At 32.0% G+C, this 72,089-nt stretch overlaps 2 protein-coding genes across 3 annotated transcripts; both read left to right on the top strand.

The window, feature by feature from the left end:
• The first annotated feature begins 12,007 nt into the window (after positions 1–12,007).
• LOC139528819 (pentraxin fusion protein-like) lies at positions 12,008–28,402 on the top strand. Its single transcript, XM_071325029.1, has 4 exons — positions 12,008–12,119; positions 24,128–24,397; positions 26,134–26,382; positions 28,048–28,402. Exons 1-4 carry the CDS (start codon positions 12,071–12,073, stop codon positions 28,293–28,295), a joined length of 816 nt encoding a protein of 271 aa, XP_071181130.1. The 5' UTR covers positions 12,008–12,070; the 3' UTR covers positions 28,296–28,402.
• An 18,743-nt stretch (positions 28,403–47,145) lies between these two features.
• Positions 47,146–55,036, top strand: LOC139528818 (fucolectin-like). Of its 2 annotated transcripts, none has more exons than XM_071325028.1 (4): positions 47,146–47,255; positions 49,586–49,855; positions 51,700–51,948; positions 54,260–55,036. In XM_071325028.1, exons 1-4 carry the CDS (start codon positions 47,210–47,212, stop codon positions 54,274–54,276), a joined length of 582 nt encoding a protein of 193 aa, XP_071181129.1. In that variant the 5' UTR covers positions 47,146–47,209; the 3' UTR covers positions 54,277–55,036. The 2 variants fall into 2 exon arrangements, with proteins under 2 accessions (XP_071181129.1, XP_071181128.1); XM_071325027.1 differs by lacking the exon at positions 54,260–55,036 and adding an exon at positions 53,101–53,636.
• Positions 55,037–72,089: the final 17,053 nt, after the last annotated feature.

Here is a 72,089-nt window from a genome sequence, read left to right as displayed (position 1 = left end):
AACGTGCCACTTCATCACCAAAATATAAATTTGTACTCGAAGAAACTTAAACCAAAAACAATCATTTTGTAGTCAACCAAAACATTTCTTTCATAGAGAATGTTGATTTTGATCATCAGTTAGTAGCTGTTCTCGTAGGGTCTTATTACCTTTGTCTTTCTGTTAAAGTACCTTCTGCTTTGCTTTCAGAGATTCACTGGTTTGTATAAAAGCCTCATCTTGGTGTGTAGCTGATCCGGCAATTGCATGGCCATATTTGTGTGTATTCAGTTTCATTTCAATAACATTGACCATTAATCTCCTGTTGGGTGGATCATATTCACCTCCATCTTTCTTTCGAAGAGTCAAAAGGTAGTTGTTCAGCAAAGGGTCTAATTCATCTAGTGGAATAGTCTGTAATTCTGTGTTTTCATTTTTGACTTTCAGTTTATTTAGAAGGGCAATATCTCTTACTGTTTTTGTGAAAGTGTTTTTATTTGTTGGCCTTTAATAAATTTTCAATTTCATGTTCTGTTATAGATATAAGAAGATGTTGTATGAGTGCCAATGAAACAACTGTCCATCAAAGTCACTATATGTAAAGATAAACCATTATAGGTCAAAGTGCGGAGCCTTGGCTCACATCGAACAGCAAGCTAAACACGGCCCCAAAATTAACTAGTTTAAAACCATTCAAACGGGAAAACCAACGGTCTTATCTATATAAAAAACGAGAAATGAGAAACACTTATGCCACATCAACAAACGACAACTACTGAACATCAGATTCCTGACTTAGGACAGGTGCAAACAAAAGCAGCGGGTTTAAACGTTTTAAAAGGTACCAACCTTCACCCTTACCTGAAACAATTTGTCTTCAATTATATGTGACTTGGATGGAGAGTTGTCTCATTGGCACAAATACCTCATCTTCTTATATCTATATAACCTGTATTTTGTTTTGTTTTAGTAATTGCTGATGTGAATATTGCATTAAAGAAACCTACAAAGATGTCTTCTTATTCATGATCCTAAAGTTAGCGAGGGAGTAGATTTTCTGTGTTGTAACTCTACATACGCTGTTGATGGAGACAAGTCACCACGGACAGGTAGCAATTTTTTTGTGTGCACATACAGAATTAAGTATTGTTAATCAGCAGTCATGGTGGGCAGTCGACCTACAGAATGTGTATGATATCAGTGTTATAGATATTTATGGACGAACAGATTGTTGTCGTAAGTGTTACTTTTTCCTTTTTCTTAAAATATCAATATTAAGAAAACATTTCTACTTTAATCAAGTAAAACAATTTAAACCAGATAAAACATTATTCGTTTAAAAATAGAGCAAGAAACTTACTTGAACAGTTTATATACAAAAGTGCTGATAACCTAATGTGCATTTTTAATCTGACTATAAGCACCTCACTCAGATGCAGAATCAGGATTTGGAAAGGGTGGCGTCCCCAAACTAGCCATCGTTTGGAGTGTAACAGTTAAAAAGTCTGTATTAAGGTGGCTCGGGACTATTCGACTACGCATAATTTCATGCATGAATTACTTGTCGTAAAATCGATATATTTTTTTTTTTAAATATTTTGATTGATTGGAAATTGTAAATCATTGTAGTTATGTGACTAATAGAATATTTTCGTCATTATCCGTATTTGTTAAAGAGTCAAAATGACATTTCACCAATTTTCACCATTTTCCCGCCAAAATTTGGGTTTTCAGGCAAAATATATTTTTTTCCTTATCGGTGACCAATGTCTTTTATTTGCTCATTCTATGAAGCTATATTTCAGCTTTTTATATTACAGTTTTGGACCAAGTGTCATAGAACGTTTTTTTATATTCCGATAAAAATATGTCAACACCTTTCTGTTTTCCTATCAATTCATTGAAAAATGGCCCCTTTTAAAATACCTGTTTAAAAGTAAAATTTTGAGCTTAAATGGTCCGTGACTCCCTATTTTTTCGACCAATTTGATTCACTTTCTCTAAAGATAAAAATAACAAAAAATACGGCACTTCTGATAGAAACTTCGAATAGGTCCGAGCCACCTTAACCATAAAAGCAGCTCTCTCCCTAAATTCGCCTCGGCCACTCTATTCTCTTGATTTTATACCACCCTTGAGTTGACTCAATAATAATGAAAAGAGAGAACATAGTCCAGCGGGTGGTAGAATAAAATCATTTAATGGTAGAAGCAAACTTGGCATAGTGAAAGATTAATGGGTTTAAACAAAATCCAATTAAAATTTGATGACATACGATACTGGGAATACAACTTTCTACATTTGATGAGGTCAACAAATATGCATGGGTTCAGTAGACATCACAAATTTAAGGAAATACATTTGAGATATTCCAATTATTATTTTTTTCAATTTGATAAATACAAAATTAATCAAAATGGCGTCCAAATTCAAAATGGGACCGTTAAAATTGTCAGAGTTTCACAGTATTGAAATATATGCACCATCAATGTGGTAAAGAAAGTTAAAAAAAGTTCTGCAATTTCAAGCATTAATGGCTGCTTTTTCTTAAGTTGAAATAAAGTGGCAGTCATTTCATGTCAAAACTATACTTCATCATGACTTGTGCTGACAAAATTTACATACTTTTGATTGCATATAAGAGCGTTCTAGTTCCCGCAAGTATAAAAACGGATACTTCTGATCTAAACAACAGGGCAAATGTGTCTTCCTATTATAATCTTGTATATTTTTGTTATTATTAAAACGAAACTTTCAACAATAGTAATACAGTGAGTCCCTTAGGTTTCACGCAATACGAAAACTTCCCAGATATTTCATCTATTTTCAAAAATACAGCTATGCGTAGGAACTATTTTGTTTAAAATATGTACTACTTTCTTGATATTCTTTCTGACAGGGCCCGAATTAGTGGTTCTGTACCTAAAACTGAGCATGTGATATAGACACAGGCCTACAATTTATTAATTATATAAGGGTACATAGATTATGTTTTCAAAATGGCAGCAAAATGCAAACTGGTGCCGTCAAAATATTAAAATTTGACTTTTTTGTGTGTGTAATAGTGTGATATTAACTGATACAAAAATTATAGAACATTTATTTGGATACAGATACAAAAAAAAAACAAATATTAGTGTTATACACAATAAAAAAAGGCTGATATAATTCGAAATGGCGTCTCTGAAGAGTTGTAAATTTGCACAGTTAAAGTTAATGTTAACATGATTTCAGAAAACCTTTTTAATTACTACCAATGATAGAAATGGGTGAAACCCTACAAAGATACAAGATATTTAAGAATCCCCCCCCTTTTTTAAATTATTATTGTACTTATATTGTGTCATAGATCAAATCTATGTTTATTTGTTGTTTTTATTGCGTTAAGCCATTTCAATTGATATTTTATAGTGTGTCTTTCTATGTTGTAATGGATAAACTTCTTTTCAAGGTTAGGGTGAAGGTTGGCGCCTGTTAAAACGTTTCAACCCTCTGCATTTTTTTTGCACCTGTCCCAAGTCAGGGACCTGTTGTTCAGTGGTTGTCTTTTGTTGATGTGGTTCATAAGTGTTTCTCGTTTCTCGTTTTTTATATAGATTAGACCGTTTTTTTTTCCTGTTTGAATTGTTGTACACTAGTCATTGTTGGGCCCTTTATAGCTTGCTGTTCGGTGTGAGCCAAGGATCCGTCTTGAAGACCGTTCTTTGACCTATAACTGTTTACTTTTTACACATTGTGACGTGGATGGAGAGTTGTCTCATTTTCAGTCATAAAACATCTTCTTATATCTGACAAGTATTTCTTTTTTTCAAAATGGGAGCGAAATACAAATGGCGTCTCAAAAGGAACTGTTTGGCATAGATATGAGAAGATACCAACTTTATAGGACATATTCAAGTTATTGATAATTTAAATCAGATCCAACTGCAGAATAATCAAAATTTAGCACAGTCTCAATCCCTTTCTCTCTAACAGTTCGGTGTGCACTTAATACATAATGTTGTGCCTTTCAATGGTGCTTTCAAGCATCAACATGCTTTCTTACAGCCACAGTAGATGAGCTCTTGTATTGACATTGCAGCTTCTGCAAGCCTTGACCAGAATAGAACCAAGTTATCATCAATTTTTTTTGAAAAACAAATAAATCTGGTGATGGCATACATTGATTTGCGAACTAAATAATTAACTCAAAATAACATTACCCCAGTAAGTATACGTTTGTTGTAGTAGTGCATCTAGTGTCTTAGGAATTTTGTCAATTGTTCTTGTCTTCTGTGTGAATAAATATTTGTATCAAAAGAAGCATATTAACAACTGCCGATCTATCACGATCAAGAGAAGATACTACAGTTTGAACATCTTTTGGAGGTGACAAATTATCTAGACTTTTTTTGTTTTAAGACGGATCGTACCATTTTGACTAAGCGATGTTTCGATCACTCGATTGACAAGCAATATACAGTATTGAAAAATAAGGAACAGTTACTTTTCAAATACAATAGCTCGTCATCTATAAGTTTTCGTTGCAGTTGGTGGTGTTTGAAAAAGTGCTATTTTGTTTCTGTTGATTTTATCAAAGACAGACGTTGTTCGATCGACAAGGATTTATCAAGTATAGACCTTACAAATATCAAAACTGTCTATTCAAACTACAGGGTAACAGACCATAATACAATATAAGGAGATTCTTTTGGTATGATATCTTTGAAAACTCCACTTTTCAAATTCTAGGATTACCTCATAAGCATTTAAATAATATGTGTACTGGCGGTAGCGGTTTGACACTAAGCGGTACAGGGTACGTACTGTAACTTGGTGCGCTCTTTATGTTTTTGTAACATGAGACGCCGTCGTGAATGAATATGACTACTGGGTGTTTTACCTTGGCATTTACTAAAACCCACATCAAAATATACGATTTGTTCAAAATCAAATAAAGATGTCAAACATCTTTCATAAAGTTAAACAAAATTGTTCGAATACTAGCATGTACTTCATGTGCTTTATTAGTAAAAGGTGTTGATCTTGAAAATAAACACGATAATCCTACCTACACACCTACCATATTAGTTTTGATTATAGCTTGCAGTATAAACAACCATCCCGAGAGTCTCGTTGTCGCCTCGAATACTGAAGGTCATAAGTTATATATCCAGTCGCGCCAAATTCGGGACGTGAAATTAGGTATTTGCTTCTTGTACGCTAATCACGCGCAATAAAGGGGAAAGATCAAAGACTGGTCTGCTAGGAGCCAGGATAATGTGTCCGGGTAAGGTGACATATATTTCTGGGAAATGTCACTTTGTGAGGTAGCACCTTTAAATCCGACTCAACATGTCTGTCTAGTAGAATCTAGATTTCACATTCGTATCAAACTTTACATGTTTTTGAACTGATATGCCTGTAATATTTGCCAATGAATGATATACAGAACATCCCCTATCTTTTCGTTTAATCATCTAGAATGCTGTAAGCAAACATGTTTGAAGAACTTACGTACTTGTTATGCTCTCGTCCAATATATTTGTTCTACATATGATTTAATCATATCACTTGAAAAATAGGAGAAAAATCCTAAAGGGCAATAAGATAAAATATGTCTGAAGTCTCGTGAGATACACATAACTCGGAAAGAAGGAAAACAATAAAGGCGAAACGAAAATCAGCAGCGGTCCTAAAAAAACAATTTGAAAATGAAAACCTAAATACTAACCTTGCTTTTAGGTGGATACGAACCAAGTACTTATCTTACTTTGTAGATACCTGTCTCAACGAAACCAAAATACTTATCTTACTTTGTAGATACTTGTCCTAACCAACCAACTACTTACCTAACTTTGTAGATACATGTCTCAACGAACCAAATACTTACCTTTCTTTATAGATACTTGGCTCAACGAACCAAAATACTTATCTTACTTTGTAGATAATTGTCCCAAACGAACCAAACACTTACCCTACTTTAAGTATAAGAGATTACTTTGTAGACACTTGTCTCAACGTCCAAAATACTTATCTTACTATGTACATACTTGTCTCAACGAACCAAAATACTTATCTTTCTATGAAGATAATTGTCACAATAAACCAAAAAACTTATCTTACTCCGTAGATACTTGTCTCAACGAACCAAATACTTACAATACCAAGTGGAGACTTGTATCAACGAATTGAAATATTAACCTTACTACAGTACTTGCAACCCAAGGCGTTACTGTTTGACGTGAAGTTGACTGATCGGTGAATGATAGGTGATCGGTGACCCATAGAATCCGTCAGATAAGTCAAATAAGCTATGCGAGAGTTACTGTGACAACAGTCAGCGATCGATCAGTAATATAATTTTATGCACGGATCGGTACTTTTCTCGACAAACAAATACTTACCTCATTTAGCTGGTAATTTTCCCGACAATCAAATACTAACCTCATTTAGTTGGTACTTTTCTCGACAATCAAATACTAACCTCATTTAGTTGGTAGTTTTCTCGACAAACAAATACTTACCTCATTTAGTTGGTACTTTTTCTCGACAAACAAATACTTACCTCATTTAGTTGGTACTTTTCTCGACAAACAAATACTTACCTCATTTAGTTGGTACTTTTCTCGACAAACAAATACTTACCTCATTTAGTTGGTACTTTTCTCGGCAAACAAATACTTTCCTCATTTAGTTGGTACTTTTCTCGACAAAGGTACTTACCTCAATTAGTTGGTACTTTTCTTGACAATCAAATACCTTCCTCAATTAGTTGGTACTTTTCTCGACAAACAAATACTTACCTCATTTATTTGGTACTTTTCTCGACAAACAAATACCTACCTCATTTAGTTTGTACTTTTCTCAACAAACAAATACTTAATTCATTTAGTTGGTACTTTTCTCCCCAAACAAATACTTACCTCATTTAGTTGGTACTTTTTTCAACAAAGATATTTACCTCATTTAGTTGGTACTTTTCTCGACAATAAAATACTTACCTCATTTAGTTGGTACTTTTCTCGAGAAACAAATACTTACCTCATTTAGTTGGTACTTTTCTTGACAATTAAATTCTTACCTTACTAAGTGGAAACTTGTTATATTAGTAATCATCTAATATAATAAATCTGTCATAGAAAAATATATAACTTGTTCTTATACTTGATTTTTTTTCAGCTGAACAACTGGCAAACTTTGATGTCGACATTATCATGCCAGCATGTACATGTAATAGATGGAACAGTCTAGATGAGGGAGATGTATTTCACGGTCACTATCAGGCCACAGCAAGCCAGAGAATCACTATAACGTGCCCTCCTAACACAAGAGGGAAGTTTGTTAGGATTAAACGTAAGGATATGGAAGGTCTAACAATTTGTGAAGTAGAGGTGCACGGCGATCCAATCAACAGCGTCATTGAATCAGGTAATCAGAAAAATCCAATCTTCATTGTTTTTGCAATTTAGTGTTCATTTTAATCATGCAGCAGCAAGGAGTAATATCAAAGATAGTCGTTGGGAAGTTCGAATGTTTAATCCGGTTAAGATGACATGCACTTAATAGGTGTGTGATATAGTGCGCTGAAACATAACAAGCCATTATAGTACAAATATGCATTTAAATTTACCCTTTCTTTTGCAGCTGAAGTGAGCATAAATCCAACAATTAATCTAAGGACAACCTAATCAGATTTTAACCCCTCATTTCGTTGTTCTGAGCTTGTATGCAATATATACACTAGATTTTAAGCATTCAACAAATAATCCACCTATCACATTAATAGATAAACAATGTCATATCTTTTTGTCTGAAGTAAATAAACTCGCTAGTGTCCTTTATTTTTCTTCCCTTTTTCATCGAAATCCGTAACTTGACTAAACTGAAAGGTTAACGATAACTAACAACCCTATATGACCCAACAGTCTTTAACAAAAAAATCTGTTAGTGTGTAACCGGAGTATATGACATCCCCTGCAGGTGTCTGATATTGAGACAGGCGTTTTGTCTCCTCGGGAGGGGGGATCACTAACTATATTATCGGATGATATGATATCCCAAGCAGGTCTCTGGTATTTAGGCTGGCATATTGTTTCAATATTGTCTCAAATTTTTTTTTAACAATTGATAAACATTTCTATTGAAGATTTGTCAAGGACTGCCTATGCATGTGGACATATCGGGTACGGATATGTAGGTCCTGTCATAGGAACATATGTAGCGAACAGTGGCGTTCACTGTACAGTAACATGCTTCACAAATACAGCCTGTTCTGCTGCAGAGTATGACAAGAAAAGAAATGTCTGTACACTGAAAGGTGATTGTACGAATGGAACGCAGTCATCCTTGTTCCAAGACAACAACAAAGATGTATTTTTCATTCAATAAAACATCGGATGGTTACCAGTACTGCAAAAATATAAAACCAAACAAATGCTATTTCATTCTGTATTTCAGACAAATAATTGTGAAATTATGAATACTAATACACGAAATATAAAGTGTCTGGCTGAGATCGATTTTTTTTCGCGTAAACCGGTCAATTTTTTTCAAATGTAGACCTTTTTATATATTATATATTCCCAATAAGTCTAAAAAGGATATTACTCATGTAACTATGTCCTTTTCAATTTAATGCTAATTTCCGTTATACTAAAAGGAGCCGCTTAACACTCCTTTGCACGTGTCAATCAAACTTATCTTACATAAATATTGTTCATATCACAAATAATTCCTAAATGAAATCCATATCGGTACGCCAACACGTACATTGCTCACATTAAGTAAATTATTGGTTTGGAATCGACATGGTATACGTAGGTTTGGAGTGATACAACATGTTTAGCTGGGCGTTGACATGTTTACAAGGGCGGAGACATGTCGGATCAACCTAAACATACGTAAACCTGTGTCGGTTGAATACAGTAAACATATAGCCACTAATTCATAGCCCATTGCTTTCTATGTTAAATTCTGCAATTTCAAGTAATAATAGCTACTTTGTCTTAAGTTCCAATAAATTGACAGTCAATTCATATCAAAACTAGGGCTTGTATTTCCTATCATGATTTCCTTGATAGAGGGTTGTTGTTTACAATGAAGCTATTAAATCAAGAGTTCCAAGTGGTGAAGTTAAAATCATCCCTTCGCACATTTTACAGACACCTGAGATCACCCCCAGTTTTTGGTTTGGTTCGTGTTGCTCAGTCTTCAGTTTTTTGTGTTGTGTTTTGTGTACTATTGTTTGTCTGTTGGTCTTTTTCTGTTATAGCCTTGGCGTTGTCAGTTTATTTTCGACTTATGAGTTTGATACAAAAGTTACCTAAATATTTTACATATCGACAAAGTAATAGATATGTGTAGGAACTATTTTGTTTAAAATATGTACTACTTTCTTTTGTGTTCTTCCTGATAGGTCGCGCATTATTGGTTCTATGCCAGTAGACGAGGACGATGTGAACAGTCTTTACTGGCACAGCCATTTCGATCTATCCGAATATACGTATGATGGGTCCATGAAATTTATAAGATGATTGTTATTGCAAACAACAATACATGTATATACCTATAAACACTGCATTTTTATGAAATTTACGTGTAAATGCAATATCATTTGATTGCTTAAATGCAATTGTTTCGTATTTTATTTGAACCTTTCCATTGTTTTTTTAAATGTATATGCGCTTACATATACCATTTTCCTCGATAGGCATTTTGTGTATTCAATTGATAAAACCTGAACCAGAATAAAAAAAAAAAACTAGGACAAAACCCAGGTATATAAAAATGAAGTATTCTTATATTTTTCAATGCAATACGAGGATTTTTATGGTAAAGTGTCTGCATATCTAAGAATATGTTGATTTCATGTAAGATTTTTCTTTGACATTTGCATTGACATGTGTATAAAAATGACGTTATTCTATATTTTGGAATGAAAGCATTGTAAGGCTAAAATAATGTTTTATAACAAAAAATTATGTATGGTTGATAATATCTTTTATCAGAAACACGTAATACCCTTGTATGATCTTATATATAAAGTGCTATTTTCGGGAAGGAAATATGTTTACATATTCACTAGAAAATAACACGATCATAGCCAAACACTATACTTACTGTGAATATAACTTGAATAGCGGTATATTACTGTTGCCTTTATTGTGACTTTCTAGATGTTCTAAGTGTCTTTCAATAATCGATTCCTAACAGAAACATTAAACTCTATATCGTCAGATTTTAACACACATCTTTTGATGTTTATGTAACATGTTAAATGTTTCCTAGCAGACCCATCGCTTATAAAACCGTTGAAACTACTGTTGTTACCACGTCCATTTTTCATTTTCGTAAATCATTTATTCAAAGATGCAGACATTCGATGTTTTTACCGTTGCGAGTTCCACACTTGAGAGAGTTACATTTTAGTATAGTTTTGTATTTAATCACCTGATTCAACCAATTTGTCCTTCAAATTGTTTTTGATATTCTTAAAAATCGGTGTGCATTAATAATGATACACCGTAAGTTAAGTTTCTTTTTTCATTCAAACCAGCTCCGGTGACCAACTATCATTAACTAATGTGGCTGTCATACAAGTGAAAGGTTTAGCAAGATATAAAACCAGGTTTAATCCACCATTTTCTACATAAGGAGATTTCTGTACCAAGTCAGGAATATGACAGTTGTTATCCATTCGTTTGATGAGTTATGAGCTATTGATTTTGACATTTGATAAGGATACGTGATTTAAAACTATGTTTAAAAAAAGCATCCTCATATTTGTTTTTTAATATTTGGTTTTGTTTTAATGTAACACTTTATAATATATAGCCAGTGTATAAACGTATATTCATACTTATTGTTCAATTTAATTGTGTATCTTACACCCTTATCTTTATATGGAATAACACCGTTTTTCATTCTAATGCTTTTATTGTTAGATTTTTTGTTGGTTCCTGCTAAGTTTGCTGGTTGGAAAGACTCGTTTATTTTGATTTGAAACATAGTTCTATTTAAATAAAATCATAAAGATAATCAAGCATTTAAATTTAAATTTAAGTTGTTTTAATGCATTTCACTACTTTTTAAAACAAGTTTCTTTTCACACGACTTAATATGCAGCATGCTGAATGATCTGCATAAAACGCACTTTTAACAGTAAATTAAAATATTGCATAAAAACATCTAACAGTTAAAAAATTGATTTAGAAATAAAAAGGTGTACACTCAGTGTATATAATGTATCATGATTAAAATGGCCAACGAATATGATTACCATTGACATGAATAAAACGACAGTGAAATTTTTTATATTTTTAATTTTTCTGAATTATAATGTCAACTAAGAATAGTATATTCATGGTCTGGTAATAGGATATTGGAATATATAAAAAAAAGTCGAACAATTACATCTTAAAAATATTTAAAGTCTAGCAATAAAAACTAAGAATATGAAACTAGTCTAGCAATGACATCTCAATTTTTTTTTATTAATGGCCAATTTTGAATACGAAAGAATAGAAAAGAATGAGAAAATAAGTATTCGAAGTTGGTACATTTTTGCCCCTAAGACTACAAATTCATACACAATAAAAAGTTTGAAGGGAAGTTTCATTTTACTCAAATACTCCATATGCGATTGTACAAACATGATGTATCAGAGTTATAGAACTAATGTGTTGTCATGTAATATAGAATTTGTTCAAATCTGCATTTAAACTATTTATCAAAATTCCTGTTACAAATGCACGCGTTGGTATAATCAATAGAAATATATATAAAACGATAAAACAAAAATATCAAAACAATAAAATTTTGTATGACGTATTTGTTTCAAAATTCATAGAAATTGAAGGGACTATAGTATATCTGATATATGCATATTGCAAAGAACAATATAGCAATTATTACTGAATGATTGCGTATTTATTTAACATGAAAAATAAAAATTACAGGACTTTTTTCAATACTAATTAAACTCTTTCTCTACTACTACATTAGCAACCTATGACAACCGTATGTTGAAATCGTAATGATGAAAAAACATTCAGTTTGTTTATTTCGGTTGAATGTTTTTCAAACTATATAGTGACTACACTAGGTAGTCATGATGTTCAGAGATGTAATTGGATTGTTGTACATGTTATCTTCTTGTGGTAATGTATTATCTTAATGTCGTACAAACAGTTTTGGTTTAGAAAAACTGTGATAAGACTATATAATCTTTCTTATAAGACCATAATGTGTTTTTGAATCTCGCAAACTTAAGACTTTGCACTCATCATGTGATTTTAGGTTTTAGTGTAGTATTAGTTCCGGACGATCCGGTGCCTGCTAAGTTTGCTGGTTGGGAAAGACTCGTTTATTTTAATTTAAAACAAAGTTCTATTGAAATAAAATCATAAAGATAATCAAGCATTTAAATATAAGTTTTTTAATGCATTTCACTACTTTTTAAAACATTTTTCTTTTCACGCCTTAATATGCAGTATGCTGAATGCTCTCGTAACACGCACTTTTAACAGTAAATTAAAATATTGAATAAAAACATATAATAGATAATAAAAGAGGGACGAAAGATGCCAAAGGGACAGTCAAACTCATCAATCTTAAACAAACTGACAACGCCATGGCTAAAAATGAAAAAGACATACAAACAACCACACACATGACACAACAAAAAACTAAAGAATAAACAACACGAACCCCACCAAAAAACTAGGGGTGATCTCAGGTGCTCCGGAAAGGGTAAGCAGATCCTGCTCCACATGTGGCATCCATCGTGCTGCTTATGGGATAACAAATCCGGTAAATAGTCTAATTCGGAAGGTCACATTCATGAAAGGGAAGGGGATTGTAGTTACGACGTAAGGAACATATCCGATATCATTTGTGAAGCGGTTATTCCATAACGGTCAACCAACTCGTGATGGCGTCCGTAAAATTTACGAAGGGATGATTTCAACTTCACCATTTGGAACTCTTGGTTTAATAGCTTCCTTGTGAGCAGCAACCCTCTATCAAGAAAATCATGATAGGAAATGCAAGCACAGGAATATCGTATCAATTGGGAGATATATACCCCGTATGCAGGTTCTGCTTGAATGTTGCTAATTAGAAATTGAAAGTTCATAATTGGAAAGCGGAAATAATCTCTTTTGTCGTAAAGTTTTGTTATCAACCGACCCTCATTGTCAATTTTTAGATGTAAGTCAAAATATGAGGCCGACTTAACTGTATCTGTAGTATCCTTTATCTCTAACTCGATGGGATAGATACCAACTCTTTCAATTTGTCTCTTAGTTTGGAATGTGGAATACTTGTGTAAAGAGTAGAAAAGTCAAATATTTTAATACTGTTACAAGATGAAAGATAGTTAGATTGTATGTACTCTAAAAGATCTTTGGAATTTTTAAGTATCCACATCTGATTCACGCCACCTCTAGAATAGGCAGTTTCACAATAACTTTGAAGCCCGTCTTTGATTGCTGATAAAATAGATGTTAATAATTTAGAAAGAGGTTTCGTGAATAAAATAACAGTTAAAAAATTGACTCAGAGTATATAATGTATCATGATTAAAATAGCCAACGAATATGACTACCATTGAAATGAATAAAACGACAGTGAAATTTTTTATATTTTTCATTTTTCTGAATTATAATGTCAATCAAGAATAGTATATTCATGGTCTGGTAATAAGGTGTTGGAATATATGAAAAAAGTCTAACAATTACATCTTAGAAATATTCAAAGTCTAGCAATAGAAACTTAGAATATAAAACTAGGCTATCATTGACATCTCAATTTATTTTTATTAATGGCCAATTTTGAATACGAAAGAATGGAAAAGAATGAGGGAATAAGTATTCGAACATGTCGAAGTTGGTACATTTTTGCCCCGAAGACTACAAATCCATACTCAATACGAAGTTTGAAGGGAAGTTTCATTTTACTCAAATACTCCCCATGCGATTGTACAAACATGATGTATCAGAGTTATAGAACTAACGTGTTGTCATGTAATATTGAATTTGTTCAAATCTGCATTTAAATTATTTATCAAAATTCCTGTTAACAAATGCACGCGTTGGTATAATCAATAGAAATGTATTAAACGATAAAACAAAAATATCAAAACATTAGAATACATAGAATTTTGTATGACGTATTTGTCAATTAAGAGAAATGCAATGGACTATATCTAAAATATGACTAAGAGCAAATTAGAGAGAGTTTCAAAACTCTTTTAAGGTTGCATTTCTGTAAATATTGACAATGCAATTTCCCATAGGAACTCCTTTTACGGCTAAAACGGTACCTCTTTTACTATGAAGTTTTGAATTTTTTTTAATCCTAGAAATGAAAGTTCATATGCACTACAATGTTTTTCAGAGGTCAAAATATAGGGCTGTGCGGCAAAAATTCAACGTTTATATGCCCTGAACTTTTCAGAGTTTAACTAACACTAATTTTCTTAACTACCCTTACCTCGAATGAAGGGTTACCACAAATTTCAATGTAAACAATATGCCCGTGTTTTTTTACTGGTAACATTCCCAAGTTATGTCTCTATGAGATGGAACACAGAGAGCATAACTGGGAACCAGTATGTAAACAAAATTAATTTTCTATGAATATTCTAAATCTCCCCAAAAGAGGCGTGGTTTGAGAAACAGCTGTATTTACAAAGTGCATACGTAAATAGCATAAGATAATCTAACATTTAATTTCAAGTAATTTATTGAATTGTATTACCGTTTTAATCATTTCTGAACAAACCGTAATTTATTTTCGCCTTCTGATTAATGCAGTGCACGAATAAGAATCTGGAGTACACGCTGTTTTATCAGTAACAGTAAACTCTTAAGCATTTATCTTTAATTCTAGTAATTTTAGTAAAATGATAATAATTGAAGATTTAACTGATAATAACAAAGAAAAACTAATAAAAAAACGAAAGAGTATTATTTTTCATCAACAAAATATACATGTGTACTCGAAGAATTTAAAACAAAGAATGCGAGAAACTTTACAGTTAAACGATCGCCACAATGAGAATTTATTTGTTCTTTTGCATAACCCAATTTTTTATTAGAAATTAAAACTCACTCTTAATCAGGCTATCATACGAGATAAGATAGTACAGTTTCTGTAACCGTAAGAGGATAGGGATGATATTTTGTGAGGTATGGTTTTGTTGTCCATATTCAAAGCAGCATAACCGAAATAACATGAGTCAGCTGACAAATCACTATGTATCACCATGCTGATGAAGATACCATAATATGGTCCTCTTGTGTCAGACTCTAAAGAAATATAATATTTTCGTTAAAGAAAATCCTGGACACTTCATCAGTCAAAGTCTTAAAATAAAACGTTCAAATTCTACCCATGGGTTAAAAAGGTTTATGTTATACTGAACCAAATGTTTGGAAAATTAAATAGGTACAGAGATACAGGTGCGTTAGCTACCTGGTGAATAACGTCAAAAGATAGTGTTTGATTGACGATCTTTTCCGGTGAAAGCATGATTCGAGAAATAGCCTGTTGTTTGATATGTTACAAGCTTCAGTAACCATTTAACCTCAAGTTTCCAAAATATTCTATAGAAACATCAAATTAGAAAGTAATTGTGCTTCTAAACACCCAAAATATATATGTTTATGACTCAGAATTTTGTTTCTACAATGAAATGTAGGATTAATTTCGTATAACTGTCAAATTCAAGGGAATATTTTCTTTCGGCCCATTTTTGTATGCAACCGGATGTGACGTACTATGATTTGGCGGTATTCCTCCTTAATCTGTATTTACTGAACTTTTCTTGATAACAACTCCATTAATCCTGTATCGCGAAGCACTGTAACACCACGAACACTTAGCTTATCTTTTTGCAACTGCCATTTTATTCACAAGGGATAAAGATACGGAACTGTTTTTGAGATGGCATTTTTTTTTAATAAATATTGATTCAATCGAAGGGTCTTTGCACCGAAAATAAACGCATTTATTCTAAAACCATTTGTTGGCATGATAGCTTGTTTTCTTCGTTTTATTTTGATGGCGTAATACTAAACCGCTAACCGGAGGGATTGTAATCGATTTTCATCTGATGATGGACTACTACTTAGCGTATTTATTTACTACCAGCTAACGTATTTACCTTACTGAAGACTGGTAATTCTTTATTGCCTTTTTCACCTTAAATTTCATATTACGCGTATCCTTACCACGTCTGCCAAAGCTCTGTACACTACAAACATTTTCTCCTAATAATGGCCAATAAGATATCAAGTGGTCTGATTTATTGCACCTTCAGCACTTTCTGTCAAATGTACTTCCACCGCTACCGCCTACGGGTCTATTTTTATATGTATTACTTACACTTGACCGTTTTTTGGTCTTCTTTTTAAGTGCGACTATATTTTTCTCCCCTTGTCTCTTTAAATTAATCAGCATACATAGTCACCTCATCTATAAACTCTGGAACTCTCTCTTTCAAAAAAGTTATTCCCTCTTTATTACATTTACATGTAAGTAAAAACTTATTTTTCAACATAAGATCATAAAGCCCATCAAACGTCTTTAAAACATTTCGATCCATTTACCTAAATAACTTTCAAAAGGAACGGAAAAACAGCTGAAATATTCCACAAGACTCTAAAACCACCTTCGGTCATGTTAAACCTTTGTAATAAATATGTAGAGCATCATTAATAAAGGCAACGTTAGTTTACCGCTGTTAAAAGTCATAAATCGATTGAGAGAAAATAAATCCGGGTAACAAAATAAAACTGAGGGACAACGATTGATCTAAGGAAGACAAGCATACACATTTAATGTATTACTTTTCAGAAGTGCATTCACACAAGTGGTCCATATTGATTTGTCCCATTTATGCGAAAACGCATATCTTTCATAACAAAGCAATTACGAATCCATATCATCAGTACCTTCCTGAAGAGGAGGTTATTTTATGCACCTTTTAGGGGTAAACCTAACCTTGTCCGTTTTCTTCCTTTTGTTTCAAGTCTATGAGTGTTATCTAGCCTTTTGAGTTCACAACAGTGCTCTCAAATTATTCTCATATTCCCATTCTTCTTTCACTTTCTCTTTCTTCAACATGTTCAATACGTCAATAGGTTGCATTTCTCTAAATATTAACAATGCAGTTTCTCATAGGAACTACGGCTAAAACTTTACTACTTTTATACTAAGTTTTGAAAAAAAATATTTCCTAGAATGGATAGTTCATATGCACTACTATTTTTTTTCAAAGGTCAAAATATAGGGCTGTGCAGCATATTTTCAACGAACTTCTAGGAGTTTAAAAACTTACACTAAAATTCGGAACTACCCCTACCTTGACTTTAGGATTTCTACAGATTTCAATATGACCAAAATCTATGTTTATACATGTATCTACTGGTAAAATTCCCAAGTTATGTCTCTACGAGATGAAACTTAGAGATCATAAATTGAAACCAATACGTCAACACAATGTATTATCCATGAATATTATATATCTCCCCAAAAGAGGCTAGGTTTTAGAAACAGCTGTATTTACAAAGTGAAACCAATACTAAAATTTATTTCAATATACAATTCTCTTAAACCATTTTTTTCTCACAACAATACTTATTTATCAGAATTATAGCCTTAAAGAAATCACTGAATATACCCTCAGTTTTCCTTTACAGTAAATTTCATACCCCCACCCCTGTTTCATTTTTTTTTTAATTTGAAAACATGACTTTAATAATTGCCAGCTTACATGTTTCATGCTTACATGGACATGTTTTCTGATATGAAATGTCTATAACCAGTTTGATAACATTTCAGAATTCTATAAATGTAATGTTTAGCAGTTAATCATTCCAACATTCAAGATTATATAAAGTATCCTACCCTGACTCTGTCTCCAGTCCACATCTTACTGTAGGCCTATTATCAATGAAAGTTCACAATTTATGCCTCTAATGATCAGTTTAAATTTTGTTGTGACAATAGTATTATCTCTAACCATATATCTAACATAAGTTAGCTAATATATGAATTAGAGGTCTTTAAACAAAAAACATATTTGCAAAAGTTACATGTATTAAGATACCAGTCTGACGTATGAGTTCATTAAAAGTTTTATAGAAATGACTGCTCACATCTGATTTTTGCATAACTTCCAAGCACAGTTATTTTTTTTTCTATACAAAGACTTTTAAAATAATAAAATCATAGCACTTACAAGTTAAATTATAAACATTCTTATCTTTCATACCATGAAAAAACCACAATAAGGACTTAGCTAGTGTCCAGTGTGATGGTAATTTATGTTACTGTTAATAGTTATCAAAGGTACCTGGATTATAATTAAGTACGCCAGACACGCGTTTCGTCTTCATAAGACTCATCAGTGACGCTCATATCAAAATATTTATAAAGCCAAAAAAGTACAAAGTTGAAGAGCATTGAGGATCCAAAATGCCAAAAAAGTTGTGCCAAAAACGGCTAAGGTAATCTTTGCCTGGGATAAGAAAATCCTTAGCTTATCGAAAAATCAAAGTTTTGTAAACAGAAAATTTATAAGACTCATCAGTGACGCTCATATCAAAATATTTATAAAGCCAAAAAAGTACAAAGTTGTTAACATTCATGGACATGATTTTTGACTTTTTACAAAAAAAAATCGCCCTTGGAAAGCATTTAATGTTTAACAACTAATGCATGAATACAAAGTAAAATCATTTCTAAAAACATTGTTAAAAAATTCATTTTGATTAGTAGAGTTGTTTTGTCAGAAAATGCGTTAGAATTAACAGTAATACATTTATAGCTAACTTCGAATTTCCCTACAAAATTTTATCATACACTTTAATGGTATTGTTAGATTCTCAAAACAATTTAATACAATACTAGTAGGTATATTTCAATTGGTCTAATGAACGAAGGCATAGAACACATGTGTAGACCCCCAAAAAAGTTAAAAAGCCTTTGAACATAATGTTTCTTTAAACCAAATACCTATCTGACTTGAAAGTTAAGATATTAAAATCCTGTGCTCTTATGTTGACTCAGCCTAGATGTGTAGAAGTCAAGACGTTTGTTTGTTTCTTCACGGATTTTATTTTTTTTATTTTTCAGTCAACTTTTTTTCTTTTATAAAAAACATAAATACAAACTCACGACACTTACAAAATTTTAAAGATGGACATGATTAGCATATTCTTTTAAAAAAGATAGAGACCAAAACCACAAAATCGAATGTGAAGCGTTAAGTGCATTTGTACTATGGAATATAACATAACTTTTTTTAGTTTTTTAGTTTATTAGAGAAAACTCAGCCGCAGAAGACTGCGTAACAGGAGCATATTTATATACACAATATTAATTACAACATAGTTCATTATACAAACAGAATACATTTTTAAATTATACATCTTCAGAAATAAGTTTGTGTTTATTACAGTTTTAAATTAAACAAGCATCTTTTCTACCTTTTGAATAAAAATTGACAGCTTAGACAGCACATTACTATTACTATATTTAAGCATGCCAAGTACTTTTTTTTCATTTGGATATTTTAAATAATATGGAGGTATGAACTTCCCCCTCAACTCAAGTTGTAATACCTTCATAGTACATGTACGTCACACCCAGTTGCATAAATGAAACAGTTCGGAAAAAAATCACCTTCATTTGACAATTCGACAGTTAAAACTATATTTCATTGCAGTAAAACATATATCTTGGGTGTTTCAAAATTAATGATAATGTATAGGGTGATAATTTATTCATCAAGCTCTACTCAAAATTGATAAATAATAGAGAATATTTAAAAAAGCAATTTTCAACATTTCTTCTTCATTAAACCTGACTACATCATTCACAACCAATCAAGATAAAGAAGTTATAAATGGTCTTGTGTTAACGTCGAAAATATTATCCAACAATATAAAGTAAAAAACAGAGCTGATAATGTACAAGTATCTTGTAGGATTGATGTGTTTATTAATCTGCTGTGGTAATGTATTATTTTATTGATGTACATTTTTATTGTAGGATAACACTCTCTACATTTTTAATTTGTTTTTTAACATCATAAAAGGAGGGCAAACAAATCCCAGCAGGACATTCAAACTCTTAAATCGAAAATAAACTGACAACGCCATTTTAAAAGGTTTAGAAATGTCTCTATTAAAATTCTAAAATTGTGTAAGCTATACACTGTTTACTTAAAATGATCAGAACAGCATTACAATTTCAATTTCATTAAAAGAAAGTGAGTTTGTAGATTGGAGAAAATTTGGAATTCTAAAAACTAGAACTGGTTTTGATTTGTTAGATTCCGTCAATTGATATTCGATTTAAGTCATTTGTGAATTAGAAAGTCAAAACTGTTGTTGCATCTACCCAATATTTTGTAATAGATTTACAGACATTACCTCCAATTGATGTGTATTAAACTTTCAAACAGTCAATCGTAAATCACGTAAATATTTTATCAAACAATTAAAGACACTAAAGGCGTCAAAACAAAGCGCTGGTAATTTTGATTCATGATTTGGAGCAGACAGGAATAGCAGTTCTGATGAACAGGTTTATTCAGGTACAAACAGTGACAAAGTATGAATGTTTTCGTGTTATTTCAGAATCTTCATTATTATTGATTTTAACATAGCCATCGTTACTTGCGAATAAGTGCTGGAAAAGAATTTAACAAAGTTCTTGCCAACAATAAACTCATCGCAGATACCAAGGTTGAAATTTTGTATATGCGCCGACGCACGTTTCGTCTACGAAAGACTCATCAGTGACGCTCAAATAAAACAAAAGTTAGAAAGGAAAAATTAAGTACGAAGTTGATGAGCATTGATCAAAGACAACACATTCCTAACAGTTTTGCAAAATACAGCTAAGGTTATCTATTCCTGAGGTAGAAAAGCCTTAGTATTTCAAAAAAAATATAACGGAATTTCAATAATATTTTTGACTAAGTATGAAAACGAGTGTGAGGATTTTGATTGTTTCTTTAGTTTAGTTTTGTTTTTCTTTTCTTTCGGAAAGTACAGTATAACAAGAGAACTGTCTTCTCACATACATTTTATCTTTTTAACGCTAACGTTTAGTTTACTTTTTGTTTATATGAAAATGCGTTTTCTATAAAGACCTAAATTTACCCGAACCATAATTTGTTTAATAGGAGGACGGAATCCGATATCTGACCAATTTGGAGTAATTCATTAGGACATTCTTAACCAACACAAATATTTATCGAAAATATTTCAGATAATATCAATCAACGAAAACATAAATTTATGTAAATAATTTCGTTTAATGTCACGTAATGTTGTCATTTTAGCGGTATTTTTAACATAACCATATCACCAGGTTGAACCCACCATTTTTCTTAAATGTCCGGTACAAAGACAGAAACATGGCATTTGTTATCAAATAGTTCGCTCTATGTGTTTAACATTGGCGTTTGTTTTTGTTGCTCTTCAGTGTTTCAGTTGTTCCGTTGTTTTCCCTCTTATAGTTGATATGTTCGCCTCGGTTTTAGTTTAAAACCAGGTGTTGTTTCCGCTCAAACGAGTTATAAATGTTGACAGCAGTATACTATTGTTGACTTTATTTAAAACAAAATTTAACAAACGCATGACAAAGTATAAATATAATCTTAAAATAATATTCAGAAGACAATCTTGTTAATCTACTCGAAATCTCCTGGATTTTACAAGAAATTTAGTGCATCGAAGAATCCCATTAATATTTAAAACTATTTACCGGGTTTGTAATAATATGAGCAACACGACGTGTACATCAGGATCTGCTTATCCTTCCATAACACCTGAGATCACCCCCAGCTTTTGTGGGATTCGTGTTGCTTAGTTTTAAGTTTTCGATGTTGTGTCTGATGTACAATTATTTGTCTGTTTGTCTTTTTATTTTTTAGCCATGGCGTTGTCATTTTGTTTTCGATCTATCAGTTTGAATTTTATCTCTGGTAATTTTCGCCTCTATGTTAATACTATGTGGCGATCCAAACGTCTACTAGTAGATTTTTGAATTCCAATTTGTACTAGGAGGATTCTGGATTCAACTATTTTCCAATTTGTATAGTAACATTTACGTGTATTACCAATGTGTATACCTGTATATATTTTGTTTGAGGACTGCCCTCAATGCAGTTATAACATCTAAACTGTCACAACCTTTGGAAATTTAGAGTTGTGCCAGTTCACATCGAAAATAACTTTTTTCATTTAGCATATCTTTGTAATCTTTGCGCCGAGTTTGGAAATTTTAAAATTGTGTATCAGCGTCTGTGGTGTTCGCTTAAATTGTATAAATTTCAAGGTTTAGAAAAAGTTTCTCAGTTTGAATATATTGACATGATTCTTTTGACATCGTGCTATTATTGAAGAAGGATATCTGTTATCCGAAATATCTAATATTTGTTCATTTTATAGTTATTTAATGGTGATGTTGTACCCTTTTTGACTTGTTATATATTATATTTTGTAGTGTACAGAATCATATTACATGATCCATCGCCCTGTAAGATTGATCGTTGACTATTTATTCAGTCATTTTATATATATATATATATTTTAAAAATTTGCAAACTACATTTCACATCAAATAATAACAGTTCGTTAAAATATTGTCACTATCGCTTTCATGCCTTCTGGCAATCTTCAGGCGACGTTTTAACAATGTCCTTGACGACACTGCCGTTGGTAACGTTTATTACGTTACAATAACGATAAGGGGAGATAAATCAAACGTGTTTAAGTAGATCCGTTTAATTTTGAACAGATATATCATGTTAAGGAGGGGTATTTGCGAAAAATACCAGTCGAGAGAATGTTAAATTTCACGAGCCGTAAGGCGAGGGAAATTCATTCTCAAGACTGGTATTTTTCGCAAATACCCCTCCTTAACATGATATATCTGTTTAATTACACCGAATGTTAATGTACTAAAACGCATTGATGATCGTGACGTTACAAGCGTCTAGTCGGATAGAGTATTTTTTGGCAAATACCACGGCAGAGAGGGTAAAAAAGGCATATCCTTTTAGCAAATACCCCGGCGGCGTTAAAAATGAACGATATTCATTTGATAACCATGATAACAGTAAATTGGTGAAAAATACACTGGCTATTAACCAATCAAAACCCCGGATTCTTACATAAGGTGTAATTATGGCTGAAAGTCCTTTATAAAGTGTGCTTCCTTTGCCGTGTTTATTTACTTTTGCTATATATATATCAAACGTCTGAATAATAGTCAACAATTTTTTCCACGTGGGAGCTGGATCGGAAAAGATGTAGTTCGACACCATGCAGTGCTTCACATCTGGGTTATATTACTTATTATTACAGTCTCCGATTCTATTTCTTTACCTTACTCATCTCTAAAATAAATCTGTTGAATATAACAATTTAAATTGCTTAATTTTTTGAGGGACCAAGCCACTTTCAACTATTTTACTTTAGTCAAAATTTGTTATTATATTTTAACGGCCGTTTGTTTTAAACATCGCAGACTCTAATGTAACTACACTACAGTTGTCAAATCTGAAATATTTAGAAATTTAGACCGTTCAGTGCTGTTTATTTGGAATTCTTATTGACGCAATCTTTCTTGTAACATCATAATATCGACACCGTTAAAGCTTTAAAATTGTGCTAGTTCACATCGCACATTATTATTTTTATTTAAAACATATATTTGAACTCTCTGATGTAATTAGTCATATAACCTATGTCATATTCAACAAATTTTTAGAATGGTGCAAGCGTCTTAACTGATGTTCGGTTTGCCTTTTTTATTGTATAAATTTCAAGATTTAGTAAAAGTTTAATCTAAGAAGACTTAAAGATGATTCATTTAACATCAGAATCTGACTGACGAAGGATATCTGTTATCCGAAATATTTATAAATAATTACATTTATAGTTCCTTTTTATATCATTGGTGTTGTTATGTACACTTTTTAGGCGTTTATATATATATACGAAGGATATCTGTTGTCCGAAATATTTATAAATAATTACATTTATAGTTCCTTTTTATATCATTGGTGTTGTTATGTACACTTTTTAGGCGTTTATATATATATATATATATATGCATAACCTGTATTATTTTGTTTAAGCCTTTGCTGATATAAACATTGCATCAAAGAAACCTACAAAGATGTCTTCCATTTATGATCCTATAGTTGGCGAGGTTGTTGATTATCTGTGTTGTAACTCTTCTTATGCCAATGATGGAGTGATGCCAAATTCGAAGCGGCAGGCAGGCGAAGATTTTTTATGTGCTCATACACACAGGAACGATAATCAGCAGCAATGGTGGACTGTCGACCTTCAAAATATTTATGATATCAGTGTTATCAATATTTATGGACGCACAGATTGTTGTCGTAAGTGTTATTTTTTTCGTTTTCTTTTATGAATATTTATATAAAAATACTTAAAAAAACCAACATGTAACCAGATAAGACTTTATCATTGTTTATTAGTGTAAAAGTTGAACAAGAAACTGATATGAATAGTTGATATTCAAAAGTGATACACCTTATACGTATTTTCAGATTGGCATACAGAATTACAAAAGGGGGAAGGGGGAACTAGACAATTGTTGAAATAAAAAAGGTAAAAAGCATGCATGAAGCATAAATGTAACTCCAAGAAGGGCGCTGGAATTTCGAGCCCACCTACATCCGTCATTGAAACTTTTCCCGTGCTGTTATATCAACCCCTGCCTTGACTCAATTATAAGGCAAATATAGATCAAAGTCTAGCAGATATAAAATGTTTGCTCACTTTATGGTACAGGCTTTTAATTTGGTATAATGAAAAAGTAAGGGATATGAAAAAATTGCAATATAGCCGCCAAATTAAAGATGGCCGGCATGAGGTAAATAATAATAATAATAAAATTCTTTATTTAACGAAGGTAACACATTTAACAATGAAATGTAAATCTTCCACGAGTCCTTCAACAACTATTAATACAAATAGAAAAGGAAAAAAATAAATAAAATACATCCAAAATAAAATACATAATACAGTTATGTATAGTAGCTTAAATATTGAATAAGTATATATGTTTTCAATAGAAGAAGAAAAATACATTAGTTTCGTGCATCTTTATTCTGTTCAGTTAGAAAACAGTTTGAACAGTGGTCTTAAATGTATCTCAATTATCTAGTTCTTAGACAAGAATATTTAAATGTTCTTTTTAAAAATTCAGAATTAGGTCTTGGTACATGACGAAGTCCTGATGTTGTCGACTTGAGGAATACTACATCATACATTTAAAGAAGTCTACCTATATGCAAGAGTTCAATAGAAATCACAAGTTTAAGAAATTAGATTTAAATTAGGCCAATAATTATTATTTTTCAATTCCATGAATACATAATGAAAATGGCGTTTATTTCAATTTAGCACTTTCAAAGATGCCAGAATTGTGACGGTATTGATATGAGATGTATATACTATCAATGTGGTATAGAAATTTAGCAAACTAGTGAAACTGATAATGTGATATGGACACAGGCTTACAATTTATTTACTATACAGGGGGATTAGTTCACTCTTAATCAGTTTCTCTCTGATAGTCTAAACAAGTACATAATGTTGTCATTTCAAATCTGCTTTCAAGGATGTAGATGCACCGTTACATCCGTTTCTACAGTAACAGTGGATAAGCTCTTGACATGACGTTGCAACTTCTGCACGTTCTGGTATGAAATGCATCGACGTACCATTTGTTGTTTTCTAACCAAACAACACTGGTGATAGCCCAACAGGATGTGCATCGATATAATTACCCCCCCCCCCCCCCCTACTAAAAAAAATAAAATAACCCGTACCAAAGTAAGCTAAACGTTTAGTATGTTTTTTTTGTGAATCTAGTTTCCGCTGAATATTGTCAGTTGATCTTGTTTTCTGTATAATTGTTTTCTTAAAAAACCTGTCCCATCGAACTAAATAAACAACAACCTTAATAAGTGGATACAGTGTACCGCACGATATGATTTTCTTCCAAATAATTACCTTTCTTTGTAGATATTTTTCACATTAGTAATAATGTAATATGATAAATCTTAATTAAATTATCAATGTACTCTTATAATTTTATATTTGTTAGCTGACCATTTGACAAACCTTGACGTCGAAGTTATCATGCCATCATGTGCATGTAATAGATGGAATAATTTACATGAGGGAGATGTATTTCTGTGTCCATATCAGAACAAATCAAGCTACAGCATCACTATAACCTGCCCTCCTAACACAAGAGGGAGGTTTGTCAGGATTAAACGTAAGGATACGGAATATCTAGCATTATGTGAAGTGGAAGTCTATGGCCATCCAGTAAACAGCGTCATTGGATCAGGTAAGTATTCTTCATTCGTTTGGTAATGAAGGGTAGATCTTGATCATGAAGCATTCAGAATTATATAAAATAATACTTAATAGTCGATAGAATTTGGAATATTGAACCCAGTTCAGATGGCATGCACTTGATAAAGATTGATGTCGTTTAAAGTGAGAAGTTAAGCGCTATAAAACCAGGTCCAATCCACTATTTTCTACATTTGAAATGCCTGTACCAAGTCAGGAATATGACAGTTGTTGTCCATTCGTTTGATGTGTTTTATCATTTGATTTTGCCATTTGATTAGGAACTTTCCGTTTTGAATTTTCCTAGGAGTATTTTTGTGATTTTACTTTTTAAAACCTTTCTTGAACAGCTGAATGGACCATACATCTACTTGTGATTCCAAAGATAACTAAATAAGTCGTAAACCCCTTATTTCATTGTTTTGAACTTGCATAAAAATATTAACCACTAGACGTTTAGGCATACAACAAATAATTCACCGATCACATAAACAGATTGACCATATTCCATGTTTATGTCTGAAGTATATAAACTCGTCAGTGTCCTTTCGATTGTTTTCCTTTTACATCGACATTCGTTAAGGACGGGCAAAAGATACCAAAGGGACAGTTGAACTCATAAATCGAAAATAAACTGACAACGCCATGGTTAAAAAAGAAAAAAGACAAACAGACAAATAATAGTACACATAACACAACATAAAAAAGACTAAGCAACACGACCCCCGCAAAAACTTGGGGTGATATCAGGTGCTCCGGAAGGGTAAGCAGATCTTGCTCCACATGTAGCACCCGTCGTGTTGCTTATGTTATTTAAAACCTGGCAAATAGAGTCTAATTCGGTAGGTCACATTCGTGAAAAGGGACGGAGATTCATATCATACAACTTTTGCAGATCACCTAACTGCAATATACAAAGGATTGCCCATGATATACTTCATAAGTGATCTAAGGCCCAAATTGAAATGACTTGATTCACGAGTAACTAACAAAAGAGAGGCGAAAGATAACAAATAGACATTCACATTCATTAAAAACTGACAACGCTATGGATAAAAAAAGAAAAATACGAACAAACAAACAACAGTACACACAACACATCATAGAAAAAAACCTATAAGCAACACGAATCCCACAACCAGGAGTGATAGCCAGTTTTCCGGAAGGATAAGCAGATCCTGATATATTTTTACGTAAATATATAAATGAAGGGTAATACATCCACATCCCGTGGCGGTTTCTGATATTTAGACCGGCATAGTTTATCCTCCTTTGTGGAAGAAACTAATAACATAAACGGTACCAATTTTTCTGCACAAGATGCGTATATCTACAATCAATGTCTGTCAAGTGAGGTTCAAGGACAAAATATTTGAAAATCCAAAGCTTATTAAAAGAATGAAGAGCTATAAACCAAAACGGACAATAAAGTATATTCAAAGACAGTCAAGGAATCAGAGTTTTGCATAAGGGAGATACAATCCTTGATCTTAAATAATTTCAAAAATTTTGTAACACAAAATTATAATTACAAAAAATCCGAATGTTCATGACATAATCAGAAAAACCATCGAACGAGTGGTAGTAATAACATAAATGGTACGTATTTTAGAAGTGAATTGTCTATTTTAACAAAGGCTATTTATTTGTGTTAAAGGTTTGTCCAGAACGAATACTTCATATGCATGTGGACATATCGGGTACGGATATGAAGGTCCTGTCATAGGAACATCTGTAGAGGACAGTCCCATTCAGTGTACAAGAAAGTGCATCACCAAGACAGCCTGTTCTGCTGCAGAGTACGACAAGAACACACATGTCTGTATACTGAAAGGTGAATGTACAGGTGGAACTCAGTCATCTTTGTTCCCAGACAACAACAAGGATGTTTATTTCATTCAATAGGACATCTGAAGGTCACATGATATGAATCCATTTTTAAGTGATAAAACAGTTTAAGAAGTTCAAACAAAATAGTTGTAACAAATCAAAAACTGTTTTCATTTTGTATTCCAACCTTATAATTGTTTTGTAAAAATATACTAGTAAATACTAATTTAAATCGTATTTAGTTTTATACATGATCCTGCAAGAAAAAAAGAAGCTATTTACCGATTTTGATATATCTGAACATGTGTGTTCACATGGGATATCATTGATATGGTCATTATTATACCTACAATCATTAATGTGACCTACCGAATGTGACCTACCGAATTAGACTATTTACCGAATTTGTAATCACATAAGCAACACGACGGGTGCCACATGGGGAACAGGATCTGCTTACCCTTCCGGAGCACCTCAGATCAACCCTAGTTTTTGTTGGGGTTCGTGTTGTTTATTCTTTAGTTTTATATGTTGTCATGTGTACTATTGTTTTTTTGTTTGTCTTTTTTTATTTTTAGCCATGGCGTTGTCAGTTTGTTTTAGATTTATGAGTTTGACTGTCCCTTTGGTATCTTTCTTCCATCTTTTATACATTAACAGTTTACAAACTTAGAATTTTTGAAATATTAAGGTTTCTCAACTACAGCGTTACCGGTAGATGATCTTAACTGTATTTGGCAAAACTTTTAAAAGTTTTTGGTTCTCAATGCTCTTCAACTTTGTACTTTATTTAGGATTTCTAAATTTTTTAATTAAAGCGTGTCTGATGAGTCTCTCAGAGACGAAAATCGCGTCTGGCACATATTTATCACACATAACCATTAATTTGTATACTAGCGTCGACAGTTGATTTATTGTCATTCGTGCGATAGCAAATTTTGTGGATTTTATGGTTAAAGGTAAATCACTAATTTCTATATGGCTTTTATAGTGACTTTAGCAAATCTACAAGATCAAATATGCGTTTGGCAAATCCCCAAATCAAATATTCATAAAACAAATGTATGAAATATATATATTAAGTAAAAATTATTGTACACGCCCTGAATATACATTCATGATTAGCGACTTTCCGTTTTGAATTTTCCTCGGAGTTTAGTTATCTTGTGATTTTACTTTTTTTCATAGGTTGTTATTATTTATCAGATTATCAGTGGGTGGTATTGCACACTATCAACATATGTATTAATAGTGTGGTTGGAATTTAAATCTAACAATGAGAGTCTTGAGAGTCAAAAGGTATAATAGAAATCATAACTCGAAATATGGATTGACAATTGGATAGAAAAAAACACACAAAAATCCTGAGTAACCTGAAAACTACCTGCACTGATGGAGACTGGAAAAAATATAAATTAATTAATTTCAAAATATGTCTTTAAAAGATAAAAATGAAAAAGTGTATACTTGATATATAATAAAAATGTGGTATGATTTCAAGGAGAAAACTTCCCATCAGAGATTAAATGACAAAGAAGTTAGCTAGCAAAAGTCCATCAAAATAGAGCAAAACCCATACCATATAGCAAGCTATATAAATGTAAAACAATAAACACGTGAAAACTGTAAGGCTTATTACGTACAAAACAATGAACATAATACAAATATATGTTAATTATACAGGCTCCTGACTTAAGATACGAACAAATAAAACGGAACAGAGTATTCGTGGCTACCTAATCTTTCCCTAACCGTGGGTTGTAGTGAATCAGAGTTTAACGTATTCGTGGCTACCTAATCTTTCCCTAACCGTGGGTTGTAGTGAATCAGAGTTTAACGTATTCGTGGCTACCTAATCTTTCCCTAACCGTGGGTTGTAGTGAATCAGAGTTTAACGTATTTGTGGCTACCTAATCTTTCCCTAACCGTGGGTTGTAGTGAATCAGAGTTTAACGTATTCGTGGCTACCTAATCTTTCCCTAACCGTGGGTTGTAGTGAATCAGAGTTTAACGTATTCGTGGCTACCTAATCTTTACCCTAACCGTGGGTTGTAGTGAATCAGAGTTTAACGTATTCGTGGCTACCTAATCTTTCCCTAACCGTGGGTTGTAGTGAATCAGAGTTTAACGTATTCGTGGCTACCTAATCTTTCCCTAACCGTGGGTTGTAGTGAATCAGAGTTTAACGTATTCGTGGCTACCTAATCTTTACCCTAACCGTGGGTTGTAGTGAATCAGAGTTTAACGTATTCGTGGCTACCTAATCTTTCCCTAACCGTGGGTTGTAGTGAATCAGAGTTTAACGTATTCGTGGCTACCTAATCTTTCCCTAACCGTGGGTTGTAGTGAATCAGAGTTTAACGTATTCGTGGCTACCTAATCTTTCCCTAACCGTGGGTTGTAGTGAAACAGAGTTTAACGTATTTGTGGCTACCTAATCTTTCCCCTAACCGTGGGGGGAACAAAGAACAACAACTACTGAATTCATCACAAGATATAAACACATAAATAGTGTGATATGGTTGCAAATCTAACCGGCTCCGACCCCCCTTTTCACCTTATATTGGACAGTACAACACATGAACAAATTTAAAAAAGTATTCAGTAGAGAAGAGTAATCAGATTGAATTAAAGTATAAACAAATGTGAAATCACAAACATAACGAACTCCAAGAAAAATTATAATCCCTAATGAAATGACAAAATCTCATACAGTTCAAACGATTGAAAAACAACTGTCATATTGTTGACTTGGTTCAGGCATTTTCTTATGTAGAAAATGAAGAATTAAACCTATTTTAAAAGCAAGCTAAACCTCTCATTTCTATGATAGTCACATTAAATTCCATTATATTGATAACGATGTGTGAACAAAACAAACGGACATAACACGTAAAAATGTCAAAAAGAGGGGTAGAGTAGTCAACAATGTGTTATTATTCTTATCACAATAAAAACAGACAAATATGTAACAAAGAAGCACAAAATGGCATACAGACCAAGCATATTGGCAAAAGTTAATAACACGAAAACACAAATGTACCATAGTACAATAACAAAATGACGGGATATATAAGTAAAGAGTCACGTCATATATGTATCAAAGAAACATAAAAAGGCATATAGACAAAGCACATTAGAGAAAAATGAAAACAGAATACAAAAATGTCATACAATAGCAAAATTATTATAGAACAATAACACAATGACGGGATGAACAAGTACCGAGCCACGTAAAACGGATAAAAATAAAAAAACCAGATTAAACAGTAAAACTAATATAACAAAGACAGCACGTTTTAAGATGATAAGCAACGTAATTACCTAGAATACAAACGTCAAGACCGGTACCACTACTACATTGTACTACATTTAAACTTCCTGAGGGTATCGCCGCGAAAGATGACGTCTTCTTTCGATTCTTTTTTTTTATTTACTAGTCAGCATGATAAAGACAGTTCAATAAAAATATGATTTTGTATCACAAACTTGAAAATCGCTTTACATCTATTATATCAACTAAAAGCAATATAATCAGATCGATCATATGTCAAGCGACATCATTTTTTCTACCTTTTACTATTTCGAAACTGGTTTTGATGATCTTTACCTGATCAGTGTCCAACTTAATATGGTCAGAAATCCTTGAATGCAAATAATAGAAAAATTCCCCATAAGACATGATAGCGAGGAAGACACTGACAATTATTGGATTCATATTATTGACTTCACAACAACTAATATCACGTCTTGGAGAAAGTAACAAGCGACAGTTGTATGAACTAGTGTACAAAACTAGCTGAAAACAATTAACCGACAACAGCTGGATAGTAAAAGATGAATCGCAGAAGGACATACAGCAGTCTACTCTACAAAATTGTTAATAGAAAATTTAAATCAAAGGTAAAATCGGACGTACCAGAGTTTATCATATCACGTTTCCTAACACCATACGTGGTGTGTGCGTTCGACCGCAATATTAATTGACTAGGATTGTCAGTTTTCCCTCCGCAGATCAGTCGTTCCCTCTAAGCACTACGGTATTTCCGACGATAAAATGACCGCAAAAATGATGTAACCAAAGGGCTGAAAGTAGACTTTTACACCTACATTCAAATAATGATGGGTATTTTGTTTGAAGGTGAGCATCAAATGTATGTTCTCTGTCCTCGTCAAGGTTTAATAAACTGAAATATTTCGCTTAAAGGAAATCAATAATAAATAAAAAGATGATTACTTAATTATATAGTTCATTCAATAGGAAAATTAAAAAAGAAATCCTATTTCTTAAATTAAAAATATCTTTCTATCATGAATTTCGTCATAGTCAATTTATCATAATAAGAGACTGAAAGAAACAAAGAAGCACAAAATGGAATACAGACCAAGCATTTTATCAAACATTAAAGACAAGAATACACAATTTTACCATAGTACACAATAACACAATGACGGGATGTATAAGTACAGAGCCACTTCATATATGTAACAAAGAAACATAAAAAGGCATATAGACAAAGAACATAGCAAAAATTAAATACAAGCAACAGACAAGTTTAACAATAGCACAATAACGGGATGTATAAACACATAGACAAGCTATATGTATCAAAGTAACACCAGAGGCATATGGATAAAGCACATTAGCAAAAACGAAAGACAGAATACGAGAATATCATACACAATATTGAAAATACAAGTGCAACAAGTATCTTAATCACAATAAAAACAAACACAAATTTAACAAAGAAGCACAGACAGTAGTCTATTCCTGGTGCAGAACATTCTTAGAAAAAAATTGGAATTGAAATTAAAGTAGACCGAAATAGAGGAAACGCTTATTACTTTTAAAATAAGAAGACACATTTCTATTCGTTCAAATTTGTTCTAATCGCCATGAAAGTCTGTTCTGCATCCAAATCATTCCAAATAATGTTTATTCAAGCAACTCTGTTTTTTTCGCTAGACATTTGATCTTTCATTAAAATAATAGATTTTATTTATATTATATATTTATGTGGTTAATATTTACAATTAAAATGCCAGTACATTTTTTGTTAAAACATTACATAGTGTAAAAAAAGAACAAAATATCTAGTATTAATTTTCGTTTTAATCGCATGGATAATACCATAAATAAGAACATTAAATTGCAAAAGTTAAACTGAAAACCGACAAATTACAGTCCACAACACATCCCATAATGGTAGAAAGACTGGGTAAAAATAACCTCAACAAAATATGGAAAAAGGGGGGGAGTTCTTAGAAATAGGCAGGTCTTATAAGAAACCCGTTGTGTTGCTAACAGTAAATACAAATTATAGATGACCAGGATATTGTCGAACGAATGTAAAAGGAGCGACAACTGTAATTTCACCAAACGTTCTTTAAATTTAACATACGTTGTAATTGTTTGGATGGCATGTAATCTTGATAATAAACAGAATAGCATAAAATATATCGATGTTAAAAAGGTTTATAATAAATATGAAAAACGTTTCAAAATCTCCGCAAGTGTTACATTTCTATGACGATATGTAGAGAAGAAGACAAAAAGCAGGAAACTACAGCATTTTGATATTGTATGTGCTGTACAAATGTAACATTGAAAATAGAAAAAAATACTTGAAAGAAACACTCATTGTCTTTAACATTTGTTTATTATGTAAAAACACAATTTTTGCAAATACATCATACTTTGATTTTAGACTTCAAGCAATTACATTATAGAAGTGTTATATTAACGTGTGTATTTTTATTACAAATTATTCAAATGTAAATGTTGCAATACACAAACCAACGACAATGTCTTCAATGTATTTGCCAGTAGAAGGATATCATTGTAACTCTGAATTAGCCGTTGATGGAAAAACGTCAGGATGGGTAGGTTCCGATTTTTTGTTTGCACATACACTAAATAATGATCATCAGCAGCCATGGTGGGCAGTCGACCTACAGAATGTTTATGATATCAATGTGATACATATTCATGGACGCACAGATCGTGAGTGTAGTAAAGTTTCTATTAATTATCATAAACTGTAACCCAAAATGAAAAGAAACATAATTGTCTTGTTTAGTTTTACATAACTGTTTTAGTGGTTGTCGATGACTTATCATTGATATGGTTATCATTAAAAATGCTTACAAGACTTTCACGTTTTGAATTACTAAGGCTTTTCGACGCCAGGAAATGATTACATTAGCTGTATTTAGCAAAACTGTTAGGGGTTTTTGGTCCTCAATGCTTTTCAACTTCGTACTTTATTTGGCCTTTTTAACTTCTTTTGATTTGAGCGTCACTGACGAGTCTTTTGTAAACGAAACGCGCTTTAGAGCAAATATAAAATTGCAATCCTGGTATCTATGATGAGTTTATTTTATCTGTCCTATTCAATTTAAGTAAATCGTTTGTAATGAATTACGCCTTTTAAAGTGTTCACGTTTTGATTTTTCTACGTTTTTGTTTTATGTCGAGACATTTAACAACAGACTATACTGTAATGTTTTCCTCCTTGTTAAAGGCTGCATGATGTCCTATAATTTCTTACATCCACTTCTTTCGAACTCTTATGTATAGATGTCTCATTGGCAATTAAACCACAACTTTTTGATTTGATTTTGATCTAATATACATAGAAAGTAACATAAATTTATCAACTTAGATTTAATTGAAGGATGTTTAAGAAATAAGGGAAACTATCAATTGAGAAAATACCATATAATGTGTAAAACTGTAAATGATTCAAATTTAAAGTAACTTCCGGGTCAACTTAAATACCTTTTTGTGTCTCAGGATATTTATTATTTGTTTTCTTGTAAAAACTTGTCTCATAAACAATCATACCTCAAGATATAAGAAATAACTACAAGATGTACAAAAATACACTTAACAAATATAAATAACACAGTAACCAGTAAGGGACATTATCATCAGGAAACAAAATTGCCAAAATCAATTGTGTCGTAATGAATTTTTGTTTTAAGTTTTCAATGAGAAATAATAGTTCTTACTTTTTAAAAATTGACAAATAAGATGTCGGATGCTAAAAGAGTAAGTTACATGTAAAGTCGATAAAAATATTGTTATAATACGAATACTAACACTAATTACATGATGTATCAACGTTTTTATGAGCAACACCAAGGGTGTCACATGTGAAGCTGGACTCGCCTACCTTTTCAGAGCAAAAGGGTCAATTGCGGTCATTGATGGCGTTTTTGATTCTGTATGGTTTTTTTTTTGAATCACATCTCAAATGCTGACGCATGATCCATATTAGCTATTGAATGTTATTTGTATGATTAATAGAACGAATCAACGATTAATATAGTATAGTTATTTTCATTCATGTTCCTAGGTACCAATTTTCATGAATTGAGAAACAAATAAATTTTGATTTTGCAAACAATTGCTGGAAAAACTGAATTATACTGCATTCAAAATAAAAAATTCAAGGAAACTAGTGTCACACTAATTATAATGTATTCAAAGTAGTAACTACTTGAGATAGTTTTTACATGTCAAACTAAATATAAATAGTATCATGTGAAGTATTGATGCATCTTTGGATTTGTAATATATTTAAGTAAACATTTGTTTCTCCATTATAGATGGCAAATATGGCATACACGACTATATTTTTTCGAACTATAAACATGAACAAAACTAGGATGCAAGCATGTGTATGCCGTATTTTTATTCATCTGGTTATGTTAATTTTGTTTGTATGAAACACAGTACCAAAAAGGGACGACATAAATCTCAGATAAAAAAAGAAAAAAAACCCCAAATTAAAGATATATAAGGAACGAACATCATTTCACATTTCACTTACTACTGGTTAAAATTATTTTACTTTAACTTTTAAGCGATGATATACTATACTGAAAATCATTGTTTTTATTTAATATGTTTTTAGGAAAAAAAGAACAGAAATGCAATATTTATTATTACGATTTTATGACATGTAAATATATATATATATGTATCATATATCATAATTCGAGTAAACCAGTTGTACTACTAGCATTTATAAAAACATCGCAATAACTTCTGAACTAACAGTAATACAATTAATGCACATAACTAATAGGATTCATTTCTTATTTGTAATCAGCTAACCATCTAGTAAATTTTGATGTTGAAGTCATAAATTGCCCTCCTAACACCAGAGGGAGATTCATCCGGATCAAACGCCGTGATACAGAAACATTGGTTATTTGTGAAATAGAAATATATGGAAATCCAATAAACAGTCTACTTCAGACAGGTATTTATATTTGTTATTTTGATTGTTCGATACCTCTTGGTTGTTATTGAAAAAGGACGAGTGTATATCACTAGATTTAACCAATTAATGTATTGCATATGAGTAACACGTTAGATATGACACTCTAAAGGTCCAATGTAAGAAATACACTCGCATCCGCTAAGATGTCTAAACAATCTTCGACATTTGGTAGATGATACAAATCTTTGCTGGTTATTGCGTTGATTGTCCTATAGCCAATGCACCATCTGATACATCCGTATATAACAACTAGAGTTAACCATTCATAGTGAAACGTTACAACGTTTTTACTTTGGAGTATTTTTTGAAGTGCTCTTTTTCATCACTTTAGACATGTTAGATACCCATCAGAGGTCGTCTGCTGAGGGGCTGATGAAATAGCTTATCTTCGCCTGTCTTTATTCGATGTTTAATGCCAGATATTCATCATTCTAAGCAAAGATTTGTTCACCAATTCCATTTAAAGACTTGCAACCTCCTGTTTCCTGTCTCCTCTTTAATTAGTGGATTCATTCGTTTTCGTGGATTGCTGCACATCTGCATATTCGTGGATATTTGATTTCTCGGTTTTGCCAATCTCTGTATCTAAAGCCTATTGAAAATTAGTTATTCGTTGAACATTCAAATGATTTCCTTCCTACCCAGTTAATTATTTTCGACACAATTCATGTCAGCCTCCATTTCTTTTCTAATGTCTGTATTTATTAAGTAATCTTTCATACTGGTAGTAAGGGTGCGCCAATTTTATGTTTGGCTTAAACCCGTCTCTTAAAAGGTAAACATGTATATGTTGTCTGTTGTGTTATCTTGTTGTAATAATATATGTCTGTAATCTAAGCGTATTCCTCTAAAAATATGTTTTTTTAATTTCAATTTGTGTGTTCAAAAGCTAAGCATTCTGTTTGAGAAACTCTTCCGTTTCTGATTATCGTTTGACGCAGAATATTGAGGAATGCAAATACATTTTATAGTTCCTTGTTATTGATGACAAAGGAACAGTTACATGTATGTCTGTATTGAACTTTTCCGACTTGATTCCTTGACGATCACACAAAAGTGCTGCAAAAGTCACTCTTACGCTGTGGGATGAAGAGTGGATTAGTCCTGAGATAGTTGTGCTGACCTGTACCACTCATAACCTCTTTTTTTCGTAAACTTGATCTGAAATACTTAGAATAATAACATAGAATAGCCCAACAATATGCAAACTATTTTGGTACAGAATGTTATATTAAACTAACAAATTTTCATCAAAATATTTGTATGCACGAACATTTGGTGAAAAAGTCAGAGAAATCTGATTAATTTTTCTTCGAATGCAAAATTTCGTCAACTAATGGTTGGTAAAATTTTAATAAATTTTAGTAAAAAGGTATACCATTTATTCTATCTTACCTATGGTGATTCGCGTTTGGATTGACCAATCGTCGACTCACGTGGTTTTTTAAACTGGTAAATTTCAAACTGCTCTGTCAAATAAAACTTCCATAATCAATACTTTTGACTAAAGTTGTCACACAAGTGTGATTCATTAAGCACTTCTTAGTAACGTGGGTCCTAATTGACACGGAAAATAGCAGATATCAATAAAAGCCTGGCAATGACAAAAAGACGTCTGCCAAAACAAACTTTTTTAAAAGAGCGAACAACATCAAAAACTAGTTTACAATCCAGAACAAAATACTCATTATTAATATTTACAAAGACAAATTAAAAACAGAATGAATTATAAAACTGGAATTGTGACAACTATTGGTTGTTATAACGATGTTATGGTAACCACTTAAAGACAAACACATGAAAACGAATGATGTATAAATACTTGACTAAAAGGGGCGAAAGACACCAGAGGAACAGTCAAACTCACAGACCGAAATCAAACTGACAACGCCATGGCCAAAACAAAGAAGACTAACAGACAAACATTAGTACACAAGACACTATATAGAAAACTAAAGACCAAGCAACACGAACCCCACCAAATCTGGGAGTGATCTCAGGTGCTCCGGAAGGGTATGCATATCCTGCTCCACATGTGGCACCCGTGGTGATGCTCATTTTATTGCAAACCAGGTAAATAGTCTAATTTGGAAGGTACCATTCGTGGTGAAAAGGGAAGTGGATTGTAGTTATGACATTAGGAACAGATGATGTCGTTACTACAATCCCATCCGGTTTTCTCGAATTTGACCTATTAGATTTAGAATTATAACACAGCTTGTACTACCACAAGCAACCTAAAGGTGCAAAATGTGAAGCAGATTATGCTTACTCTCACGGAGCACATGAGATCACCCACTCCCTCACCCCTCGTTTTGTTTGGGATGCATGTTGCTCAGTCTTTCATTTTCTATTTTGGGTTTTGTTTAGAATGGTTTATCTTTATGTCATATTCTCATTCATCCATGACGTTGTCAGTTCATGTTTCACTTTTGAGCTTGAATGTTCATTCGGGTGTCTTAATATCACGTATATCTAACACTGGAATCTTTTTTTCTCTTTAAGGAATGACTGTAACACTTTTTCTGTCTATGAAGAAATATCATCAAAAATGTGGTGCACACTGAATGACCTGCGTATCGGTTTACTTAAAGTGTGCACCACATTTTTGATGTTATTTTGAATAGCAGAAAAAATGTTACAGTCATTTCTTATAATTTAATTCTTAATTCCATTTCAAACCGGAATAAATCATGAAAAAACGTTGATGACGACATGGTCACATGACAAAATTATGTCTATTAGCTGATAAACAAAACGACGCCAGCCAATCAGAAGACGTGTTACATTCAAAATTAAATTAATAACAAATATGAAAAATTAACTAGGATTTTATAAGACTTTCAAAAATAGTCTTATATCTACGTGTAACTAAAGTTTAGAAAGAAAATTAAGTGGTAGCGAAAAAAAATTGTATTGGTATGAAGACTGATAAACGTGGCTTATTGTTATGTCTATCTTTTAGACACTGGTCTCTACTCTTTCATCATTTACTTTATTCAGAATCCGTTGGCAATCAACAATCTTGGGTTATATCAATTATAAGGCCGTGTCCCTGATTGGCTCTGCAACTTGTATACAACAGAGGCAGCTAGCATCGCATGCAGTATCCTGCTTTAAGAAAAGCCACTATCAATCCTCTATAAGTACAATGAACATATGTTTTATATTTTTTAAAGGTCTCTCAAGCACTAATACTGCATATGCATGTGGAAAAATTGGGTACGGATGTAAAGGTCCTGTCATAGAAACGTCTGTAATGCAAAATGACATTCGGTGTACACGAAAATGCATCACAAATACATCATGTACTGCTGCAGAGTATGACAAGAAAACAAATGTGTGTTCTCTAAAGGGGGAATGTACAGGTGGAAATAAACTCATCATAGATACCAGGACTAACTCAGTCATCTTTGTTCTCAGACAGCAACAAGGATGTATTTTTCATTCAATAGGACATAGGTGTGTGAGTCATCTCTACATCATTTATAACGCCAAGAACATATTAAAGGATTATCAACGTTACTTCATTAGATGCGCATTTTCAAAGAAAAACTCAATTTTGAGCCGTAGATAGATGGCAAGTCATTGGTACAAAATAAAAATGAATCAACAATAGAGGCAAATGAGATTAATTATTTCAAACGAGTTCGAAGATATCATGGTATTCAATGAATATGTTCACATGTATATTTTATAAATCGTAGTTACACTAACAAACTATTCGTCACATGTGTAATGTTCACATGTTTATTAAATCAATTTACTACTCAAGTTGTCATATGAGGCGTAACGTTTACATTTTGAGTAACATCGATATACTAACTAGATAATCATAACAATGGATTATTCACTAATTTACTCAAATTGATGCACTAACCAGCTGGTCATTAAAATGACTTGCCTAATTGATATACTTACCGGCTGGCTATAGTATTTGAACACTAACATGTATACTTAACCGCTTTACTCACCTGCTGGTTATTTTAATGGAACATTTACATCTTTTCTTAACCGTTATACTTACAAGCTAGTTATTACAACAGAACATTTATATGTTTTTTCAACCGCTATACTTACCAGCTAGTTATTGCAGTTGAACATTTACATGCTTACTTAACTGATACACGGCCGACACTCGGCTAACCGAGAGATTGGTCGGTAAATCTATAATGAGTATGCGGCTATATCGGCGGTTGGTCTGTTAAACGTCTGTTAAGAGTAAAACGCACAATTTATTGTTAAACTCTGTCAAATAACAGATTTATCATTTTTACATAATTTAATTTATTGTATGCTGGTTCATATTCTGGACGCCAGTCTTTGCTCCTTTCTAATATAATTCACAAACAAAAAACAAATATGAAGCTTAGAAATGGAAAAATATAAAATACTAAACTCGTTCAAAGGGTATCTACACGTCTCAATCTTCAAAATCGCTTATCTAAAAATACTACCATCGCTAACATTTTTAACAATAAAAATCGTGGTTACCCATCTATCGATAAGTGTCATGCCAAAAGATGACTTACATGTCCCCGTCTTTCCACCAACAATACGGTAAGGTCTGCGTTTAATTGTCGCACATTTTCTTTAAAATTTGAAACTGATATAACTTGAAAAACAAACAGTATTATTTATATACTCACATGAAACAAACCGGGATGTGGTATTCAGTACGTAGGTGAAACTGGGCGATATTTATCTAAACGCACTCAAGAACATCTATATCGTTTTAAAAGACCCAATAAATTCAAAAGTATCATTTATCAACACCTTAAGAAGCACAATCATCCTATTAAATATTTAGCAGTTCAACCTTTGAAAGTAGTAAATAAGCAGCCTGGTGAATCTCATTCAAAGTTTGTACGATCACGGAAAATAATTGAATTAAATTGGATTAAAAATTACAGACAGTCTACCCTCTCGGTCTTAATGATAATATCATGGGAATTGGCAATATGCCAAGAACCGATTCTGTTAACATTTTGGATATAGTTTCTTAAACTGTTCGAAAAAACCGTTCTCATGGTCGTAGACAAAATCGCAATCAAAGAAAATTTCGGACTAATCATACCAATATTTCGGACCTAATTTCTATTTAAAAAAACAACGGCAGACATTATCTGTTAACATAGATCTGTTCATTACCGATTAATAAGTTAAATAAAATTTTAGAGGATTGCAACACAATTTCATATAACAGTCCTAAGTATGAAATCGTTCAATTTATAAAGGCATATTGTTATCCTAAACTGTTTCCCAAAATTGATCGCCCTGAAGATCATAAAAAACATCTTATTAAAATAAAGTATGTCAATAAAGGTTTTGATTTTGTAAATATTGCCGGTATTTTTAACGACCATTCAGTTAAAGAACAAATTCCTGGATATTTTGATAATACTGAGCTCCCTCTTATTTGTTATATTTACAAGAAATATACCCGGAAATTTGTATTTAGTTATAGCCAATTGTGTAAATATGTTAATATTGAACAGATTTATCATGGTAAGGAGGGGTATTTGCGAAATATACCAGTCGAGAGAATGTTAAATTTCACGAGCCGTAAGGCGAGGGAAATTCATTCTCAAGACTGGTATTTTTCGCAAATACCCCTCAATAACATGATATATCTGTTTAATTACACCGAATGTTAATGTACTAAAACGCATTGATGATCGTGACGTTACAAGCGTCCAGTCGGATAGAGTATTTTTTTGGCAAATACCACGGCAGAGAGGATAAAAAAGGCATATCCTTTTAGTAAATACCCCGGCGGTGTTAAAAATGAACGATATTCATTTGATAACAGTAAATTGGTGAAAAATACACTGGCTTTTAACCAATCAAAACCCCGGATTCTTACATTAGGTGTAATTACAGTGAAAATACACCTACTTCATGTAATTGCAGTAATTCCGAATACATTTATGGACACATTTCCCATGTTATAACAGGAGATATTAACATCGTTCAAGACCGAGAGTATTAATCATTCCTCAGTAAAGGACCTAAATACCGTCCCCCGTCAATTATTAATTGGAATGAGTGTCGTAATATCATCCACGACTCACTCAGTACTTACTGTTTGAAATGGATAAAACGGGAAAAAGCTGACAAAAAATCTTTGGACTCTTTTTTTGATTCAGTAATGAACATAGTTGATATACGTATTCAACATTTTAAAGAACATTTTACTCTTAACAATAACCACAATAAACCTATTTCGCGTATCAAACATAAACTAATCGAACTAGCCAAGGAATTTGTTTTTGTCCCGGCCGATAAAGCTGCTAGTAATATTATTCTGGCCTTTGTTAGTCTTGAATTATTTTTAATTTTAGTTTCTTGTGTACATTGGAGTTTAGTATGGCGTTCATTACCACTGAACTGGTATATATATTTGTGTAGGGGCCAGCTGAAGGACGCCTCCGGGTGCGATAATTTCTCGCTGCATTGAAGACCTGTTGGTGCCCTTCTGCTGTTGTCTTCTCTATGGTCGGGTTGTTGTCTCTTTGACACATTCCCCATTTCCATTCTCAATTTTAGATTTTTGGCATATTATAAGAATCAAATCAAAAAAAGAAAAGTGTCTGACAAAATGATTTCTATCATAGAACATTTTCCACCTGTAAAAACATTTCAAAGTCTGCGCAAATTTCAATAAAACTAAAATGCGTCGCGCAAATATGTGGTATTTATGCTTATACGCATAGCAACTTTTTTTTAATAAACGGCGAAGCAAACAATTTTAGATTTCATTTAAAGGACACAAAATAGTACTTTGGTTCTAAAAATTGACATTAGTAAATATTTCATAATTGTAATATAACGTGAGTAATACCACGTTTTAGTTAATATTAGGGGGAATAAAGTCTGTTAATGGGTTGGACAATTAAAATCGTGTCAGTTATGATTTCCCATTGGAAAGGTTAAGAATGAGATGTACTTGAGTAAAAAAAGGACAATACGGTGCAACAGTATTCTTCTAGTATGAGCATTTTTATTTTGACTTATTTTGCATTTTATTGAAAGGTGTGTCACTTCAATGTAGCTCGAATATGCAAGACTTTATTATTAACGTTGTCAATTAGCCTTAATGTTTGTGTCTGTTCAAAGTAGCACGTTCTGAAATCCGACTGAAAGTGTCTGTCTAATACAACACCGGGTACATATAACGTGTTATCGTTCTCATATGCATATGATATTTGTCACTGGACGTTAAACCCTAATTGGTCAGCATCATCCAATTGGTTCTTTTGTTCTATTACTTAATCATGTGTTGTTTACAAATCATTCTAAAGAAGTAAATGGAAAGCAAAGGAGCGAATGCAGCTACATTTGGTTATCTTAAGTTTTAATTCATTTTATTCCGTTTAGTTCCTTTCTTCATAAGTACAGAGGAGTACTGCAGTTGTGCGCTTTTAAAATTCTAACATTTGTCACCAATTTGAGTATATCACAATCCGTTACTGCTTCAACCAAAGAGACAACAACCCGACCATAGAGAAGACAACAGCAGAAGGGCACCAACAGGTCTTCAATGCAGCGAGAAATTCCCGCACCCGGAGGCGTCCTTCAGCTGGCCCCTACACAAATATATGTACCAGTTCAGTGATAATGAACGCCATACTAAACTCCAAATTGTACACAAGAAACTAAAATTAAAAATAATACAAGACTAACAAAGGCCAGAGGCTCCTGACTTGGGACAGACGCAAAAGTGCGGCGGGGTTAAACATATTTATGAGATCTCAACCCTCCCCCTATACCTCTAGCCAATGCAGAAAAATAAACGCATAATAATACACACATTAAGATTCAGTTCAAGAGAAGTCCGAGTCTGATATCAGAAGATGTAACCAAAGAAAATTAAAAAAAAATGACAATAATACATAAATAACATCAGATTACTAGTTATTTATAATGTTGCAAGGTTAAACGGTTTTGCTGGTCTGTAGATGTAACATGTGTTATGTTTGTACCCTCCAATGTTTTGTGTGTAATAACTGTCTAACCAATGGATGTTAACGTCAACGTACGTGATCCATCAAACAGACTTAACATAACAGTAATCGACAACATGCCCTTTTTAAACCTCTTTTTTCTCATTTCTTCATATTGGGACCTTTTATACCTGACTCAGCGGTATGGATTTTGCTTATTATTGCAACAACAAATATCTTGAATATGTCTAATTCTATAGATTTTAGTCTGAGCAGTCATGTATTCATAACTAGTCAATATATTTTTTAAAAGTTTTTTTAACGATTTCTGTTATCCTTTTTATAAATATGTTATTAAAATTTCTACAACTCTATATATAGGCTCGATGAGGAATAAACTATGGCCCTTTTTTCAGTCGAATTCAAACTTAGGATTAATGCCTATAGTGCCTAACAACATTGGTGAGGTAGATAAAATTTACTTTAAAACGAAATTATTGACTTTTGAAGTCTTAAAAAAGGATTTACTTTGACTCGTTTTACTGACTAATTTATTTAAGGACTGAAAAATGATTTTGCCGTGCCTAAAATGTATTTCGCCTTTTTGCTTCGATTATGACTAGATTAACGATATGAAACGTCTTATTTGTAAACTTTATTTTGTCCCCTCAAATATAGGCTAGCAACAAATATTTATGTACTGTATATTTTGACAATTCGGGGAAAATATGTGAAGTGACAATTCGTATCTTTCATACCTTTAGTTTCATTGAAAAAAGATAATATGAACTCGTCCAATGTCCAGTTAAAGGTCATTTTAGTAACCGTTAACATTCATGCACGTTGGTTTTCCCATTTGAATGGGTTTACACTAGTAATTTGTTGGGGTCCTTTATAGCCTTAAGCTTTTGTTCGGTGTGAGCCAAGGCTCCGTGTTGAAGGCCGTACATTGACCTATAATGGTTTACTTTTATAAATTGTTATTTGGATGGAGAGTTGTCTCATTGGCACTCACACCACATCTTCCTATATCTACATAATTATTGACTTTTTACAACAAAACATCGCACTTGTAAAGCATTTAATGTTTCGCAACTACTACATGAATACAAGTAAAATCATTTCTTAAAACATTGTTAAAAAATCATTTTGATTGGTAGAGTGGTTTGTCATAAAACGTGTTGAAATTAACAGTAATACATCTATAGAGCTAACTTCGAATTGCCTTACAAAATGTTATCACAAACTGTAATTGTATACATGACATGTCAAAGTGTCACAAAAAGGAAATGTTTAGATTTTCGAAACAATTTAAAACCATTCTAGTAGGTCAATTTCAATTGGTTTAATAAACGAAGACATAAATCACATGTGTAGACCTAAAAGAAAAAGCAGAAAAGCCTTTGAACATAATATTTGTTTTAACAAATTACGTAGCTGACTTGAATGTTTAGATAATAAAATCAAGTGCTCTTTCGTTTACTCGACCTAAATGTGTAGAATATTGTTTGTTTCTTCACGGATTCCTTTTATCTTTGATAACTGCCGATATAAACTTTGAAAAACAAAATAATTTTTTCAGTCAACCTTTTTTCCCCCCGGAAAAACATAAATACAAACTTGCGATACTTACATTTTTTAAAGATGGACACGATAAGCCTATTATTAAAAAAAAGGCCAAAACCAAAAATTCTGTCATCAAAAAGTAAAATCACAAAAATACTGAACTCCGAGGAAAATTCAAAACGGAAAGTCCCTAATTGAATGGCAAACTCAAAGGATAAAACACATCAAACGAATGGACAACAACTGTCATATTCCTGACTTGGTACAGGCATTTTCAAATGTAGAAAATGGTGGATTGAACCTGGTTTTGTATGTTTTATTTGTACTATGGAATATGAAAGTACTTTTGGTGTTATACCTACATAATCATAGTACGTCATATCCGATTGCATAAAAAAAAATATTCACATCAATTTGACAGTTGGACAGGTAATACTACATTTCATTGCAGTAAACCATATATCTTGTTCAAAGCACCAATATATTTGTATTTTGTGTTTCTATTGAATACATTTGTAAACTTGTGGTTACATTAATATGGTTACTAAAGCTTGTATGCAGGACAATAATGAGGTGAATATTTGATTGGTTAACTTCCAGTAATGATTATTTTCTTATATGCAATGAAATGTTTATGTGATTTTTTGTCTATAGTACAGGACAGGATAAAACTTTACTCATACCAATTAGTTCTGTTCGAAGATCAATTCTGCACAATTTTTTCAATAGTTCAAATTTAAGAAAGACTGATAGTGGAAATCAGTGGTGATATAAGTTTACGATATCGATTTCACTAAAAAGAAATTCTGTTCAAATAATTCAAAATCTAAATCTATTTGTAAAATAATTAGATTTATTTCCAGATAAACTTTAGACAGTTATAAAAACAATTATACTTAAATATGCAGGTGCGTGTTACGGAAGGTTTTGTTCTCCATTTTGTTCTTTGACAACAGATAGTGTTTCCAGCAAATCAATGATAAATTATAAAGTGATCATTTATTCATCAAGCTCTACTCAAAATTGTCTAATAAAAGAGAATATTTAAAAATGCATTTCCAACATTTCTTCTTCATTAAACTCGTCAACTTCATTCACAACCAATCAAGATAAAGAAGTTATAAATGGTCTTGTGTTAACGTCGAAAACATTTCCCACAATAAAGAAAAACACAGAGCTGATAATGTACATGTATCTTGTAGGATTGATGTGTTTATTAATCTGCTGTGGTAATGTATTATTTTATTGATGTACATGTATATTGTAGGATAACTCTGTTTACATTTCAAAGTTGTGTTTTCTTAACATTATAAAAGGGGTGCAAACTAATACCAGAGGAATATTAAAATTCATTAATCGAAAATAAACTGACAACGCCATTTTAAAAGGTTCAGAAATGTCTCTACTATAATTTTAGAATTGTGTTAGCTATAAACTGTTTACTTACAATGATCAGAACAGAATTACAATTTCAATCAAAGAAAGTGCGTTTGTAGATTAGAGAAAATTTGGAATTCTAAAAACTAGAATTGGTTTTGATTTGTTTGATTCTGTCAATTGATATTCGATGTAAGTCATTAGTGAATTAGAAAGTCAAAACTGTTGTTGTATCTACATAATATTTTGTAATAGATTTACAGACATTACCTCCAATTGATGTGTATTAAACTTTCAAACAGTCAATCGTAAATCACGTAAATATTTTATCAAACAATTAAAGACACTAAAGGCGTCAAAACAAAGCGCTGGTAATTTTGATTCATGATTTGGAGCAGACAGGAATAGCAGTTCTGATGAACAGGTTTATTCAGGTACAAACAGTGACAAAGTGTGAATGTTTTCGTGTTATTTCAGAATCTTCATTATTATTGATTTTAACAAAGCCATCGTTACTTGCGAATAAGTGCTGGAAAAGAATTTAACAAAGTTCTTGCCAACAATAAACTCATCGCAGATACCAAGGTCGAAATTTTGTATATGCGCCGACGCACATTTCGTCTTCAAAAGACCCATCAGTGACGCTCAAATAAAACAAAAGTTAGAAAGGAAAAATTAAGTACGAAGTTGATGAGCATTGAGGACAACAGATTCCTAGCAGTTTTGCAAAATACAGCTAAGGTTATCTATTCCTGAGGTAGAAAAGCCTTAGTATTTAAAAAAAACAGTTATCATATAAAGGAATTTCAATAATATTTTTGACTAAGTATGAAAACGAGTGTGAGGATTTCTTTAGTTTAGTTTTGTTTTTCTTTTCTTTCGGAAAGTACAGTATAACAAAAGAACTGTCTTCTCACATACATTTTACCTTTTAAACTCTAACGCTTAGTTTACTTTTTGTTTATAAAAAAATGCGTTTTCGATAAAGACCTAAATATACCCGAACCACAATTTGTTTAATAGGAGGACGGAATCCGATATCTGACCAATTTGGAGTAATTCATTAGGACATTCTTACAAAATGTAACCAACACAAATATTTTATCGAAAATATTTCAGATAATATCAATCAACGAAAACAAAAATTTATATAAAATTTCGTTTAATGTCATGTAATGTTGTCATTTTAGCGGTATTTTTAACATAACCATATCACCAGGTTGAACCCACCATTTTTCTTAAATGTCCTGTACAAAGACAGGAACATGGCATTTGTTATCAAATATTTCGCTCTATGTGTTAAACATTGGAGTTTGGTTTTGTTGCTCTTCAGTGTTTCAGTTGTTCCGTTTTTTTCCTCTTATAGTTGATGTATTCGCCTCGGTTTTAGTTTGGAATCCGGTGTTGTTTCCGCTCAAACGATTTATGACTGTTGAACAACGGTAAACTATTGTTGACTTTATTTAAAAATTTTTTTAACAAAAGCATGATAAAGTGTAAATCTCAAATTAAAAAATATATTTAGCAGACAATATTGTTAATCTACTCGAAATCTCCTGGATTTTACAAGAAATTTAGTGCACTGAAAAATCCTATTAATCAATTAAACTATTAACCGGGTTTGTAATAATATGAGCAACACGACGGGTACCACATGTGGATCAGTATATGCTTATCCTTCTATAACCCCTGAGATGACCCCAGCTATTTTTAGGGTTCGTGTTGCTTAGTTTTAAATTTTTTATGTTGTGTCTTGTGTACAATTATTTGTCTGTTTGTCTTATTCTTTTTTGTCATGGCATTGTTAGTTGTTTTCGATCTATGAGTATGAAATCGCTCTGGTATTTTTCGCCTCTCTTTTAATACTATGTGGAGATTCAAAATTCTTCTAGTATATTTTAGAATTCCAATTTGTACTAGGATAATTCTGGATCAAAATAATTCCCAATTTCTACTAGGAGGATTCTGGATTCATATAATTCCCAATTTGTTCATGGAGGATTCTGGATCCAAATAATTCCCAACTTGTACTAGGGTGATTCTGCATCCAACTAATTTCCAATTTGTATAGTGACATACACGTGTATTATCAATGTGTTTACCTGTATTTTACTAAATTGAATGAGTATACCTGTATTACAAATGTGTATATACATGGATAATCTGTATTGTTTTGTTTTAGCCTTTTGTGATATAAATATTGCATCAAAGAAACCTACAAAGATGTCTTCTATTTATGATCCTAAAATTGGCGAGGGTATTGATTATCTGTGTTGTGAACCTTCTTATGCCATTGATAGAGTGATGCCGAATTCAAAGCGGCAGGCAGGCGAAGATTTTTTATGTGCTCACACAAACTATATCGACAATCAGCAGCAATGGTGGACTGTCGACCTACAGAAAGTTTATGATATCAAAGTGATAAATATTTATGGACGCACAGATTGTTGTCGTAAGTGTAATTTTTTTCCCTTTAATGAGTATTTATATAAAAATACGTTTTTTTCTTAACCAGATGAGACTTTATTAGTGTTAAATTTGAACAAGAAATCATATTGAAAATACATATCCGGTTTATCTTAATTCAAAAGATAAACCTGATATGTATTTTTAAGATGATTTCAAGGACACCACCGAGATGCAAATCCAGAATAAGAAAAGGGGGAGAGGGAAACACTATAATGAGGGCGGGTATTTCGAGCCTACCTAAATCCGCCATTGACATTGTTACATGGATATAAAACCAACCCTTGAGTTGACTCATTTATTATGGAAATATAGATCATAGGCCAGCATATATCAAATAGTTGATCACTTCATCGTACAGGTATTTAATTTGGTATAGTGAAGGTTATGCAAAAAAGTAATAATGAAAGTCTACATGACTTTAGAAAACCTTTCAATTTGCTATTTACCATCAATGAAAAATAAGTATGAAACCATAAAAAGATACAAGACATGAAAAATATATTTAGCACAGTCTCAATCAGCTTCTCTCTCACAGTCTGAACAAATACATACTTGTTTGCATTCTAAAGCTGGTTTGGAGGATGCACCTAAACATCCGTTATACAGTAACAGTGGACATTCTCTTGACATGACCTTGCAGCTTTTGCCTGCTCTGGTAAGAAATGCATCGACGAACCATTCGTTGTTTGCCAACCAAACAAAATTGGGTGAAAGCATACAGGGATTTGCATCGATATAATAACCCTTAAAAAAAACTACCTCAGTAATCTACACACATCGATATAATTACCTTCAAAAACCTACCTTAGTAAGCTACACACATCGATATAATTACCCCCAAAAACTTACCTCAGTAAGCTACACACATCGATAAAATTACCCTAAAAAACCTACCTAAGTAAGCTACACACAACGATAAAATTACCCCCAAAAACTTACCTCAGTAAGCTACACACATCGATAAAATTACCCTCAAAAACCTACCTCAGTAAGCTACACAAATCGATATAATTACCCTAAAACACCTACCTAAGTAAGCTATACACATCGATATAATACCCCAAAATAAACCTACCTAAGTAAGCTACACACATCGATATAATTACCCATAAAAACCTACCTCAGTAAGCTACACACATCGATATAATTACCCCCAAAAACCTACCTAAGTAAGCTACACACATCGATATAATTACCCTAAAAAAACTACCTAAGTAAGCTACACACATCGATATAATACCTCCAAAAAAAAAACTACATTAGTAGACTACACACATCGAAATAGTAACCAAAATAAAACCTACCGAAGTAAGCTACACACATCGATATAATTACCCCCAAAAAACTACCTTAGTAAGCTACACACATCGATATAATTACCCCCAAAAAACTACCTTAGTAAGCTACACACATCGATATAATTACCCCCAAACAGACCTACCTAAGTAGACTACACACATCGATATAATAACTAAAAAAAACCTACCTGAATAAGCATCACATATCGATATAAATACCCTAAACAAACATACCAAAGTAAGCTTTACACATCGTATGTTTTTGAAGTGAATAAAGTTTCGGCGGAAAATTGTCAGTTGATTATGTATGAATGAATATTTCCTTAAAAAAGATACTGTCCCATCGAACATAATAGATAACAACCATAAAGAATGGGTACGGTTTATCGAATGAAATAATTTTCGATACTTGTCTCAACGAACCAAATATTTACCTTACTTTGCAGATATTTTTCACATTAGTCATAATTTGATATGAAAAATCCTTGTTAAATAATCAATGTGCTCTCGAAATTATATATTTTTTTAGCTGAGCATTTGACAAACCTTGATGTCGAAGTTATAATGCCATCATGTGCATGTAATAAATGGAACAATTTAGATGAGGGAGATGTATTTCTGTGTCCATATCAGAACAAATCAAGCCATAGAAACACAATAACCTGCCCTCCTAACACAAGAGGGAGGTTTGTCAGGATTAAACGTAAGGATACGAAAGAGCTAGTATTATGTGAAGTGGAAGTCTACGGCCATCCGGTAAACAGCTTTATTGAATCAGGTAATAAGAAAAAAATCATTCGTTTGGTAATAAAGAGTAGATTTCAATCTTGAATCAATAAATGTAATAAAAAGAATGGTCGATAGAAATCGAAATATTGAATCAGGTTGAGATGGCATGCACTTGATTGATTTATTGATTGATGTCGTTTAAAACGTTAAAATCAGTTATAGTACAAATACTGAATGGAACATACATCCAGTAGTGATTCCAATGATAACTAAATAAGACGTTTACCCATAATTTCATTGTTTTCAATTTGCATGAAATATTAATCAGTAGACGTTTGGCAAAAAATTCACCGATCACATAAACAGATTAACCATATCACATGTTTATGTCTGAAGTATTTAAACTCGCCACGTAAATAAAATTGACAGTATCTTTTCTTGTTCACTTTTTAATCGACATTCGTAACCAAACTGAAAGATTGTTTACAACAAATCTCCATTTTAAGATTCATATTGTACATCTATAGATTCATAAAATACATTTAGAGATTCATAAAATACATTTAGAGATTCATAAAATATATTTAGGGATTCATAAAATACATTTAGAAATTCGTATCATACATTAACAGATTCATATATTATACCTTAACAGATTTATATATTATACATTAACAGATGTATATATTATACATTAACAGATTTATATATTATACATTAACAGATTTATATATTATACATTAACAGATTTATATATTATACATTAACAGATTCGTATCATACATTAACAGAGTTGTATCATACATTAGCAGATTCATAAAATACATTTATAGATTCGTATCATACATTAATAGATTCATAAAATACATTTAGAGATTCATAAAATGCATTTAAAGATTCATAAAATACATTTACAGATTCATATCATACATTAACAGATTCATATTTTATACATTAATAAATCACCGAACTGCAATTATCAATGGAAATTGATCTACATCATAAATGAGCTTTAGGCTCCAAATAAAAATTCCTTCCCGATAACGTACAACCTTATATGTTCCAATAGACGTCAACAAAAACCTCCGTGAATATGTTAGCGGAGTATTTGATATCCCCTAGAGGTCTCTGATATTTAGAAAGACGTATTGTCTTAATTACGCTACATAGTAATAACAATTGATCAACATTTCTATTTAAGGATTGTCAATCACTGCCTATGCATGTGGACATATCGGGTACGGATATGTTGGTCCTGTCATAGGAACATCTATAGCAGGCAGTCACATTCACTGTACAATAATGTGTTTCACAAATACAGCCTGTTCTGCTGTAGAGTATGAAAAGAACACACATACCTGTACACTAAAAGGTGAATGTACGAATGGAACTCAGTCTTTTTTGTTCCAAGACAACAACAAGGATGTATTTTTCATTCAATAGAATAACGGATGGTAACCAGAGCCTCATCGATTTTGAAATTCGAAAAAGCGAAATGAACTTTTGTTTATTCGGTTTTTATACTAACAACTTTAAACAGTACAAAAAAATATATTAGATACAAATGCTACTTTATTCTGTTCATTTTAAACAAATAATTCTTGTGTAATGTAATGAATACTAATACACGGTACGTATAGTGTCTTGCTCAAACCGTGTTTTAGGTGAATTGATCCACTATTTCTTTGTAATGTAGAACTTTTTTTCTAGAAATATAACATGCAACCAATATCATGCTATTTTTCGTTTTCAATCTGTTTTATTCCAATCTGTTTTATTTATAATGACTGCTTATAATATTTAGATATTCATATTGTCCATTTACCTTCGAGAGCAACATTTAAAGCATTTTAAGAAATTGCCCGTTTTTCTTAAGAGAAATTGTGACACAAAAAAGCCATGCTTGTTCATTTTATTTGTTCTAGCTTAAAACTGATATTCAGGAAAACAATCTTATATAGATATAGGAAGATGTGGTGTGAGTGCCAATGAGACCTTTATGTATGTTTATCAAAGTGAGAACGTTTTAGTTTTATGGTAATAATAGCAATTATTGTTTATCAGATAATTGAATTTAATGAGGCTATTGGCGTATGTTGTCTTTTGGATTATGTGTTTGTATTATAAATCAAAAGTGTCCGCTTACACTGTATTACAATTAGGAACGCCTCTTTCTGTTAAGAATGGTTACTATCACGTGCATTTTGTTCTGAAGAGTGTAAAGCACGTTATAACTTTCTCACATAGCATCTGTTTAGCTTCATACAAACATTTTATTATAACAAAGAATCCCTGCCACGCCTCCCAATAAATCTATTTTAAGTATTTAATTACTACTTATCTGTTATATCTTATTGTAGCGAATGCATTTATTTGAACGATACTGCTGTTCCAGTTTGTTGTATTTTAAGCTTCACGCTATCTGACAGATGTTGATGTCTCGATGGACTTTGTTTACTGAGAAGATCATGAAGATATGGAGAGAAGTGTAGATTAATTGATAACACTTTTTATTCCTTTGAATGCTGATAAGACATTAGCAGTGTATGAATGACTTATAACTTTAGAATAGTTCAAATTATACTTAATTTTTTTATGAATCTAACTTTAAATTTAAAGATTATATTTTGGTTATGCAAAATCTGGGATGTCGCAGATCCTTTAGGGGGCGGTTCAGGGAGACAATAAACGGACTTGGAACTGTCCCCCTCTGGCACATATCTCTACCCTACCAGCTCTTTAGTGGAGGGTATCAAATAATTTCCTAGGGTTCACTCTTGTCATCAAGAGGAATCCCCTCAACTTCTGGTATCAGAAGGGAGATGTCATCTCCGCAGTACACGTAATTCAGGTTGTTTGCATTTAAAAAATCGGAGAGACTGTTGTTTTCAGAAGTCTGTGTACACAGAGGGTGGTTCTCCGTCCAGTCCACTCTTGCACGTAGGAGGGATGTTTTGACACTTATGTTACCATAGGGACACCGATATGCTCTTTTCAATCCTTTGGCTGTCGGTTTGTTTGTCTCCCTGGAACTGGTTAAACATTTTATCTGCGGCCTATCAAATATCCACATATACATATTTTGTACATATACTTGTAGTATTATTAGTAATAAATATTCTATATTCTTTCTACAATTTGTATTGTTTGTTTTTCAGCGCCAGTAGTCCGTTTATTAATATTCTGTTCTGTAAACATACTATCTATCATAACCTTGCAGAAGAAAGATAATACAAAAATATTGTATTCTTTTTAAAACGGTCTATTAAAACGAGTAAAGGGAAATCATAACCTTTTCAATTTCATTTCATGCTACCTTTGTCTATAGAATGTATAATATTTTTGAAAATATATAGGGACAAGACAACAATCGGACAGCAGTTAAAAATCATAAAAATACAATATAAATCCACATATACTACTTAAAAAGAAGAGGGGCCAGCCTCCTCATCCCTCATCTCTCCTTTTAGAAAAAAAGTCAAATAATTAAATATTTATTCCTCATCTTTACCTTTTACCAAGTGTAGTTGATGGAAGGAAGCGCTGTTGGGAATTGCTCGATAACCAGATATGACATATGCTTGATCAGTTTCCGCTTCATAGAAGATACAATTGATAATTGATCTTGTTTTGTATTCCTAGATCAATAAAAGAAAATTGATTAGTACCAATACAAAAAACAAATGAAACCTTAACAATGCCCATTAAAAAAAAAGACAACTAGATATTGTTATTCGTATCGATCCCTTGTAAAAAAAAACCACTGGGAAAACTATTCATTAAAGGGCATCAACTCCTATAAGAAGCTTCAAGGAAAAAGGAAAATAACAAAAATACCGAACTTCAAGAAACATTCATAACTAAAGGCAAAATAAAAAGCTAAAACACATTAAACTAATGGCCAAAACGACATTTTCCACTTCGAAAACGGATTTCCTTATGTAGAAAATGTAATTTTGAAATTAATAAATCTATAGAGAGATTTTATTTTTTGTTTGTTTGTGAAGAAAATAGTTTTTAAAACATTTTTCACATTGCAGAGAAAGATCCGATAAGTTTAATATTTTCAAATAACTGTAGATTGTTTGTTTCTTCATTGAAAATAAGATTCCTATTTGTCTTTTAAAAGAATATATGCATTACAAAATAAAAATAAATTATTCAGTCGAATTAGTCTAGCGGGAAACTAAATGCATTGATTTTGGCGTTGACACAAACATTACGAATATTACAAGACGGAATAATTACATCATCAAATAGAATATCCCGTTTTGAAATAATTCAGAAACGAAATCTTCTGGGATTCTAAGTATTTTTCAAAGCAACATTAGAAAGATATGAAAACAATAACATCTAAAGTATGCAAGTAATTGTTACGAATGGTCTTTTTCTCTATTGTTCTTTTACAAAAAAATATTGTTTCGTGAAAATCTATAATAATTTATATGATGATCATTTATGCTCCAAGCTCTACTAAAAATAGTCAAATAAAAGGGAATATCTTTACATACATTTCCAATATTCTGTTCTCTCCCAAATTTGTTTACTTCATTCCAAGCCAATCAATTTGTAGAAGTTATATATTGGTTCCTGTTGATAACGTTAAAAATATTGTCCAACAATATAGAAAAAAACACAGTGCTAATGATGTACCAATGTTTCGTAGGATTGTCAGAATGTTGTTTTCATTAATCGGTTGTGCTAACGTAGTGATTTATTGATGCACATTTATTTTGTGCGTTTATAAATGTTGAAATTATACACCTTGTCAAAAGTTAAGCAACACCTTATATTTTTTCAGATTTTTTTTTTACTGAATTCATTACAATCGAAATATCTGAATTTGTGTATATTTTAGATAATGTACAGAGTGTTAATTACTAGGTGAAAGTTATGACTGTTTTCATAATTGAATTTTTGACTATACATATTTGTCATATGGTTGTAAAATGAAAAAAAAAGATATTGTTTCAATTTATACTGAAGCTTGTGACAAATTTGATCTTTGCTATAGACAAGACTATTTCCAAAACTTGAGATTGACAATTTGTAAACACATTCAAGTACAATAAAATTGAGAATGGAAATGGGGAATGTGTCAAAGAGACAACAACCCGCCCAAATAAAAAACAACAGCAGAGGGTCACCAACAGGTCTTCAATGTAGCGAGAAATTCCCGCACCCGGAGGCGTCCTTCAGCTGGCCCCTAAACAAATATATACTAGTCCAGTGATAATGAACGCCATACTAATTTCCAAATTGTACACAAGAAACTAAAATTAAAATAATACAAGACTAACAAAGGCCAGAGGCTCCTGACTTGGGACAGGCGCAAAAATGCGGCGGGGTTAAACATGTTTGTGAGATCTCAACCCTCCCCCTATACCTCTAACCAATGTAGTAAAGTAAACGCATAACAATACGCACATTAAAATTCAGTTCAAGAGAAATCCGAGTCTGATGTCAGAAGATGTAACCAAAGAAAATAAACAAAATGACAATAATACATAAATAACAACAGACTACTAGCAGTTAACTGACATGCCAGCTCCAGACTTCAACTAAACTGACTGAAAGATTATGATTTCATCATATGAACATCAGGCACAATCCTTCCCGTTAGGGGTTTAGTATCATACCATCATAACATATATGAGAAGAACATAACCCGTGTCATGCCAACAACTGTTTTTAGAATAAATGTGTTTAGTTCCGATGCAAAGACCTTATCAGTGACTCAATATCAACGCCAAAATATGCAATCTTTAATGACTTGACAACAGTATCGTAATTATATCCCTTCTTAATAAGTCTATTCAAAGGTTTTGTAAGTTTCTGAGGTGAATACTGACACCTTTGTGCTTTATAAAGAATATTACCATAAAAAATTGGATGTGAAATACCCGAACGTATTAAAAGTCTGCATGTTTAGCTATATTTACGAATAATGTCTTTATACCGATGATAAGATTTAGTAAATGTTTTGACTAGTTTGTGATATCGAAAACCCTGGTGTAATAATTTTTCAGTAATACATAAATTTCTCTCGTTAAAATCTAAAACATTGTTACATACACGAGCGAATCGTACAAGTTGAGATATATAAACACCGTAAGATGATGACAAGGGAACGTCACCATCTAAAAACGGATAATTAACGATAGGAAATGAAAAATCATCCCTTTTATCATAAATTTTAGTATTCAGCTTTCCATTAGTGATATAGATATCAAGATCGAGAAAAGGGCAGTGGTCATTGTTAGTATTAGCTTTATTTAAAGTAAGTTCAACAGGACAAATTTCATTAATATACATACTGAAGTCGTCATTATTGAGAGCCAAAATATCATCCAAATATCTAAAAGTATTATTAAATTTGTTTATCAGATGTTGTTTCGATGGGTCTTTGCTTATTTTTGTCATAAATTGTAACTCATAACAATACAAAAACAGGTCCGCAATAAGTGGTGCACAGTTAGTCCCCATTGGAATTCCGATAATCTGACGATATACGGAATCCCCAAAGCGAACAAAAATGTTATCTAGTAAAAATTCAAGGGCATATATAGTATCAAAGCATGTCCAATTAACATAGTTTTTTTGTTTATTGCTACTAAAAAATGACCTAAAAGAGTTTGAACATATATATTCACATTCTGATTTTTTGAATGCCCATTTAATTAGGTGTGTGATTTTTTTCTTAATGAGAATGTGAGGTAATGTGGTATACAGGGTAGAAAAATCAAAACTTTGAACAGATTCAAAATCACCAATATAAGCATGCAATTTATCAAGTACTTCCAACGAGTTCTTGACACTCCAAAAGTAATTTATTCCACTATTTTCGAAGGCCTTATTTGAACAATTTATTATCAGGTTTTTAATTTTTCCAAGTGTGCTGGTAAGAAGAATAGACAATTTATTAGTTGAACAATGGCTTGAAGACGAAATAAATCTATATTTGTAAGGGGTTTTGTGTAGCTTCGGAAGCCAATACATTGTTGGGACTTTCATTGTATTTGGCTCTGCTTGTAAATCGGTGTCTAAAAGTTTATGTTTGTTACAGATTTCGTTTTCTGAAAATGGAGTCAGTTGGAATGTTGGTGAATTGGTGATTTCCTTTTTCAGAACCTCAATGTAAAATTTACGTCAAACAATAATAATATTATTAGCAGCTTTATCTGCCGGGACAAAAACAAATTCCTTGCTAGTTCTTTTAGTTTATGTTTGATATGAGAAATAGGTTTATTGTTGTAATGGTTTATAGTAAAATGTTCTTTAAAATGTTGAATACGTATATCAACTATCTTCATTACTGAATTAAAAAAAGAGTCCAAAGATTTTTTGTCAGCTTTTTCCCGTTTTATCCATTTCATACAGTAAGTATGGAGTGAGTCGTGGATGATATTACGACACTCATTCCAATTAATAATTGACGGGGGACGATATTTAGGTCCTTTACTGAGGAATGATTTTAACTCTCGGTCTTGAACGATGTTAAGATCTCCTGTTATAACATGGGAAATGGGGCCATAAATATATTCGGAATTACTGCAATTACATGAAGTAGGTGTATTTTCACTGATATTAACATCTTTACACAATTGACCATAATTAAACACAAATTTCCGGGTAGATTTCTTGTAAATATAACAAATAAGAGGTAGCTCAGTATTGTCAAAATATCCAGGAATTTGTTCTTTAACAGAATGGTCGTTAAATATACCGGCAATATTTACAAAATCAAAGCCTTTATTGACATACTTAATTTTAATAAAATGTTTTTTATGATATTCAGGGCGATCAATTTTGGAAATTAATATAGAATAACAATATGCCATAATAATTTGAACAATTTCATACTTAGGACTGCTATATGAAATTGTGTTGCAATCCTCCAAAATTGTAGGTCAGTTACGAGTGTAACCTCTATGTTTCCGGAAAAAATTCCTTCACACGTCGTCTCATGATTTGAACTTAGTGTCGTAATGTACTAACAGGAATTCTTTGTCAATCAAGATTATTCGTGTAAATTCTGAACCGTGTTGATGATTCGTCGACCAGTATCATCATATACTCATATCTGGTGACATGGCTGACCAAGGAATAGTGTCAGTTGCCTCCTGACGTGCACAATTTGACACAATCCGTGCTTTATGTGGCCGAGCATTATCTTCCATGAATTTTGGTGTAGTTGCAAGATTGTGATTGTCAAAATGTGTCACAACGATATCTCAGATGATGTTATCGCGACAGACTAGTAAGGTCCATTTTACAGTCAAATGAAAAGCATCCCCAAACTGTCAAAACCCAACCATCAAACGATATAGTTTCAAGGATTTGCTGTTCCCTGTAAGCTGTTATCCGAAGACGCCATACACGCATGCATCCGATAAAATGCTAAAAGAGGATGTTGCTCTCGTCAAACCAATGGACTAGACGTCATTGTCACAAAGTCCTGTTGCGGTGACCACGTGATCATTGATGTCGAGACGGACGTTGCCTACGAGTTAGCAATGGTCTTTAGACTGGTTACGTGGACGTAAATGTACAAAACGCAGTCTACGATTTACAGTTTGCAGACTCACGCGACCATGTATTTCCCCGTTTTGGCGTAAGCGATTAGCAGTAGTGAATGGATGTCGACAGCTGACTATGATAAAGCCATCTCTTGCAGATGTTTTACGTGGCCTACCAGAATTATCGAGCTCATCAACGATCTACCTATCTCTATGGCGTTTTAATAAAATCGAAATGACACTGTATGCAACCCGAATATGAACAGCTATTCTGTGCAGACTCAAAGCGGCAAAACGTATACCAATGACATGCAATTTATGTGCAACTGGTATGGGCATCTTCCAAAACAAAATATTTACCGTAAACACTGACAAAGTAGGACGTGAAACACTTTACATTGTATTGCACGTAACTTGCAAGAAAAAAACTTGTATGTGTATGTTGTTTTAAAAGACATGTTGATTTTAAGATACCCAGGAGTAAAACCTATACCCGAATTAATGAAATGAATTAAAAAAAGCAGTATCACATTTGATTTTAAACTTTTTGCGTGGTGTATACAAGAAACCAATGTTTCAACTCCCTCGCGCAAGGTTGACCTTAGGTTTATTTGGCTTTACTGTTATGTTCTTTTATTTCATATAGCTCTTCAACTGATTAGGGGAATATACATTCATGTCTTAAAAATATTCGGCTTTGAGGGTTCCTGATGACAGAAAATTTGCTTCTGACGCATGACATTTATAATTGTTTTTTTTTTTTATATTGAAGGATGACTTTCTACATTTCTAAGTTGTCTTTCTACATTACACATTTGCTCATTTAAAATTATCATGAATGTCATACACAAATTTAAACCAAGACAAGATAGGTACATTTGTACTTGCTTGTCTGACATATTTAGATTAGGGATCGCAACAATGAGAATTGTATGTTCTTTAGTATGACAAACTTAAAGAAAACCCCTATCAGTAGTATTTTGAAATGACATTACGGTATTACGACGTTGTAACTTTTATCTTTTTGAAAATGAACCAGACTCTTAACCAAGATATCATACGAGATTCAAAGATACATATTCTGTAGCCGTAAAAAGGATATTTGCTGATGGTCATGGTTTAACTGTCCACATTCAAAGGAGAATAATGAAAATACCATGAGTCGGCTGAAAAATTACTAAGTAGATCAGACTATGACCCTTTTGTGTCATACCCTTAAGGGACTACATAAAAAAATCAACGAAGGATAAAAAACTTAATTCAAATAGTTTGGGGGTTGGGGGGGGGGGGGGGGGGGTGTCAAAATTGTTGGAACTTATGTTGAATTCACATCCATTGTATAAATATACTAACTGGGCAATCAATTTTTCCTAAATAAAATTCAGAGGTGTGTAGGGGGGTCAGTGAAAAAACTATATGAATTAAGTTTTTTTTTTTATCCTACATTGAACTTTTGATGTCGTCAATAAAGAAAAACGTGTTCGATAGAGAAAATCCGAAACATATCATCGGTCAAAGTCTTGAAATTGAGCATTCGACAGACCAGATGTTAGAAAATTAAGTTGCTCGTCAAGTTTGGAAGCAAGTCAACGTTGAAGAAAAAAAAAAGGGATCATAGAAAAAAGTGAAATCACAACGAAAAAAAAAAACGTTGAGAAAAGTAAAAACGGAAAGTCTCTAATCAAGTGGTAAAATCAAAATCAAAAGCTTAAACACATCAAACGAATGGATAACAACTGACTTGGAACGTCCGTTTTCTTATGTGGAAAACGGTTGATTGAACCTGCTTTTGTAGCAATCTAAAGCTCCCACTTGTACGGAGTTGCATCTAATTCCATTATATTGACAACTATGCGTGGACGAAACAAACAGACAAAATAGGTAAAAATGTCAAACACAGCAGTCAACATTGTATTATAACCCTAATTATTACAGTTGAGAAGAATGATTCTATGGTATATAACCGCTAATTCAAACCAGGTCGGGAGAAATATGTATATATAAGAAAGTATTACATATTTTAAACAGAATTGTTCCAACGCATAACTGTATCTTTGCCAATAGGTGAACTATTTTGGTAGTTTTGATATCTAATGAAAGCCTAAGGAATAAGGATCACTATAATTAAACTCATAATACAAATACTAGGGTTAAAATTAATATTGACGCCAGACGCGCTTTTAATCTAAAAATGACTCATCGAATCAACTTTTATTAAAAAGAATTCTTGATAAAAGAATAATGAAGAAGTATACAAACAAGTGATAAGAGGGTACATTTCCCCGTTGTTCAGATAAGAAGTATACAAACAAGTGATAAGAGGGTACATTTCCCCGTTGTTCAGATAAGAAGTATACAAACAAGTGATAAGAGGGTACATTTTCCCGTTGTTCAGATAAGAAGTATACAAACAATTGATAAGAGGGTACATGTTCCCGTTGTTCAGATAAGAAGTATACAAACAATTGATAAGAGGGTACATGTTCCCGTTGTTCAGATAAGAAGTATACAAACAATTGATAAGAGGGTACATGTTCCTGTTGTTCAGATAAGAAGTACCTGAAGAATTTTGTACTATCAAACCTCTTGGAAGTAGTACACTCTAATATGCAACTAGAGGTTAGTTGAATTTCTCAACAAGTCAGGATAAGGTATAGTTCTGACAGTTTAATCTTTTAATCTATCATGATTGATAAGAAATGCCAAGTCGGAACTATAACAGTTGTTGTCCATTCGTTTGATGTGTTTGAGATTTTGATTTTGTCATTTGATAAGAGACTTTCCGTTTTGAATTTTCCTCTAAGTTCAATATCTTTGTGATTTCACTTTTAAACACTATACGTCTTCTTACCTTAAACGGTGATGTAAAAACAAAAGATAAATGCAAGCTGTAAAAATTAGTTGGAAAGGACTTAGCTCATCAGATAAGTACTATTTATTTTACAACAAAGAAAAATAACAAAAATATCGAACACCAAAGAATGTTCCTCAATTATATAAAAAGCCAACTTAAAAAGCTAAAGCTCTTCAACCGAATGATAAACAACCGTCATATTCCTGACTTTGTATAGACATTTCCTTTTTAAGAACATGTACTTTTTATTTTCTCAAACCTATAACATTTAAATTTTGTTTGTTTGTGAACAAAAAAAAAGTATTCATAGTTGTAAGTTGTGAAAACAAAACGATATTAAAGTAAGCACGTGTTTGTTACATATGTTTTTCCCATTGTGTTCTTGAACAAAAGATATTGGATCGAGCGAATTATCAATGATATAAGATAATGACTTATAAATCAGCTCAACCTATTGTCTCTGTTGTATAATTCTGAAGATATGTGTAATATATAGAAATGAATTATCTCTATAATGAGTGAAAAACTAAATATATGTTCCCTAAACTGTCAAGGCTTAGGGCAAAAAGAAAAGAGAGAAAGATTAAACCTATGGTGCAAAAACCAAAAGTGTAATATTTTATTTATACAAGAATCACATTTTATTGAAAAACATGAAAATGGTATAAACAATGAGATAAAAGGGAAACTTTACCATAGTTTCGGAAATTCACAATCAAGATGCGTAACAATTCTTATAAAAGAAAACATAAAACATAAAATTATTAATGAAACTAGAGATAATGATGGAAGAATAATACTCATTAATATAGAACTTGATGGTAATATCTTTACACTACTGAATATATATGCTCCAAACATTCGTCGAAATAGAAACTCATTTTTCAAAAAAGTAAACAATATCATTAATAATAACCGCTAAGGAATATTAATAATGGGGGTGATATGAATGAAAGTTTAACTTAATTTGATAGAAAAAGTATTAGCCCTAATACTCAAAATAAACCTGTTAACAGTTTAAAGCAACTAATAAAAAAATATAAACTTATTGATATTTGGAGAGAACTAAATCAAAACAGCAGTCAATTTACATGGAGAAGAAAAAACAATAGAAGTAAATTGCAAGCAGAATTGATTTTTTTCTAATAAGCCCAGATATAAGACCTCACATAATATCAGCAGACATAAGACCTGCACTAATATCACAGACAGATCATCAACCGATCTCTTTACAAATAAGACTTAAAGCTCAAAATAAAGGCAAAGGATTCTTTAAGATAAATAACAGTATACTGAATGATACAAAATACAAAGAAATAATAATTAAATTAATTGACACCCATAAAGAAATAATACTCACCAAAAATAACGATCCCCGAGTTACTTGGGACATTCTGAAAACTGAAGTAAGGGAGGCAACCATTACATACTGCAAACAAAAGGCTGCTGAAAGTAAAAATGAAATTAAACATTTAGAAAATAAGTTAAAATTCTTATACGAAAAATCAAATAATTCTGAACATTCTAAAATAGAAATAAATAATGTAGAAAACAATTTACAAAATTTATATATAAAAGAAACTAGAGGTGCACAAATCAGATCCCGAGTCAAATGGGCAGAAGAAGGGAAAAAAAAACACAAAATATTTTTTGGGTCTTGAAAAATCAAGACAAACTAAGAAAACTATTTCTGCCCTCAAAAATAATCAAGGTAACATAATTACAGATGCATCCGATATTCTTATTCTTGGGAAAAACTATTACCAAAATTTATATAAAAGTACTGAACCAGATCCTTCTGAAATAAAAAATTATATAAGTGAAACAAAGATAGATCACTCACTATCCAATACTGAGAGTGAACTATTGGGGGGCAACCTAACAGTAGAAGAATGTACAAATGCATATTTAATATGAAACTAAATAAATCCCCTGGACTAGATGGTTTAAGTGTAGAATTTTATCGTACCTTTTGGTCATACATAAAAGAATCCGAAGTAAAAGTTTTTAATACATGCTATGAAAAAGAAGAAATGACAACACTCCAAAAACTAGGTGTTATTTCCTTATTATATAAAAAAAATGATCCATTATCATTAGACAACTATAGGCCAATCACTTTATTAAATGTAGATACTAAGCTTATGGCCTATGCCTTAGCGCAGCGATTAAAGCTAGTGTTATCCAAAATTATTCATAGTGATCAGAATGGATATATTAAAAATCGGAACATAGGTTTTAATATTCGCCAGATTCAAGATATAATAGACTACTCAGAAAAATTTAATATAGAAGGAATCGTATTGTTCATAGACTTTTCCAAAGCCTTTGATTCTTTAGAATGGCCCTTCATGTATGAATCCCTATCACAATTTGGAGTACCACCTTCCTTCTTAAAATGGGTAAAAACTTTATATAATGATACTAAAGGATGCCTGTCTAATAACGGCTGGATCTCAGAAACCTATAGACTTCACCGTGGTATAAAACAAGGATGTCCGTTAAGTTCTCTTAATTTTGTAATAGCAGTTGAAATCTTGGCCTGTAGAGTAAGACAAGATTCTAACATTAAAGGATTTCAAATTAAACTTGATGAAAAAACACATAGTCTAGAAATTTCCCAATTAGCTGATGATACAACCGTCTTTCTCAATTCTAAAAATGAAATTCACCAAACATTGAACCTAATAGAAATATTTGGAACGCTTTCTGGTTTAAAACTGAATAAATCTAAAACAGAAGGTATATGGTTGGGTAGACGTAAACATTGTAAAGAAAAAAATTGAAAATATACACTGGAGCAAGGAACCAATTAAAAGTTTAGGTGTTTACTTTGGATTAAATAAAAGTGAATGTGACAAATGAAATATTAAAAAAACAATGAAACAGTCAAAAAAATTAATACTTGATTGGGAAAAAAGAAATTTAACAATGATAGGTCGTATAACAATTATTAAGTCACTTATTTTACCTAATCTTACTTTTTTAGCTTCGGTTGTTTCAATACCCCAAATGTACATAAAAGATTTTAAAAAACTCATATACAATTTTATATGGAATAATAAACAAGAAAAGGTAAAACGTTCAACACTTACCAAAGATTACACAAATGGAGGTCTAAAAATGACAGACATTGATCACTTTTTGAATGCATTACAAATTTCATGGGTTAAACGATTCACCGCAAAAGAATTTGCTAATTGGAAAGTCATTCCAACATATTATTTCAATAAATTTGGTAAAAACAACCTTATATTTCATATGATGCCTGACAACATAAAATCATTACCTAATTTAAGTAATATACTACCCTCATTTTACTTGAACATGTTAAAGAGCTGGTACGAAGCAAATAATACACTATCAAGTAATACACCTATCATAAATTTTAGAAATATTAGGCAGCAAATGTTGTGGGGTAATAAAAACATAAAATTTAAAGGATAATGTTTAGTTTACCTAAATTGGATAAAAGATGGTATTATTTTCATTAACGATATAATTGATCAAAAAGGTCACATATCACAAAAAGTTATATTGGAGAAACTAACCTCAAAAACTAATTGGATCTCCGAACTTTTAAAATTGAAAAATTGTATTCCAAAAGAATGGGTTAGTACATTAAAATCTGACAAATCTTTGAAAACTTCTATAAAAACAAAATTAAACTTGTCCTTGACTGTTAACAAAAAATCAAAATTAATTGAAAATATGTCATCCAAAGATACATATAACCATTTATTCCAAATGGAAAAACATCTTCAATCTAGAATCAATCACTCCAATAAATAATGTGCTTCAATTTACTTTTACCTATTTAATAAATAACAAATATAAAATGTTAAGATGGAAATTACTCCATTACATCCTCCCATGTAAACAATTACTACTACAATGGCACATACAAGAAACAAGTATGTGTGACTTGTGTAACTTGACTGAAGATTACGAACACTTTTTTCTCAAATGTCAATTCTTTCATGAATTTTGGAAGAAAATATATGTAATTGTAAGCAAAATCAAAATTGGGTCACATATTTTTAATTTTAAAACCTTAGTACTGGGCTATAAAATACATGATCCTATGTATAATGATATAAATCTCTTCCTAACTGTCTTAATATATTGAGTTCATAAAAGTACTCATATATCAAATTATAAACAAAAAGGCATAGACTCTTATGCAGTTTTTAGAAATGAATTTTTAAACACATACGAAATTAACAAATATATTAATGCTAAAAACAGCAAATTTTTAAATGATGTAAAAAGGTACATATGATCATGAATAGCTAGATTTAATATATTTTCATGTATAAAATTTGTGTAGCAAAAGTTGACAATATATCTGAACACGTGGAAACCAAAACCATGAAACAGGATGCTTCGTGAAAATGTACAGAATTTTGTCTAAAAACGCATTTATTACACACGTTATCACTTAATCAAATGAATTTCCATTTACAATGTCGAAACTTACCACATATAATTTTTAACTTAAGTTTAAGTTGTTCGTGAGTATCAATAAAACGTATAAATTAATCCGTACAATTGATCAACCAGCTTCAACGGTTTTCGTCAATAAGGTTAAAGGTCAATGATCATAAAGTTTTAATCATTAGAAACAAAACCGGACAAAATTGTACACTTTCCGTAATCATGAAACAATATAGTTTGTAAAATGTTTGTAATAACCATGAACTGTAAAACTAACAAACTATCTATAAATATGAATTCACTGCATAAATTCCCTGGTTATCCAGTGACTAATTCACAGGGATACTCGGCCAACTGCTGTAGGTCGAGTAATTTGTAACAACAGCAAAGAAAAGTGCAATAAAGATATTATTTAAAAAAAAAAAAAAAAAAAAAAAAAAAAAAAAATCAGCTCCGATTCAACATAGGCAAATAAAAGGGAATATTTCATTGATTGTAACATATGCCTTATCCAGCAAAAATTGAGAATGAGTGATTTAAATAATTACGCAACTTATTTGTCAACAACTATACGATTGGGTATAATGTATCGAAAATATTTCCATTGAATGATCTTTCAAGCTATAAGGTGACTACACCAGATGGTCATCATGTCCAGAGAATACATAGGAATGTTTTATTTACTTATTTCATATGGTAATGTATTAACTTAATTTTTTGGTAATATATTAACTTAATTTTGTTTCAATCTTTCTTCTAGAATAATAGACTATATAGCATATCTTATATATTTTTAGCTTGTAACCAAGACTTGTGTCCTCTCAATCGTTTTTTTTAACTTTCGAACAGTGGTATAGTACTGTTGCCTTTAATTATAAGGTGTGTTTTGAATCAGGAATGTACAAGACAGAATTTGTAATCAGCCGAACTCATATATAAAAATCTAGAGTTTAATTTAACGATACGGATAAAGGTTGTAGAACTATTAAGATTAACTGTATCGTTATCAGACCTTTTTTGCACTCATCTTGAAGTGTTTGTAGAGTATAGTCAGTTTCAGACGGCCCAATACCTAATACTTTAACTTGTTGTTGATTTCGTAGGATTATAATATATATAATTTGGAAAATATTCGTATTGGAATACATTTTTAAAGATAATAAGATATTTAGGTCATTTCAATTTTTTTAACGACTTATTGTATTTGTACAGTGTTGATCAATTAAAGTTGTTTACTGCTTCCACCAATCCCTTTCCATTTGGTCTTAGGCTGATTCGTAAGATATCCCTTATATATATTGGATATTATATCGAAAAGTTATTAAAAATATTTTGTTAGAGTCAATGTAAGGTACTTCAAATCTCAATATATATTGTATGCTCGTGAATGTTCACACTATACTGACTTCATATACAGGACGTGTTAGATGAACGAATAATGTTGACAAATAACAAACGAGAGTCAAGAGACGATAAAACTTTGAAAGGGTGGTCTTAACATGTTTTTCTATCGTTAATAGAATGTATTTCTTTTTAGTTGTATGAAACATGATAAAGTGAAGATTTCATTATGCTCTGTCAATTCAATTGTGACCCTTTCTACCAAACCAGCGCAAAATTTAACATTGATATTTATTTAACATTTAAGTCTGCGAATAGCATGTTCGACATTTAATCGTATTGAATAACGGTAAGCACAATTCTATTCGCTAATATAAACAGGTTCTCTATGAAATCGTCAAGTTTAAGTCCGTGTCTCTTTTCTTGAATCGAATTGGATTATTGTGCATCTCTTTAGTGGCCAATGAAACAGTTGCGTACAAGTCTTATGGGGTTTTGGTTATCAATCAAAACTGGTTTCAGCCATTTTCAACCTACTTTACCGTCAACTGTATAGAACATAGTGATCGAAGAAATACCAAACAACAAATGCAAACACGAATAATATTAAGTTCTTAGCCACAAAATGACCATCAAAAGACGGTTTCTAGGAGGCCAGTTGCAAAAGACCGATTTATAAGAAAGCAAGTTCCAAATCTTTTAAAGGTGTTTGGTATTGATACTTATTAAAATAAACAGAATATCTTTGTTTATGAGTCATTTATTTTTATTAAAGATCGGTATTTCATAATTTTTTTTTACAAATATTATACATAATATGTAGTTTGACTCTGCTCTCTGAACTAAAAAAACATTATCGTCGAGTAAGGTAGCATTGGGTGATCCGGAGGTAGAACTCCACTATGTCTTCCGATTTATTTTGTTAATTATATAAACGTTCCTTTTTTCATAAAAAGCAGGATCGGCGTCTGTGAAGCAATATTAAAACAAATATTATTGTACCTAGTATATCATTAATTACTCTTGTGAGATGGTATCTTATTTGAATGTCTCAATTGTAGACTTTCGACTCTCAATTGTAAACAATAGTCGTATATCTAACATGTCTAATACAGACACTTCTCCAACAGTTATTATGAAGATATATCAAACATGACACTCTGTAAATTTTATGGACATAATCACAAATTTGATAAAACATACAATGTATCTGTGTCTAAAATAACTAACTATGATTTTACCCCGTCTTACATTAACCGTATAGTATTGGTTTAACTCTTCTATGAAGTCTGTCTGCATGAAACTGAACGTGCTCTATTCACGAATATGACTGATATACTGAGTGTGAATTTGCATTGCTATACGACATGTCTCAGTATTTTGTACATCCAACATCCAACATTCTTATTTTTTTTACCATAACTTCTGTTTCCGGATTGTCAAAATTGGACAATTTATAGAAAAAATGAGCGTTTACTCTATAGTTAATGAAAATATACTTCAATTAAGACTTTCTGATATTTTAATCGTCATTTTAAAAATCATAACTATACTTTCGCTTACTAGGCGGAAAATACCGAGGCGTTAAAAAAATTGACACCTCGGTAAACTCCGGAAAATTTTCCGTAAATCTTTATTATGGGTCGGATACCTTAAGATGACATGCACTTAATAGGTGTGCGATATAGTGCGTGAAACATAACAAGCCATTATAGTACAAATATGCATTTAAATTTACCCTTTCTTTTGCAGCTGAAGTGAGCATAAATCCAACAAATAATCTAAGGACAACTTAATCAGATTCATTTCGTTGTTCTGAGCTTGCATGTAATATATACACTAGATTTTAAGCATTCAACAAATAATCCACCTATCACATTAATAGATAAACATTGTCACATGTTTATGTCAGAAGTAGAAAAACTCGCTAGTGTCCTTTATTTTTCTTCCCTTTTTCATCGAAATCCATTACTTGACTAAACTGAAAGGTTAACGATAACTAACAACCCTATATGATCCAACGGTCTTTAACGAAAACCTCTGTAAGTGTGTAACCGGAGGATATGACATCCCCTGCAGGTGTCTGATATTTAGACAAGCGTTTTGTCTCCTCGGGAGGGGGTCACTTACTATATTATCGGATGATAGGATATCCCAAGCAGGTCTCTGGTATTTAGGCTGGCGTATTGTCTCAATATTGTCTCAAATCTATTTTAACAATTGATAAACATTTCTATTTAAGATTTGTCAAGAACTGCCTATGCATGTGGACATACCGGGCACGGATATGTAGGTCCTGTCATAAGAACATGTGTAGCGAACATTGACGTTCACTGTACAGAAATGCGCTTCACAAATACAGCCTGTTCTGCTGCAGAGTATGACAAGAAAACAAATGTCTTTATACTGGTGATTGTACGAATGGAACGCAGTCATCCTTGTTCCAAGACAACAACAAAGATATATTTTTCATTCAATAAAACATCGGATGGTTACCAGTTCTGCAAAAATATAAAACCAAAAAACTACTATTTCATTCTGTATTTAAAACAAATAATTGTTTTGTGAAATTATGAATACTAATACAGGAAATGTAAAGTGTCTTGCTGAGATCGAGTTTTTTTTTCTCGAGTAAACGGTTAGCTTTTTTCAAATGTAGACCTTTTTATATATTATATATTCCCAATAAGTCTTAAAAAGATTTTACTCATGTAACTTTGTTGATCATATTAAGTCCTTTCAATTTAATGCTAATTTCCGTTATACTAAAAGGAGCCGCTTAACACTCATTTGCACGTGTCAATCAAACTTATCTTACATAAATAATGTTCAAATCACATATAATTCCATATCGGTACACCAACACGTACATTGATCACATTAAGTAAAATTATGGTTTCGAATCGACATGTATACGTATGATTGGAGCGATACAACATAGTTAGTTGGGCGTTGACATGTTTACAAGGGCGGAGACATTTCGGATCAATCCAAACATGCGTCAACCTGTGTCGGTTGAATACAGTAAACATATAGCCA

The sequence above is a fragment of the Mytilus edulis genome, chromosome 6 (genome assembly GCF_963676685.1).
Source record: "Mytilus edulis chromosome 6, xbMytEdul2.2, whole genome shotgun sequence".
NCBI classification, from domain to species: Eukaryota; Metazoa; Mollusca; class Bivalvia; order Mytilida; family Mytilidae; genus Mytilus; species Mytilus edulis.
This window is presented reverse-complemented; position numbering and strand designations above follow the sequence as displayed.

What these genes read in the sequence shown, in the direction of transcription:
- LOC139528819 (XM_071325029.1), top strand. Translation starts at nt 12,071, where the DNA reads ATGATGTTCAGAGATGTAATTGGATTGTTGTACATGTTATCTTCTTGT. An exon ending in GTACATGTTATCTTCTTGTG is followed by an intron (nt 12,120 to 24,127) that starts GTAATGTATTAT and finishes ATTTTGTTTAAG; the next exon opens with CCTTTGCTGATATAAACATT. An exon ending in TGGACGCACAGATTGTTGTC is followed by an intron (nt 24,398 to 26,133) that starts GTAAGTGTTATT and finishes TATATTTGTTAG; the next exon opens with CTGACCATTTGACAAACCTT.
- LOC139528818 (XM_071325027.1), top strand. Translation starts at nt 47,210, where the DNA reads ATGTACATGTATCTTGTAGGATTGATGTGTTTATTAATCTGCTGTG. An exon ending in GTGTTTATTAATCTGCTGTG is followed by an intron (nt 47,256 to 49,585) that starts GTAATGTATTAT and finishes GTTTTGTTTTAG; the next exon opens with CCTTTTGTGATATAAATATT. An exon ending in AAACAGCTTTATTGAATCAG is followed by an intron (nt 51,949 to 53,100) that starts GTAATAAGAAAA and finishes TTTCTATTTAAG; the next exon opens with GATTGTCAATCACTGCCTAT.